General features: G+C 42.5%; 2 protein-coding genes across 2 annotated transcripts; both read right to left on the minus strand.

Annotated features, from left to right (window-relative positions):
* Positions 1-1,882: 1,882 nt before the first annotated feature.
* LOC308703258 (E3 ubiquitin-protein ligase TRIM39-like) lies at positions 1,883-58,265 on the minus strand (the record flags this gene model as incomplete). Its single annotated transcript, XM_081386579.1, has 8 exons — positions 1,883-2,208; positions 2,305-3,004; positions 4,654-5,177; positions 5,282-5,308; positions 36,393-36,540; positions 36,669-36,902; positions 57,304-57,399; positions 57,711-58,265. 8 exons carry the CDS (start codon positions 58,263-58,265, stop codon positions 1,883-1,885), a joined length of 2,610 nt encoding a protein of 869 aa, XP_081242705.1.
* Positions 43,924-48,976, minus strand: LOC308702754 (E3 ubiquitin-protein ligase TRIM69-like; the record flags this gene model as incomplete). The annotated part of the gene is made up of 3 exons (XM_081385827.1): positions 43,924-45,239; positions 45,362-45,388; positions 48,754-48,976. The coding sequence occupies 3 exons, from the start codon at positions 48,974-48,976 to the stop codon at positions 44,689-44,691; spliced, it is 801 nt and encodes a 266-aa protein (XP_081241953.1). The 3' UTR covers positions 43,924-44,688.
* Positions 58,266-66,390: the final 8,125 nt, after the last annotated feature.

Raw genomic sequence — 66,390 nt, forward strand, 5'->3', positions numbered from 1 at the left:
TGCGTGAGGGAGAACCAAAGTGGACAGTGAGACGTCTCTTGAGACGCAAACAAATCCACTTGTGCTTGGCCGTACTCCCTCCATATCAGCTCCACCACCTCGGGGTGGAGCCTCCATTCCCCGGGCCTCGGCCCCTGCCTCGACAGAGTGTCTGCTCCTATATTCTGAACCCCGGGGATGTAGGCTGCTCTGAGTGACAGCAACTTCCCCTGGGACCACAAGAGGATATGGCGTGCCAGATTTGATAATGGGCGCGAGCGCAAACCCCCTTGGTGGTTGATGTAGGCGACTACCGACGTGTTGTCCGTATGCACTAACACATGGTGTCCCCTGAGGTCTGTGACAAAGCTCCTCAGAGCCCGGAAGACAGCTAACATCTCTAGGCGATTGATATGCCAGGAACGATGATGGTCTTCCCACAGACCTTGAGCTGAGCGACCCTCCAGGATCGCTCCCCAACCCGTGAGGGAAGCATCCGTCGTTAGCAGTCTGCGACGACAAGAAGCTCCTAACACTGGGCCCTGGGACAGGAACCAAGGTTTCTTCCACATAACCAAGGCACGTAGGCATCGCCACGTGACCTTGATTGTGCGAAATGGGTTGCCCCTCGGGGAAAACCCCCTGGTCCTGAGCCACCACTGCAGGGGCCTCATGTGCAGCAGTCCAAAAGGTATCACGTTGGAAGCTGCTGCCATGAGACCCAACAGTCTCTGGAACTGTTTGACAGTGAGTAGCTGGCCTAGCTTTACACTTTTCACAGCTGCAAGGATGGACTCTATACGTGGCGGTGACAGGCGCGCCTGCATAGACACTGAGTCCCAAACCACGCCTAGGAAAGTGGTTCTCTGGAGTGGAGAAAGCACACTCTTCTTGGCGTTCAGCCGTAACCCCAGCTCTTTCATGTGGGCGAGAACAACATCTCGATGTTGAACCGCCAACTGATGCGACTGAGCTAAAATCAACCAATCGTCGATGTAGTTCATGATGCGAATCCCCGGAGAGGCGCCAGAGCTGCATCCATACATTTCGTGAAAGTGCGGGGTGATAAAGCTAGGCCGAATGGAAGAACACGATATTGGTATGCTTTGCCCCCGAAAGCAAACCTCAGGAACTTCCAATGACACGGACGGATGGAAATATGGAAATATGCGTCCTTGAGATCTATCGTGACAAACCAGTCCTCGGACCTGATCTGTGGCACGATCTGTCTCAATGTCAACATTTTGAACTTGAGCTGCATGACTGACTCGTTCAGAACTCGAAGATCCAAAATGGGACGCAATCCCCGTCCTTTTTTGGAACTATGAAGTACCGGCTGTAAAACCCGGTTTCCCTGTCGGAGGGAGGTACATATTCTATGGCCCCTTTCTCTAACAAAGTGTTTACTTCCTGTTCCATAACCAGAACCTGCTCGGGGCCCACCACTGTGGGTAGGACCCCCATAAACCGAGGTGGGCGTTTCTTGAATTGTATCTGATACCCTTTTTCTACGGTCTGCAGGACCCAACGAGAAACATTTGACAGTAGCTTCCACGCTGTCAAAGATTCTACTAGAGGTACCAGCCTCTCGAGACTGGTTTCTGGATTTTGTTGTTGTTGAGCAGTCAATTCGACGCCCTGTAACGGCGCACCGGCAGGGAGCGACCGAACAGACTGCTCTAACACCCTCCTCGGAGGGGGCGGGCATCCCGAGGCCACTACGTTCCGGGTGGTCCTTGAGATATGTGCTCGCCGGAGACCGCTGCGCCCTGTAACACCGATGGCGGCAGGGTTGGCAGAACGGTCCCCTGAGGGTACCGAAGAGAGACGGGCACCGTAAAAAGAGGTGTTAACCGCTCTGCTTCGGGGGGGACTACCCTCATTAATCCTGAGCCCTCGGACGTCAGGATTTCTTCCCAGCAGCCTTCTTGGCGGTAATAACGGTCCGCAGATCCGTTCTACCCCTCGAAGACTGCTGGGTTTGAGCGCGCCCTCCGTGTCCCCGAGATTTTTGTGGGGGAGCACGGGAGGACACGCTCTGCTTCTGAGTGGCACGATGCTCAGCACTCTTTTTAGAGGAGTGAGGCTGCTCCCGCTCAGCAGCCTCATAGAAAGAACGGCGGGGAAGAAGCTTTTGAAGAGCAGATGCTTGTTTAGCGGCTTCTTGTGATTTTGCAACCGCAATATTTACTGCATCCCCAAATAACCCGGCAGTGGAAACCGGAGCGTCTAACAGAACATGCTTTTCTTTGTCCTTAATATCGCTCAGGTTGAGCCACAGATGCCTCTCAGTGGCCACCAGGGCTGCCATAGACCGCCCGATACATTTAGCGGTCTCCTTGGTGGCTCTGAGAGAAACATCCGTGGCTCTGCGCAGTTCAGCCACAGTGTCGGGACCGATTCCCCCGCCCTCCTCTAAATCTCCCAATAATTCTGCCTGATAGGCTTGTAAAATGGACATCGTATGCAGACACGCTGCAGCTTGACCAGCGGCTGCATATGACTTATTAATCAGGGTAGATGTCAACTTTACTGGCTTTGAGGGAAGTGTAGGAGCCTTCAGGGAAGATGCCGTTGCTGGAGAGAGATAGCCCGCGAGCGTCTCTTCCACCTTCGGCATCTCCCCATAACCATGCTCCTTATATTGTGAAATGGTGGAATATAGAGAGGTGTGTGGTGTGTAAACTCTGTAAGAGACTGGTCTCCCCCACGATCTCGACACCTCGGTGTGGAGATCGGGGAAAAACGGCAGGCTCCTACGCTGGGGCTGAGCACGAGATGGCAGGAAGCGTTCGTCGAGTTTGCTTTTTGAACGAACGTCCTGCCTATCCTCTGGCCACTCAATAGACAATCTGTCAACTGCTCTCGTGATCACATCGAGCAGTTCTTCAAAAGCATGAGACTGAGGTGGCGAATCCTCAGACTCAGCATCAATACTTACAACATCCAACTCCTCAGAGCTGGATAGTTGCAGTACTGGTGCCTCTATCGGGGGGGAAGTAACCGCAGCGCGTGCTTCCACACCCTGATGAGAGGCACTGGATCTGTCAGAAAGAGGCTGAGATAAGGCAGAGCCCGTCTCAACATCCACTGACAGATCCATTTGCGAACCCCAGGTCTGAGATCGCCGCCGAGCCTCAGCCGCGGCGGGACCCGAGCCCTGGGGAACGTGGTCGGGATTGAACCGAGCCAAACGGGATCGGAGCGTACGCAATGGAAGCGCACAGCAATGCACACAGTCACCACCCTCGAGTGCTGACTGGGCATGCTCCTCTCCCAAACAAACAACACAAAGAGTGTGTGTGTCACCTCCCGTTAAATAACGCGGGCAGGGATGGACACACACTCTAAACTGCTGCTTGCTCGCCATACTGAATATAATATAAATATATACAGACAACACCAAATAAGACAGACAGATTTCAACACAGAGCGCTACTGAAGACTCAGAAAGCTTTCGTTTCTGTTTCGGGCCGGCTTTTATAGCTTCCTGGTACGTGACGTCACCCGCCTCTGACGTCCCGCTACACCATTGGACTGATTTTACATGTGCTTCAAGACGTCATCACGCAAAGCGTTCCCCATAGCGTCATTCTCGACGCAACGGGAGTTCCCTTGAAAGGGAACCGCAACTGACACGAGATCAGGTAAACCCCAAATACACTTGTTCATTGGTTCTCATGATTCATGGGTTGACCGAGATCATCGGCCCCAGCTGTGAACCATTGAAATTTCAAAGTGTTTCACTAGCCGGGTTTAAATCCCAGTTGCGCAGGCGGGGCATGTTGTCACACTGCGTTACAATGAGCCCCTATTAGAACTATGCTATTATATACTTTTATTAATTCGATTGAGAAACCATGAGAAAAAGGTGAATAAAGACTGAGAGTCAATGTTCAGAAATTATTAATTATTATTATGTATTGAACTGTGCTGTATAGCTGTGTTTTGTGGTGTTTTTGTCAAACTCAAAAATAACTTATTTTTAATTATTTAAAAAATGCCATTATTTTATATGAAAAAGTTAATAATTGTATTTTATAGGCAAAATATTTTAGTTTGTCTTCTCAATTTTCTTGATTAGATAAAATCTAATAAATGTAAATCTAATTAAATCGATGTAATCTGTCGTATGGTCATGTTACAATGTACCCCACAGATGGGGCATGTTGTCACATTTCACTTCCACTTTCGGGGGAAAACAAGAAAAAAAATATACACCATATTAATTTCACAAATTATTAAATTATGTGGTTTTGTTTCATTAATATGGTGTATATTTTTTTTCTTGTTTTCCAAAAACAATTTCCAAACTCTCCATTGTTTCTACAAACATTTCTGAAACCCAAGTGGATTTACACAAACTGAGAAAGTCAAAAGGTGTTAGTTTGTGCCTCGCTCTCAACATTTCACAAGTAATTCAATGTTAACAGCTGGAGAGAAGAGAGCGAGAGAGAAATGGCTTCAGAAATGTTTGTAGAAACAATGGAGAGTTTGGAAATTCAGCATTTTGTAGAATTTCACCATTTAATATTCATTTTCTTAATAATTGTAAGTAAAACTTGATTGTGATTAGTGCAAATTCTTTTTTGGTTTTTATTTACATATTCTAAAAACAGCACATCCATATTAAATCTTTTGAGATTTTATGTTATTTTGTTCGTTTCATCTGACAGGAGTGATGATCAGCGGGTTTGAGTTTTTACCTTTTTCATTAAACCCTGGGCGGAAATATGGATAGAGTTTCTCCGTGAAAGTCTGACCAGTGAAAGAGTAGATATGAGATCTGGACTCCACGTCATAAAAAGAGACCAGACCCTCCTCATAATCCACAAACACACCAACCTTCTCAGGTTTCACTCTCAGAGATAAAGAGAGTAATGAACTATCAAAAACTACATAATCATTTTCATTAGTCAGCAACAGAAGCCAGACTCCATCCACAGGACTCAGTGTGATCGCCTCCCTGTTAATGGATTCTCTGGCCACTCCTAACCTCCACTGAGTCTTTCCCTTCACCTGCACCTCATAGTAAAATCTCCCTGAACTGAATCCCTGCTTTGCCAGAACACAATCCATATCAAATCTCTTTGGGTTTTCTGGGACGTCCTGCCAAACGTCTCCATAACTGACTTGTTTTCCATCATCAGACAGGATGAGAAATGGATCCGCTGTATCAGGATCCAGAGTCACGTCAACTGAGAGAGATCAGACATTATCAATCAACTTCAGAACAAAACATTTTCATGTGTACATTATAAACAAAAGTACTGTGAGTGTATTGGTGTCAGTCACACTGTACCTGCAAACTGCTGCACAAACTTCAACCCTGTGGACACAGATGACAATATAATGATGATGTCAGAAAATTCACTCGCATTTGCTGTCCTGCGGCAAAACATGAGAGCAGTCAGGGAGCCCTATCATCTCTGAGTGTCTACAGAAAGAGCCAATGAACATTGGTGTGCGTGAATTCCGTCACGCACCCCGCAGCGCGGGTATAAATAGGAAGCAGGCGCACACACATAAGCTGTGTCCCAATGTGAAGGCTGCATCCTCCGAAGGCCGTATTTGAAGGACGATTGGCCGCATTTGAAGGCCGATTGCGTCACAGCGGCGCAACGAAGGACGTCCCAATTCAAAGGCTGCATCCTTGGAAGGTCGCATTTGAAGGCCGATTGCGTCACGCGGCTCGATGAAGGCTGTCCCAATTCAGTTCTGCATCCTCCGAAGTCCGTATTTGAAGGCCGGTTGCGTCATTGTGACGCGACGAAGGCTACCCTGATTCAAAAGCGACGCCAAATGCGTCCTTCGTTTCCCCGTGAAAGGAAGGATACATAAATGAACACTTAGCGGCCTATCTTACCCTATTCTACCCCATAAGTCATTGCGCGCCGTTGACGACAGCATTTATTTATTTATTTTTAAAGGCGGTCGAGACTAGAGATCGGTGGTGGACAGCAAATTCACATTTAAATGTAAGTATTATGTTTTCATTTATTTAAATGGCTAGCGAAACCGAGTTAAAGTTTATTATAAACTTCATCTTAACTCCTTCGTCAGTATTGCGTGGCTTCATTTGTCAGGTAGTTTGAGGCAAAACTTGTGCTAATATTAGTTTAACGACCTATTTGTAATATTTGCACTAGTCTATCTCACTTGTGTATTAGGCTAAAAGAAATATGCTAAAGAAGTAAGCCCACAACAATAAGAAAAGCAGTTGATAAGGCAATGGGGTTTCACTTTTATGTGTTTTTGTAGTGCTGTCATGCAAGCTATGTGGTTTTAACCAAATTTGAGTATATAGAAATATGATTTCTTAAGTATTTTGTATGCATGTCTTGATGTGTCATATTTTGCAGTGTTAACAATGCACTTAAGATTGCACCCCTGTGTTAAGCTTTTTTAGAGCAATTCAGGAGAAAAAAAAAACACGTCTTTGCTGAAATGTATTGTGCTGTTGTTGTTAACAAGCGTGGTTAATTTGCTCTGCCCTTAGGATTGCAAGTGTCCTGGGACAGGTGAGGGTGTGAGTGGGAAACCCACTGCTGAAACTCGGCCCTGGTTTGTCCTCATGGCCCAGTTCAGCAGTGGGTGCCCACGGTGAGGAGGAGCCAGCAGCACCAGCACCAAGGCAGAGGCGAAGAGAGCAGGGAGAGGATGGACAGGCTGTTTTCTCTTCTTGAGAAAATGATTGAATTTTTTTTTTTTTTTTTTTCATATTCTTTAACTTTTTTCATTATTTTTTAAAAGGAAAGAAAATCTGTAAAAAAAATTATGCAACTTTAAATGTGTAAATAAAAGAGAATGAATTGTTCTGGTCATAATTTCTACTTGAAACAAACTCTTGTAGGCCTATACCTTTTTTTTTTTCAAATAAATTTGGTAAATGAAAATCATTTGTTCCATGGGCTACATTAAAGTACTTTTTCCAACTATTAACAACATACGTTAAACATATCAAAATCAACAAACATTTACAGTACATAAAATAAGAAAAAAATGATGTAGACTTTTATTAGAATTTATTAGAATAATAATTAGACTTTCAAAAAGAGTAATTTCTGAAAAAAGTACTTTTAATAACAAGTTTTTAGTATCAAGAGTAAAACTAGAGGTATGTATTCTGCAGGGGAAAAAACTCCTTGTCAGGGTTTTTTATTATAGTTTGTATTTATATTATGACATGCATTTTACTTCTGAATATTTTCAAGGTTGTTACATTATATACTTTTGTGTAGTTTAATGTAAAATCATACGTGAGGGGAAAAAAGGTACTTCAGTAGGTTACTTCACATTTGTACGTGAATATTTAATGAAATATGCAGTTCCGAAAATTAAAGTCCCATATCAGTTTGAAAATTAAAGTCTCATATAAGTTTGATATGTCCCATATCAAAGGGCTCATCTGAAGCGCTCGGACCGGTCTAGCCTACGGAGGATTGTTCTTGTCGCCTGGCAACCGTGACAGCTGCCGATCACGAGCGCGAGAAATACTGGACTTTTTTTTATATTCAATTGGGTTTTATTTTCAAACAGGGCTAAACCGAAAATACATGACCTGGCAGCGCCAGGGCTGAAACATCCTCACCATGTCCTCCAGTAAAATATAAAACATAAAAATGACAGTAGCCAATTCTGGCTCCATAGCTGTTTACTCAATTAGGCTATATCAAATGAATGATCAGGATGGCAGCTGTCCTCTCGCACCGTTGAGGAGCGGTGATCAGAAACACCTGGTTGCGCAATTAGGAAATCCTATGAAGGCTACATGGTGCGTCCTTCGAGGACGCATAGGCTGCATCCTTGAAGTCTTCAGTCCTTCGAAGGATGCAGCCTTCACATTGGGACACAGCTATATTGTTTTTCGCTGAGGAGCCGAGATAGTGACGGCCGTACAGCGATGGTCAGCAACAGTGGTGACGGTATGTTACGTCTCCCGTTCCCTCCTTCAGGGAGCGAGGGTTACATTAGTAACCCAGACATTCCCTTTCAGTCGCTCACTTTCGACGTAACAACGACGTGACGATGTAATTTGGATCCCATGGAAAACGCCATGGTTGCTGCCACATCCAGCGCTCTACGCAAGACTCTCAGACCCCCAACTGGCTGGGGTGGAGTACCTGTGTAGAGAGAGTCCAACTGCTGTTCCGTTATACCCTGCACAGTGGAACTCTTGGATAACACAGGGAAAGTGTGCCTTTCCAGGGGAGAGGGACGCTGCGGAAGCCACATCCTGCCAGAAGGGAGGTACCATAAGGAGAATACACATATGGACTGACCGGTTAGGGGCTGTGCAACATATGGAATGTCACTAGGGTGGCTCCAGCCTGGGAAGGGGGAGGCTACACTAGACAGTGACGGCAGAGTGGACTCTGCCAAGGGAAAGACACAGGCTCACCGCAGGGAGCTGATCATGGAAGAATTTGCTTATGGGATCGCCAGGGCTGGGTCTGTCTCCTCTGAAGGCAGTGCTTGCAGGTTCACTACCTGGTCCCAGAAGGGAGTGGTAGGAACCTTGGGCACGTATCTGGGCCGGGGTGTCAGGATCACGTGAGAGTTAGCCGGGCCGAATTCTAGGCACGATGCGTTGACTGAAAATGCATGCAGGTCCCCTACCCTCTTGATAGAGGCCAATGCAACCAGGAGTACTGTTTTCCAGGACAGAATTTTTAACTCTGCTGACTGCAAAGGCTCAAAGGGTGGTCTCTGAAGTGCTGAAAGGACCAGAGACCAAACCCAAGAGGGTATAAAGAGTGGGCAAGGCAGATTTAGTCTCCTCGCCCCCCCACAGGAACCTGACGATCAGGTTGTGCTTTTCCAAAGACTTACCTTCAACTGCATCGTGATGTGCAGCAATAGCGGCAACATAAACTTTAAGGGTGGAGGGAGACCGCCTTCGCATCAACCAGGCCCGGCTCCACGTGGGGGCCAGGGTGGGCCTGGCCCACCCAATCAGAAGCTTGGCCCACCTTGGCCCCCCACCACATAACAGCCAATCACAAAATTGGTGCAATATTCAATTGCTGCTCTCACGCCACACACCCACACACCATGTTCTTATGCAGTGAATCATCGCGGAGCAGAGAGGACTCTGACAACGCGCTGACAGACAGGACAGAGCAGGTTACTTTTGAATTGAAACTAATTCTCAACTTTCAAATTTGGTCATTTTTTAACGAATTTAAAATAAAAAAAAACGTTTTGTGGCTCTTTAATGTGTCTGACAGATCGCTGTAGAGCCTAAAGTTAAAGCTGCTGGTGAACCGATCATCACTTCCTTCTAGTTAATTTATAGCATCAAATAAACATAAATGAACATAAGAAGAAATGTTGTTTTAACCGCGGAAAGACATCAGTACACACCGTTATTCAAGTTCAAATCCTCCAGCGTTAATCTACTAACTCTCCTGACTGCTTTGTCGGACGCAGATGGCAGATTATGATTGGTCAGATCGCCTGTCAATCAAACTCCATGCGAAGGGCCAATTCAGCTCCAGATATGATATTTTCTGTTTTCTTCCCAACCCCCTCTTCACGATGACTTGTAATCAAGAGTTACCACACTCTGTAGCCTAATAAAACACAACATGCACAAATTTCTTGTTCCGAAAGGAAAACCTTGTGTTTTTAGCTCATGAAAAAGCAATAACACATGAACTGGACATGGATGAGTTTGTAACAGAATTCTCTAAAATGAGTAGAAAGCTAATGTTGTAAATTATACTGATATAAGTCGATCTTTTTCAAGACCTGCCCCGTTTTCCTCAAATCTAAAGTTACTAAACTGATACAAGATCTGTTGTGTGGTAAAAAAGGGAAAAAAAAAAGATTCTAAATATACATAAGAATGTAAAAATAAAAATGTAAAAAATGTAAATAACAATGGCCAAAAATCTGTAATGCTATACTGCATTAACAGACGTGAGAATAATTCTTAAGAAAAACAGCATTTCAGATAAAATTAACATTTTTAGTTAATTGAACTAAAATTCAATTAACCCCCCCCCCCCCCCCCCACCCCCCCATACACCCGGCCCACCTCAAACATCACTTGGCCCACCTTTCATCTCATATCTGGAGCCGGGCCTGGCATCAACGCTTATTGCAGGAAGGAAAGCACGGCTCTGATCAAGCAAGATCGGGGGTTCTCCTCGTGAGAAGAACACCAGTCCACGAACAGGTTCCACTTCAACGCATAGAGGCACCTCATAGAGGGGGCTCTAGCGGAAGTGATTGTGTCAACTACCGGGGTAGGTCACATAGAACCTCTGCATCCCTTCCAGGGACCAGACATGGAGTTTCCAGAGGTCTGGACGTGGGTGCCATAGGGTGCCCCGTCTCTGAGAGAGCAGGTCCTCTCTCAGAGGAATGGGCCAGGCAGGGGCTGCCGCGAGGAGCACTAGTTCCGGGAACCAGGTCCGGTTGGGCCAATACGGCGCAACTAGCAAGACCTGCTCCTCCCTGACTTTGCACAAGGTCTGTGCAAGAAGGCTCACTGGGGGAAATGCATACTTGCGTAGGCCCCGGGGCCAGCTGTGTACCAGAGCATCCGTGCTGAGGGTCCCCTCGGTCAGGGAATAATACACGCAGTTCAACACTGACTGGACACGGGCCTCTGTGACAGGCGAGGAGCACTAGTTCCGGGAACCAGGTCCGGTTGGGCCAATACGGCGCTTTCGTGAAGACACAGGGTGACAGGGCCAGCCCGAAGGGTAAGACTTTGTACTGATATGCCCGTCCCTTAAACGCAAAGCGAAGAAACGGTCTGTGTTGAGGGAGAATCGAGACATGAAAGTACGCGTCCTTCAGGTTGATCACTGCAAGCCAATCTTGGGGACGGATGCATTTGAAAATGTGTTTCTGCATAAGCATCTTGATCGGCAGCCTGTGAAGGGACCAGTTCAGGACACACAGGTCCAAGATTGGTCATAACCCACCGCCTTTCTTGGGTACAATGAAGTATGGGCTGTAGAAGCCGGTCTTCATATGGGCTGGAAGGATTGGCTCAATCGCGTCCTTCGCCAGTAGGTCAGGGGCACAGGGGCATTGTCCGCCATGCTGGGGGATGCCGGGCGAACTGAATCGCATAGCTGAGTCTGATAGTACGGATGAGCCAGCGAGACGGGCTGGGAAGCGCTAGCCAGGCTCCCAGACAACGTGCAAGTGGGGCCAATGACACCACAGATATACCCGGAGTGGGGCAGCGCGGTGGAATGCAGGGACCCGACTCGGACGGCATAGCAGCCCGGAGCGGGTGAACAGAATGCCCCTGAACGCTGGGGGATGCCGGGCGAACTGAATCGCCTAGCCGAGTCTGATAGTACGGATGAGTCAGCGAGACGGGCTGGGAAGCACTATCCAGGCTCCCAGACACCGTGCAAGCAGGACCAACGGCACCACAGACATACACGGAGTGGGGCAGTGTGGTGGAATGCAGGGACCTGACTCGGACGGCATAGCAGCCCGGAGCGGTTGAAACACGTACCTGCTTCCGTCGAAGGGCAGAGTAAGTGTGCGGAGGTGACAGTGTGTCTGGGACACAGCCATTGCTGCTCACTGGCATTGAAAGAGGGGCTTCAGGGTGACAAAACATAGCGTCGTCGGCCGCCAAGTGCGCCCTCTTGGGACCAGTGCGCCTGGCCCGGGTCAGTGGCGGAACAGAAACAAAAGGAAACAAAAGATTCTCCACCCAGCCCTCCACCGGGGGAAAGAGCAGCGCCTTAGCCACCTCCTGAAGAGAAGTCCGATCCACCTCTGGGTCGCCCACCTCCGGGTCGTTTGCACCTGTGCTTGCCTCCTGGTTTGGCAGCGGCCTGGACGGGGTCAGCTTCCTGTGGCTTGCTCCACGCTGAGCCTTAGGTGGTTGCTGCTGCTGGGGCTTAGCGGGAGGCAGAGGACGCCGCAGGAGGCCGACCTCGGCCACGAGCAGACAAAGGCTCTGCGGCATGCGGACGGTTGGGGGCAGCAGCGGTCCACCGGGGCAGGATGTGTAGGATTGCCTCCGTCTGCTTCTGGGCGGCCGAGAACTGATGGGCAAAGCTCTCAACCGCTTCGCCGAATAACCCAACCATCATATCGGCCAGGTTGAGCCAAAGGTGGCGCTCCTGGAACACCAAGGTGGACATCGCCTGATTGATGGAACGTGCGGTTTCCTTCATCGCCCGAAGGGCGAGGTCAGTTGCCACACGGAGCTCCCGGAGGAGCTCTGGGTCAGAACCACCCTTGTGCATGTCCATGAGCGCCTGGGCCTGGTGGACCTGCAGGAGTGCCATAGCATGCAGGGCGGAAGCAGCCTTGTAAGCCTTCGCCGTGAGACCAGACTAAAACTTACAGGCCTTGGACAGGAGGGGTGGATTCCCCCGCCAAGAGGAAGTGGATGCTGGACACAGCTGCATCGCAATGGCACGCTCCACTGGTCCACATACCCCTTGGCTGCCACGCCGTCGAGGGTGGTGAGGAGGGAGGAGCCAACAGACTGTGGTCTGGGCACTATACAGCGCCGACCACGACTTCGTGAGCTCCTTGTGCACATCCGGGAAGAAAGGCGCTGCCCGCCTCGAGAAACCAATCATCCAACCGAGAGGGTTTGGGACGTGGTGGAGAGTTCCACTCAAGCCCGACCTTCTAGTTGGCCTGGGGAAAGCATAGCTGCCCATTCTGAATCAGACTCGGGCAACGCTACACTCTCCGAAGGGGGCAACGCAACCGAATCTTTATCTCCAGAGGAGCGAAGCTCCCCCTTCAATGCTGTGATAGACAGGAGGAGCCCCGAAAGAGACGACTGGTCATTCCTGAGAAGGGCCAGCACGTTCTTTTGGGAGCTCCAGCAGCGGCCATGTTTGTGAGGCGTGAGGGGTCCATGGAGATTGCCTCGGCGGGGAAGCCCTCACGGTAATCCTCCGATCACCCTGGCTAAGCGCCAAAGTAGGCCTATTCTGCGGGGCAGAATAGATGCTAGATCAGGGCATAGGCGAGGGGACTGCACCTCCCTTGAGGTTAGCGAGTCTCGATCTCATCGTGGCCATAGTCATATTCCCGCAATGGGAACATGAACTATTCACATAAGCTGCCTCAGCATGCTGAATGCCCTACCAGTAGAGACAACTATTGTGGCCGTCTGCTGGCGCCAGGGAAAGACCGCACCCAGAAACGCACATACGGAATGACATCCTGATAAGGATGCAGGGTCACGTTTGTGTTAATCTTTGTGAAGAAAAAAAAGAAAGAAAAGAAAAGAAAAGAAAAAAAATACTCTTTACGCTACTCTCATAATGCTGAGGCACCCAGGGAATGGCCGCAGTGTACAGTAGTGCTGTAAACACTATATGGGAAACGCCCACCGATACCAACACAGAAATAAACTTGCTGTGAAAACAGCAGTTGTGTGAGCTTAAACTCGCGCCCACTCGCTGATCGCGCCGTCACACCAACACTGGAACAGAAAGTCTTTTCAACGCTATTAGCCTTTGTAGAATAGCGGGGCGGGGCACGATGTGATTCACATACGCCAACGTTCATTGGCTTGTTCTGTAGACACTCAAAGATGATAAGGCTCCCTGAAGTGATCCCAATTACGTTGTCACGTCGACGTTACGTTGAACGTGAGGGGCTGAAAAGGAACCTCATTTGCCTTACAGAAACTCGGCTCAAAGATCATCATTCAACCCTGTGCCAACAGGGTTTGCAACAATACGAGGGACAGAGACCAGTGTAGCTCATTTAAATCCATTGGAGGGCTGTGTTTGTTTGCTTACAATAGCTGGGCCACACAATACTGTGTACGGGAGGAAGTGTGCACACCGGATTTTGAGATTTTAACAATTTCTTTAGCCCATTTTATCTCTCAAGCGAGATCGGCAAGATCACGGTCAGATTTACTAATGTATTCGGACCGAACGTTGATGCTGCAGGAGAGAGAATAGCGAAGAGCTACAATGATGCACTCACTCTGCAGGTCAACCTGTTATAATTCTTGGAGACTTTCATTTATGTGACTTATCTGAATATCTACCTACTCTTAAGCAATATATGGACTGTCCCACTCATTTAAACTGGACTATTGATCGATTGTATTACGTTGTATATAAAATTTTGATAGATATATTGATTGAAGATCAAGAAGATATTGTCTGAAACTAAACCTGAAATTGTCCCCCAATAACAAGCTCTCAATAACATGGCCAGTCATTTGTCCTCCACTTTGGCATCTTTACTAGATCCACTCCAGTTCACATATTAGATAGACAGAGAGACAGATGATGCTGTGCTGACCCTGCTTAATACAGTTACTAAACATCTTATGCATCCTAAAGGATATGCCAGGGTTTTATTCATAGATTTTAGCTCAGCTTTCAATTCAATGAAGACACACATTCTCCTGAAAATGCTGATTGATCTCAATATTAATACAGGGTCATTGGTCCACAACGCTGCGTTCTCGCCCCTGTTCTTTTTTCTCTTTTAACATATGACTTTTTGATCAACGTTAAACACTTTAGATTGTTTAAATATGCCGATGACACGGCCTTAGAAAACACAAACCCCTCAGCTGATACTGCCTATCTGACTCACATTAAGACCCTTGAAATATAGTGTTGCTCTAGCCAGTTAGAAATTAATGTTGCCAAGACAAAGGAATTAATTATTTGCACAAAACAAGATATGATAATTGAGCCAGTTTCACTTAATGTGCCTTATATAATGTGCCTTATATGTCACTAAAGTATGTCACATAATGCTTCTTTAAAGCTGCAGTCCGTAACTTTTGGGGCTTTAGCGGTTAATAAACAGACCTGTATGCTCCTGCTCCAGCTCAGTGTTTCTCCTCTTCAGCTCAGTGTTTTCCTGCTGCAGCTCTTTAATGAGATCTTCAGCCTGTTTCTCTGCTGCTTTATGCTGTTCCTCCATCATCAGCAGCTCAGACTGACATCTCTAAAAGGAGCAGATCAGATCAGTGAAGAGCTCAGTATAAACCAAGCTTGACACTGCTATTCTCTTGTCTTGTCATGGTGAGCATGTGATTCCCTTTCAGTCGGTCACCTCCGACGTCAAGGCCAATCTACTTCAAGTGTAACTAAAACGAGCCAATGCACATCGCAGTGAGATAATTGCTATCAGCTGCGGTGTATCGCGGCGCAAGCATATGCATCGCATCTTAACGCTTTCACTGAGGAGCCGAGCCGGTGAACTGAACCAGCGGGGCACAGCAGATATGGCGACGGGACGTGACGCGAAGCGTGAGGTCCGTTGCGGTATGATGTTTGTGCAGAACTCGAACTCGTGACCACCCTCATGCAGTTCCTTGAGTGCCTTGGCCTGATGGACCTGCAACAACGCCATGGTGTGTATGGCAGAGGCGGCCTTGCTGGTTAAATCCAACGAGTGCTTACAGGCTTCCCCACCAGGTGGAGTTAGGGCACAGTTGCATAGCAATGGCCCATTCCACAGGGAAAATCGACGTGTAACCCTTCAAGGGCACCATAAAGGGTGGTGAGGGGGGAGGAATTACAGTAAAAGTAATCATCCAGCCTCAAGGGCTCGGAATATGGTGGTGGGTTCCACTTGAGCCCGACCCTCTCAGTGGCCCAGGATAGCATCATATCTGGATCTGACTCAGGCAATACTACGGTTCCCGAAATAAGCAACATAGCCGAATAGTCACCTCCAAAGAAGTCTGGCTCATCGTCCGATGCAGCGATCGACATCTGGTCATTGGGGGACGTCTGAGGAGGATTAGATTGAGGCAGAGACACGGGGACCCCACCTCTTTGGAGCTATTGGAGGCTCAACCGCAACTCCGCTATGGTCATCTTTCCGCAATGGGAGCATGACTCATCCACGAATGCTATTTGAGCGTGTTTGAAGCACTACATGACACAATGATCGTGACCATCCCTCGGCATCCCTCTAGCGAGATACCTATTCGTCGGTCACTAACCTGACGTCGGGGGTGACCGACTGAAAAGGAACCACATGCTCACCATGACAAGACAAGAGAATAGCAGTGTCAAGCTTGGTTCATACTGGCCAAGTCCGCACAAGCACGAAAGTTCCTGTGCAAAAAATAATGTAATCACGGTGTGGGCGGGCGGGCGGTCGTGTGGTGTTGTGCATGGCATTGTTTGTAACTTTGTAACCTTTTTAATGAAAACAAAGATCCATGTTTAAGAAAATATTTAATAGATTGTTGTTTAATTTAGTTTTATTCATATGTTCTCATATCCATATATTTTGTTCAAATGTCACAAGTACTAATCTCAAGGTTTACTCCTTTACACAATTCTTTTGTAGTGTGTTTTGTAGTATTCTTTTCGATAACGTTTGGTTTCAGATACAACTACAAATGACTGTCCCCTCAAATAGGGCCCTTCTTAATAGTGCCCTATTTGAGGGTATAGGGGGCGATTTGGATTTAGCCATCGTCACGTGTGTATCTTACTTCTCACCTATGCGTCCTGATAGTTTAGAGGACAATTACTCCGAGTCGCACCCTGTCGTTTCATAGAATATTACAACGGCAAGCGCATCAAGTATGAATGCCTCGTCCGTGCAATGGAGGCTCGCGCTGCATAGCCAGGCGAAACTATAAACAAGACTTCAGAGTTCTCTCATCAAAACCACTAATAAACAGACCAAAGTGACAGAACATTGACACTGTTTTAATGTTAAATGACCAACAGTATTATCAAGAGATGCAGACCAATTATTATTATTATTTTGTATAGACTTTTTTACGTGATTTATATAATTCATTGACTGTGAGGAGACTAGAAGACTAGATTTTTTCCGTTTTGCATTTTCAACATATTAGGTATATGAATACGACTGAATAGGTATTGCAAACAATAACAAAAAAAAAAACCCTTCTTTTACTGATCTTTTTATCTTTTTGTTTTCCCCTAATTTAAATATTTTATTTATTTATTTTAACCTCCAACCGAACTGCTGAGACCATCACATTGTTCAAGAAGCAGCTGAAGACACACTTAACCGCAGGTACCAAACCACACACTCCTAAACCAATGCACTTACACACACTTTCGCACACTCACGGTGTATTGTTTGGGCAAGATGATCAATGTTGTTACCAACAGGACACCCAGACCAATAATCATCCATTTTGAAAAGTGGACGGTTCGAGACGAAGTAAGGAAACAATCAAAGCAGGCAAGATCCTGCAAAAAGAGGAAGATTCAGTTCAAGCAACACTTCTCGAAGAAAGATCGCAAAGCTTGTGATAAGTTGTGGCCCAAAGTGCAAGAAGCCAAATGATTAAAAAAAAAAAAAAAAAAAAAAAAAATCCCACTCACTGAGTGTTTGATCTCTTGAATCTTCTTCATTCTGTCCTGGATCATCTGATAAACGTCTATCTGTGTGTGAACCAGCTGATACTACATACAGAGAAAAACACAGACACATTTATCACTGAATTTAGCGTTCAATCTTCTGACAAAACAATTCTTATTTGAATAATAAATGTTAGACCCCATGAATTAAATGGCTTTTATACATATGGATTTTAGTCCATGTCTGTCAGCTTTGAAGGTAAAATATTGCATTCTCAAAAATTGACAAAATTAACTTTTAGCTGGAATTTAGGATGCATTTCACAATGTGTTTAAAGTGTTTTGTCTGTATCTCTTTACCTTCTTCTCTCGACAGAAACAGTGTTGTGAGTCCTCGATAAACAGGATAAAAGTTTAGTTGGTTAGCACAGTCCACGTAGCTCCTGCTGACAGATGCCGAACTACACCATTCTATGGCCAAAAAGTATCATTCAGTAATTCACAAGTAGTCATGTATAGGCCTACTGGCAAAATATTTATTTCCATGCAACGTATAAACTGTATTATAGACGCTGTGCTCATGAACAAAGATGACAACAGGTAAGTTGTGTATTTCTAGGTGTTCTGCACATGTCAAGCAACTGCCATTGAGATAAAAAGAAATACAGATAGCTTTTTATCAGGTGTCATAGACTTTCTTATCTTTTGATACTGTAAGTAAATGAGACTGTAAGGAGTACAAAGTACAAGATTTTCCCTAGTTTTACTCTAAAGTTTAGGCTACATGAGTAGGTAAAAATTATTCAAACCTATACTTAAGTATAGAAACTGAGTATTATTCCGTCAGTTATTCCAGGCCTTTAACTGCTAGGCTACACCACCACAGGCAGGGCAGCACCTCACCAAACTCGTATCATTCTTTCTAGTTCTGGGTAATTTGTGTATTTTCATTTAAAAAATGCCTTTGCTATATCACAGAGAATACATGAAATTGATTATAAGGAATTGTTGTTTAGGAATTGTCACACAAACACCAATAGTGGGATAAAAATCCATCATTATAGTGACATATTCCAGTGTATTCATAAAATCTGTTATAACAATGTAAATATGAACAGCTGTTTATGTCAAAGTATTTGATTATCATCTTTCTCTGCATCGTAAAAGAAACTAGTTATGTCTCTAATAGCCACAGTGAAGAACAACAGCATTTAATACCATCAAGAAAGGATCTTTCTATGAAAGACAACACAGCAAAGTACTTATTTTACAGATAAATAACCCAATAAATAAAAAATCTTCTAAACATTATGCAATTCTCATTTTATGGAGTAGCCTAATTTAAATTGGACTTTGTTCATTCTGTCTATCTATTCAAGTTCTCCCTGTTTCTGAAGTCTGACATGAAAATACACAAATCAAACACACTTTTAATAGCAGACTGCTTTTGATAATACTGCTTTCTGGTAAACTCTACTAAACTCTTACATTTCTGTCACTTACCTGTGAGTGAATATCAGATGTAAATCACTAGTTTCAGAGTGTTTGAATAAAAAGGTTGTTGTCTGAAGAAGCTTTCAGTTTACCTGTTATAGTTTCACCTTCACGAAAGTCTTTCACTCGCCTGCAGTGATGTCATAAAGCTCCGCCCATATTTCATGAATATTGAGCAGTGTGTTAATAGTGTCATTAATCTTCACTGATTCCCTGCATATTGTACAAGGGTAAACCAATATGGCATTTAAAAGTAAAAAATAAACGATGAAAGCATACTAAAAAATAGGGGTGTGACGAGATCTCGTGTTACGAGATCTCGCGAGATTAAAACGCGACGAGATTTCTCGTCGAGGTGAAACTTTAGGCTTGTTTGAGATGAGCAAAATCTGCGCAGAACCGATCACCGGTGATCAGCGCGAGATGCATGCCGGTTAGAAATGTGTCCGAGTGCGGTCCGCCTTGCTCTGATGTCATGCTGACGTATGTCAAAAATCTCTCGCGAGCGCAAGGCACACCTGTCGGATTCTGCAGTCGAGCGCAGTTGCTCTCCACCGACTGCGCTGATCAGAAGCATGATGGGAAACGACTTGCTGACGACACAGCTTAATGTTCATTGGTTTAAACAACCGTTATGTATTGTTCTCTTTTAAAATGTTTGATTTTAAAACTCTGATATCATGTTTTATGTGTATACGTTATGTGTGAATATTCCCAAACTATCTAACAGTGCGATCTCTATGGGTTATGCAATTTAATTTTTATAAAAAATAAATAAATAAAAACACGTATGTCTGTATTAAAGAAAAAAATATTGATAACCCAGATAGCAAATAGTAATTGAAACGATGTTAAATCAACATCCCGCTGTCAACGATAAAGTAATTGAATCAACGTCGAACTCTGATGTTGATTCTTCATCATGTTGCACCCTCTATTATCATTGAAACAACGTTTAAATCATACCTAGAGATCAACAGAATTTCAATGGTATTTCGATTACAATGGATATTGAAACAATGTTGAAATCCCAGCATATCAACAAAACTTCAATGGTGTTTTAGTATAGGCTACAGGTTTATTCTGAAGGTCTGTAATTTTAATATAATATTAAAAACATTATTAGGCTATAATCCTGCTTTATCGACAGCCAGGATGGGCTAGCAAAATATAGAAAATAGAAACTATACCTTTAGGCTATAACCTAGACTAGCACAAATGACACCCCACGCATTCTTTAAAAATTAAACAATCATTTTTATTGTATTATTTCATTTTTCTTTTTTTTCTTTTAACGTGCTAACTCCTGCTGCGTCTGTCTTCCAGCTCCTCCCGCTCGGTCTGGGGCGTAGCGCAGCCACTTCTGTAGGCTACAGCTTGAGCGAAGTCATAGGTGTTTGCCGTTGTAAGACGTTGAGTCATCTGGAATACAAGTAAAAGTATGCTGTGATTTAGTCAATGATTTGTTCAATCAAGCTGTCGTCAAGGATTGGGAGCAGAACATGGCACGAACACAGTAGCCTACACATAGGAATAAATCTCACCGCAAAAACAGGCTAATAATAATAGGCTATGTCTTTAAAATTAACGAGGCATTTAATTGTTTCTATATGAAGTATGTGGGGCCAAGCCCCCCCTTGACGACAGGCCTGGTTGTCAGGCGCTGTAATAACAGTGCGCGCAAGGCGCGCGCGCTTCCCCGCGCTTAGAAAAGGTGCAGATCATCAAAAATCGTGATATCGCATAAGCACTAGTATAAACCGACTGTTATCATTTCTGAAAACAAACACAATGGAGTTACAAAACTGTATCGCACGCATATCGCAGCCCTGCTTGAGGATTATATTTTGGATTTGTATTACGACGAGATGGTCTAATCGGCATTTCCAGTTAACGTTACAACTCAAGACAGTTCTGCATTGAATAAAGTAAAGGTAACTTACATGTCTTCTGTGTAATTCTGGCCCGCCGCGGTCACTTCTGTGGGTAGCGCTAGATGGAGCAGTATGCTAGCGTTGGTTCCGTCGGTGTTCTCCGGCGGTCAGAACAGAAGAAATAGCGGTGCTGTGTTAATAGATTTCACGACACTAGCAATGGGTACAGCAGACATGTATTTTGAGCTAGCTATCACAAAAATAGACGGGACTCGGAGGTTTTGCTAACTTTATAGCCTAGAAGAGAACCGCGAAGTACTTTTGGCAGATTTTGACACATGGTATAATAAAACAAAACAAAAATTTCAGTGACAGCAGCACTGCGTCGGTTACACTGACCATCATGTTAACGATCAACCTAACAGTATTTGATTTGGCACAATTCATTCATATCGAACATTAAGCAAGCTTACCTGTACGCTTGTGCCAAGGTCCAGAAATGAGCTGTGTCCGGTGCAGTACGTTGGTGTCGATCTTCCGGTCAACCAAAAATCGATGGATTTTCAATCATATTTCCCGGTCAACTATATCGATGCATTTTCAATCATATTTCCCGGTCAACTATATGCCGATGATTCTTCAACAACAGCGTCGTTTCCCGGTCAACTATAAATCAATGACTTTTCAACACATTCAGCGATCGCCCGGTAAACCAAATATCAATGCTTAATCAATCATAAAGATAACTATAGATCAATGTTGTTCCAATATTGTTGCTATCAACATTAATAACATCAGGTTTTCATCGATATGGTAATGGTGATTCAACATTTATTTTGCATTGAAATTTCAATATCAACCATAATGATGATTCAGATGGAAAAACAATGTTTATTCAATGTTGGCTTGCTGTCTGGGAAACATGTATTTGGAATGGAATTAAATAACAAGTACTTTGGGTGTCTTGTTCATTTTATTTATTTTCATATAAAAACAACATAAATTGAATTACATCCAGTTTATTAGCAACACTGTGCACGAGCGTGAATCCCGCGATATCCATCTTTGATCTCGCAGGTGTCAGATCCACTACGAGAAGAGAGATCTGTCCGGCTTGCCTGCGCTTTTTTCACTCCTCCTCTCACTGCAGCCGCCTACTCTCGACTACATTTCAGGCGAGGCAAGGCGCATCTCAAACAAGCCTTTTGTCTCGTGAGTTGTTTTGATGTCAGCGTGATGGAGCATGAGGGTGAAATTAGTATTCAATATGCCCCTGCCACTTTTAAATCATTTGTGTGCCGGGCCAATCACACACACACTCCGGGCACACACACACAATCACTGTCCCTCGCTCACTCACTCGCGCGCGCACACACACACACACACACACGCACGCTCACTCCCGCGCGCACACACGCACACTCACTGTTGCTCGCACTCTCACTTACTCTCGCACACACTCAACCCGTCGTGGAGGACCGTTAAAAATAAACATGCTAGTCTTTCTGTCGTGATGTCCTGAAGCATCGCAGACGCGTAGGTTGTCGCCCACTATCACTATAGCCTACGAAACGAAACGATCGAATCTTGCGTCCCGACGCCCGTTGTCCTTTAATCTCCACGAAACGGATCGTGCCAAAATCGCGCTAAAATAGTGTAATCTGAACCAGGCAGGTAATAAACATTTGACCTATCACGCAAAGAACCTATTAAAGCACTAAGACATGGGAACAGTATAGCTAACATTCATATATCACAAGTCATAACGACATCGCAATATTAAACAATGTTATCGCACATCGCAGCTTTTCCTCATATCGTGCAGCCCTCAAAAAGGTCTCAACTGCTGCCAGCAATCGTAGACATGCTTATATGTCTACTGTTCTGTGTAGTTAATTTATCTCTTTTTCATGCTTGAAGAAAAAATGTGTTTCTGTTTGAACTTGTAGTTTTGAGAGTGCAGTAGCCTACTTTGATTATGGATACACACTTACTGTTTGCATTTAAAGTGTTATTTCAGTTATTTATATTTATTTTATTCATACTGTTATATTTTTTTTTATGTTCGATTTGTGGAAAGGAGTTAGATTTCTCATATGAAATCGTACAGGGGATGCCAGACGGTAGAGTTTATAGCAAAACATTTAGCAGTGTTTGCATGTCCTTTACTGCATAGAATTAAAATAGAAGTAAAATAACATTCATTACAAGTTGATTTCAAAATGCACCTAAATTGTTTTGCATTTTGTGATTTTCAGTTGAATAAAACACTATTTTCCATTCATATATTTCATCATTGAGGATTTCTTAAAAATTGTGTAAAAATCTCGTCTTGTCTCGTTCTCGTGAACCCAATCTCGTGTCTCGTCTTGTCTCGTGGAGTAAGCGTCTCGTCACACCCCTACTAAAAAAGTTTCTAAGACCTTAATATAATAATAATAATAATAATAATCTGTTAGCTTTAATAAAACTGTTGTCACTGTACGAGTGCACATGTCACTATCCTGAAGTGCGAATCTCTACAATTTAAAATTTACGGTCCGTCTGAGGAGAATTGAGCTAAAGGCCAAAATATTCTTCACTTTTTATGCGGAAGCGAGGATTTTGTAACCGCCTGTACTTTAAAAATTAAATGCAACCACCTTGTGTCAATCATGTTTACACACCGCCTCCGAAACATTCGTCCATCATAAAAAATAAAATCCGTATCGGGTTCAATTTTCTGCGTTTTTCGCATCTGTAGAAAGCATGTTGAGAGGTATTGTGACAATTCAGAGCCACCGTACAAGCGAACGCCGAGATCAAGAACTGTCCAGGATCAATTTGTTCACATAAATTGGTGGTCTTTTTTTATATGTGGCTCCAGTATCGCTAGCAAAGCATCAAACTGAGCCACTGACATCCTGAAGTAAACTGTGAATCGCTCGTGATAATCCCGCAGTGAACTCTCCTTCCTCTCGACGCAATCTCAGGATTGGATGGACCCAAATTTCCTCTTTCTTTTTCTCTTTTTAAGAAGAGAGAGGACAACAAAATCACCCTCACTGCTTGGAGACTCAATTTTGTATTGTTTTGTGAATTTTTTTCGCGACGGATGAATTAATACGCATCGGACTCAGTGTGCAAGGTTTCTGTGTGTGATGAATTTTAAGGATGACGAATACGAAAAAAACGCATACAAAAATTTCGGACACAGTGTGGACCTTAAGAAGCTAAAGTGATAACTTAGGTTCATTCATTAATCACTGTGGTAGTGAACTAAAACTACACATTTTTAGACCCTTGTGTGTTCAACTCTAAACCTCTGAGTTAGTCACACTCTGCTTGATGAGTCACAGAGGCTCTGGATCATTATTTAGACAAACTGATGTTATCTGAGCGTTCAGTTCAAATCCTATGCTCTCCTATCAGAGCTTAAGCGTCCAGCCTTACATACTCCAGTCTTCAGTGTCACGAGATCCTTCAGAACTCTTGCTAATATGCTGATTTGGTGCTCAAGAAACAAGAAACATCTCGTGTCAGCGTGGGTTTCCTCTGGATGCTCCGGTTTCCCTCACACATTTCAAAGACTAAGTGAGGAAAAGACTCAATTTATCTTAGATTTCGAATATCATTCTCTATTTTGCACATTCAGACTTGCATGATACGCTCAGTTACTTCATGTGAGAATCCATTGCGTTTAGTGTTGATGCTCGACCTGGTGAAACATCTAAAGACGTCGTATCTGGATTCAGTTCATCACAAAAATAATCTCTTCTTCTGTTGATTGTGTTTGTATGTTTCCGCCTCTAGAGGGCGCTGTGGTGGGTAAAGAGTTGACGGTCAAGATCACGTTCCAGAACCCGCTGTCACAAGTGTTGAGGAACGTTTTGTTCCATATAGAGGGATTGGGAATGCGGAGCGTCAGAAAGATCCCGTATGGGTAAGACTTTCAGTGTTTAACAGCAGTTTAATTTCAGCTGTGACGTGTTCATGCACTGTAGATTTGCTTCAAAACATAAATTGTACTGCATTAAATATGATATTTAAAGAGTAAAAAGCTGGATTTAAAACACTGTCATTGTGAAGCCTTCTAATGCTCTCGCTTCTCTTGAAGAATATGTACTAGATTAAAGGATCATCTGCATTGAATAATAATTCTGTATTTTCATTCACAGTTAATGTAATTCAGTGATTCTCAATTCCAGTCCTCGTGACTCACTGCTCTGCACATTTTGTATGTCTCTTATCTGACACACTCAGTTCAGTTCATGGAGTCTCTCCTAATGAGCTGATGATCTGGTTCAGGTGTGTTAAATAAGGGAGACATACAACACTCTAAAAACTCCTGGGTTATTTCTTCAACCCATTTTCTGGGTTATTTGTGTTGGGTTGAAATGATGGGTTATTTTTTCAGAGAGTAACCATTTTCTGGGTTATAGGGCTAATATTTTGACCCAATTCATGGGTTGTTTGGGTTTCTGGGTTATTTTTCAAAGAGTAACCCATGTTCTGGGTTATAGGGTTGGCTTTCTCTCTCTCTCTCTCTCGCCCGCCCGCAGTTGTTCTGGAATTTTCTCACAACAACAGTAGTTTGAAATAACCGTCGCTTTCGCGCTCGATCCATTTTGGCCTGTGCTTCATCGGTGCAACTTCATCTATATTCAAGGTAAGAGAGTATTTTCAGTGTTGATGTAATGTAAACTTTTCTGTGTCCATGTCCCTGTTGCTAGTTTATCACCATTTGCTAAAAAAAAATACGTTGAGACTAGCGTTAGCCGTGGTAATTCTGTGGTTGGCATGTAGCCGTGGCTATCACGACAACATCTAGGACAACTCGAGGTAACGTTATCACACACCGGACGCGATTTTGAACACGGTCCTGAGCCGTTGCTGGGTGTCGCGCATAGATACTATATATGTATATATCTATGGGTGTCGCGGACAGACGCCGGATGGTGCCGCCGGTGTGTGTACACTCATAGAGAATAATGTGTGTGTGAGCCCCTTGAGAGACTGCACGTCCGGTGAGCGATACCTCGAGTTGTCCTAGAGACGCGACGCGGCGCTTCTCGTCCCGTGTGCGAGCCCCATAGCCGCGGCTACAGAGCGACGATGCAACACAATAGTTGAGTTAAGTTGACCAGCTGCGCCGTGCTTATCATATTATACAGTGCTCTACTGGCTGAAGTAGTGAGAGTTAAAGAAGCGGATCAAGTCTTCAAATTGTTGCTAACCTAACCTCTATATTGCTATGTTTTCTCCAGGTCATCTTGAATGGACAGTTTGTCGCTGATAAGCTAACTGAGTGGCAGCTGTCTGAGCTGACAGAGAATTTTAGAGGTGAGCATTTTACTCTTATTGCCCTTATATCATCATCTCTCTGTACCTACTTTTTTTTTAATAAGACTTAAATGTGTCAGTGCAAGATTTTGTTGTGCCTTGTCTTTAAGCTGTTATGCATAAGAATGGGCAAGATATTCACCTTTGCATTAATGTCATTACACTTTTTAATGAAAGAAAAGATGTCATTCACACTGTAATGATGGAGTAGAGGCAGTCGGATCCATCTGCAGAACTTTATTGAAGCAGGTAACGAAACAAGGAAGCACTGAGCATAAAACACCCAGGAAACACGGAGCAACATGCAGCGTGGCAAAACAACACTTCACAAAGAAACAAAGAACAAGGCAGTCCAGATAAAGGGTGGATAATGATTAACAGGTGGATGTGATGATGCTGAGTGGAAAAACCAGGCAGGGCTGGGAACTAATGATAGCAGGGGGGAAAGATGGGAATTGCAGTTCTAGAATTCAGGTGACAAGGAGCGAATGAGACCGGAGAGAGGTGAAGGCGCGCGCTCAGTGACAGGCGCGCGCTCCGTGACAGAGCCCCCACCCTGCGAGCGGCTCCGGAAGCGAGGACCTGAACGACGACGGGGTCTTCCACGGGGTCTTGGGGCAGGACGATCTGGGTGAGTATGATGGTAGGTGGTAAGAAGAACAGGGTCCAGGACGTCCTGAGACCTGACCCAGGAACGTTCTTCAGGGCCATAGCCCTCCCAGTCAATCAAGTATTGCAGTACCCCGCCGCGACGTCTGGAGTCCAGGATATCTCGTACCCGGTACGCCTCCTCGCCTCCGACCTCAATTGGGGGAGCCTGCACGGAACCGATCCCCTCCTGGACCTCCTCTCTCCTGGGAGCGGCAGCGGGTCTGAAAAGACACATATGAAAGGTGGGTGAGATTCTATAATATGCTGGGAGAGCCAAACGAAACGAGACCGGAGTGATCTGCCGAAGAATCTTGAAGGGCCCAATGAAGCGAGGGGATAACTTCTTGCTTGGGAGCCTTAAACGCAGATCACGGGTGGAAAGCCACACCCACTGTCCGGGCCTATACCGAGGACCCTCACGTCTCCTTCGATCCGCATGAAGTCGAAAGTGGCGGATGGCACGTCGCAGATGGACATGGGCGGTATTCCAAGTGGCCTCGCTGCGTTGCAACCACGTATCCACCGCAGGGAGGTCTGACGGCTCTCCTGACCACGGGAAGAGAGGGGGTTGTGTCTCTCCAGCCATGGCAATCCCAAAATTACTGGAAAAAGTGGTGAGTTGATCGTGTACAACTGAATTCTCTCCGTGTGACGAGACCCGAAGTTGAGCGTCAGAGGCTGCGTGATGTATTGTACCTCCCCTGTCCCCAGGGGGCGTCCATCCAGAGCGGCCACTGCCACATGAGACTCACAAGGAATGAGAAAGATATTTTTAGACAAGGCAAACTCCAAATCGACAAAATTACCAGCGGCACCAGAGTCAATTAAAGCTCTTGTTTCACAACTATTTTCATTAAAATACAATGAAACTTCGAGGGTGAGAGAGCAGGGAGAATTAATCAAAGGACTCACCGTAGAAGTATCACTGGATCTGGATCTCACAGGACATGAAGCTCTCTGATGACCGGCTTGGCCACAGTACAGGCATAATTTATTCCGCATCCTTCTCTCACGTTCCTCCGTGGTGAGATGTGTGAAGCCGACCTGCATGGGCTCGTACTCCGTGCCGGAAGAAGGACGAGTGAAAAGACAGGAGGAGAGAGGCGTGCGTCGGGAGCGGATGAGGTTGTCGAGACGGATGGCAAGCTCCATAAGTTCACTGAGGGACATCCCATCGTCGCGACAAGCCAATTCCCCTTGCAGATGCGTTTGCAGCCCCCTTCGATACAGCAGTTTAAGAGGTGCGTCTGTCCACCCCGTCTGTGCTGCCAGGGTGCGGAAGGAAAGCGTGTAATCAGCCGCGGTGGAATTCCCTTGACTTAATGTGAGGAGCTGTTCCCCTGGTTCCTTACCGCCCGCGGGATGTTCAAATACCTCTCTGAATTGAGACATAAACACGTTAAAGGAGGGAAAGGTATGATGACCACCAGACCAGAGAGCAGTCGCCCACTCCAACGCCCTCCCGGTGAGCAATGAGCAGATGAATGAAACGCGGGACGCGTCATTGGGATAAAGCTGGGGTTGCTGGCTGACGAATAATTCACACTGCAACAGAAATCCTCTACAGGCAGCTGGTGAGCCATTAAACTTCTCAGGAAGGGATAATTTGGGATTGCTTGAAGCCGTACTCATGCTTGATGTGACGTGCACAGGTGCAGCGGGAGCTTGAGCGGAATTAGCGACCGCGCTCTGCAGAGTGAGGGTATGAACGGACCTCACAAGTTCTTCGGTGAGATTCGTTAACTTGGCCAGCTGTTGTTGGTGTGTGATTAACACAGATGCCTGGGAATTAACCTCGGAAACAAGACTCTGGAGGTCTGCTGGATCCTGTAGTGGTGAAGTGTTCTGTAATGACGGAGTAGAGGCAGTCGGATCCATCTGCAGAACTTTATTGAAGCAGGTAACGAAACAAGGAAGCACTGAGCATAAAACACCCAGGAAACACGGAGCAACATGCAGCGTGGCAAAACAACACTTCACAAAGAAACAAAGAACAAGGCAGTCCAGATAAAGGGTGGATAATGATTAACAGGTGGATGTGATGATGCTGAGTGGAAAAACCAGGCAGGGCTGGGAACTAATGATAGCAGGGGGGAAAGATGGGAATTGCAGTTCTAGAATTCAGGTGACAAGGAGCGAATGAGACCGGAGAGAGGTGAAGGCGCGCGCTCAGTGACAGGCGCGCGCTCCGTGACACACACAAAATGGGTAACGTTAATGCTGCAAAAGAACCACATTAGTTAACTAGCAATTTGGGCCACGTAAAAAAAAAAAAAAAGCCACTGCATTCCCTTAAAAGTGATTATTTGTTAGCTTGATAATGAAAGAGTGTCTGGTGAGTGGTTCACAATTGTCTCAACTTAATAACAATACTCATGTTGTCTTGTTTTCTGTCTTTCAGATGAAGACATAGATGAGGAGGCATTTCTTCTCTTTGATGAGGACACTATCAAAAATCTTGTCCCCAAAGTTGGCCCCAGGCTTAAATTCCTGAGGCTCTTCTGAGAATTGTTGTTTATTTTTCTATTTTTTATTTCTAATATTGTTATTACAGTGTGACCTAAAATAAATAGGAAAATAAACATGTCCAAGTGTGTGTTTTTTCATATAGATTTTAATTTTAAGCAATAAAAATGTAAAAGTGCTTGAAGTGTGTAATATAATGTAAAACAAAGTTTTATTTTCTGAAATAAGGCATACTGGGATAGTGAGGTTAAGTTAGGTTATTTTTGACCCAACTCCTGGGTTAAAAAAGGATCAACTAATTTTTGGGTTATTTCTACCCAGATGTTGGGTTTTTTAAACCCAACATTTGGGTCAGGTATTTAACCCAGAATTTGGGTCAAAAAGCATAACCCAATTTTCTGAGTTGAAATAACCCATAAATTAGTTGGTCCCTTTTTAACCCAGGAGTTGGGTCAAAAATAACCCAATATGGGTTATTTTTGACCCAGGGGTTTTTAGAGTGAAAATGTGCAGAGCAGTGGGTCCCGAGGACTGGAGTTGAGAACCACTGATGTAATTCAACAAGATCCTCCATGTTTAAATTATATCCTGTCTGTCTGTTGTAACGTTTATGTGATCAGATATTCATTGTTCTACAATGTGTATTTGCATAATAACTAGAAAGTTTTTTGGTTTACAAGACATATAGAATTGAACACTTTCAGATGATGCAGTCATTAAAATATAAACCAAAGCTGAAGAGGAGAGAGAGAAAATGGCTTCAGAGATTTTCTTACAAAATAACATGGAGAAACACTCTGGAAATGTAGCATAGTATGTAGAAATTCAACATATATATGTAATCATATAAAATTGTATAGTAGATAAAAAAGCAAAGTAATAATGACTGAGAAAAGCAAGGAAGTCATTGTCTTGACTAGAAATATAGACTCATAACAAATCAGCCATTCAAATGTGCATAACTATAATATTTTATTATAGTTCTTGTTTTAGTTTCCTCTTGTACACATTTTGTCGATCACATTTACATTTTCTTTATAATTGTAAGTAAAATATACTTTTATTTTTTAAACAGCACATCCATAGTTAATCTTTTCAGAATGCAAGTTTTTTTTTTTTTTTTTTTTTTTATCTGACAGGAGTGATGATCAGTGGGTTTGAGTTTTCACCTTCATCATTATCACCTGGGCTAAAATATGGATAGAGTTTGTCAGTGAAAGTCTGACCAGTGAAAGAGTAGATAAGAGATCTGGACTCCACATTATAAAAAGAGACCAGACCCTCCTCATAATCCACAAACACACCAACCTTCTCAGGTTTCACTCTCTGAGGGAACATAACTGGTGGATTATCACTAACTGCATTTAGATCCTCATTAATCTGCACCAGAATCCAGACTCCATCCTTAGGACTCGGCAAACTGTCAGTCTCCCCCTTCCTGTCAATGGATTCTCTGATCACTCCTAAACCCCACTCAGTCTTTCCCTTCACCTGCACCTCATAGTAAAATCTCCCTGAACTGAATCCCTGATTTGCCAGAACACAACTCTTATCAACTATCTTTGGGTTTTCTGGGACGTCCTGCTCAATGCCTCCACAACTGACTTGTTTTCCATCATCAGACAGGATGATATATGGATCTGCTGTTTCAGGATCCAGAGTCAAATCCATTGAAAGAGATCAGACATTTCAGATGTACAGTCTATAATATAGATTAACACAGTATTGTGAGTGTATTGAGGAAAATTGCATCAATCACACTGTACCTGCAAACTTCTGCACAAACATCAACCCTGTGGACAGAGATGACAATATAATGATGAATTATTTATAGCAATAGTTTCAGGTTAACAGTGAGTTTCTCTCTACTGGCAGCATCAGTGGCATGTAAATGTTGCTCGCCCCTTCGTTTGTAAAACAAAATGCAGAATGTGTTTACAGTAAATATACTTACAATGGAGGTCTATGGGAAAAACATAATGAGGATTTAAGTGAAGAAATTTGAAGCTTGTATTTTTTATCAAAGCTCTACTATTAACAATTCAGTAATATGTGTCATTATAGTTTGTATACAGATAGTTACACATTCTGATCTAGTATTTCAAGCAAAACTGCTTTAAATGGTCATGAGTTAAAGTTTATATATGACAGGGTTAGTTGTTTAATGATTATATGGTAACACTTTATAATAACTGCACGCTATTAATCATTAGTTAAGCATTACTAAACAGTTAATTCATCATTTATAAAGCATTAATAGACATTAATAAGCAGTTTATAAATACAACTATAAATGCTTTATTCTTGATTTATAAGCATATCTATAATGTGTTTAATACTTGTATTTTCAGACTTTATTAATGATCAATTTATCATTTCTAAATAAAGTATAGCATTATTTACAAACAGTTATTTAGGAGTTATCATTGGTTCATAAGATCACTTAGAAAGTGTAAGTAAATGATTAACTGTTTAAATACATTATTATTCAGACATATACTAATAGTTACTTAGTGTGTTAATAAATGCTTTATTAACATGTATTTCTACTGTAATTCATGATTAATTCAGGTAGTTATAAAGCATTTACTATTGGTCAGTTAACTATTTTTGTGAGCTCATCTAAAGTGAGGACTAGTTATGCCTTGTAAAGCAGTAACAAAGGAGATTTAAAGGCTGTTAAATATTTTTATGTTCTGTATCACTGTGTTGTGTTTGTTTCCTTTTTCTATTTAGAAGATCAATGAGCCTTTAAATCTCCTTTGTAAATGCTTTACAAGGTGTGAATAGTCCTCACTTTAGATGAGCTCACAAAAATAGTTAACTGACCAATAGTAAATGCTTTATAACTTCCTGCATTACATTTACTTACACTTTCTAAGTGATCTTATGAATCAATGACAACACTGTTTGTAAATAATGCTATACTTCATTTAGAAATGATAAATTGATCATTAATAAAAAATGAAAATGCAATTATTAAACACATTATAGATTTGCTTATGAATCAAGAGTAAAGCATTTATAGCTGTATTTATAAACTGCTTATTAATGTCTATTAATGCTTTATAAATGATGAATTAACTGTTTAGTAATGCTTAACTAATGATTAATAGCATGCAGTTATTATAAAATGTTACCGATTATATTTTTGAAACAGTGACATCCTTTAAAAACTGAAACTAAATATAGTTTCTGCTGATCACCAGCATGACATAGATTTAACCCAGAATATTCCTTGAAAATAATATTTTCTTAGTTACTGACAAAAACAAAAAAAATCTATACACTGTTGTGGCGAAGGGGGCGTTGTTCAGCGAGGTCTGGAGCGAGAGAGAGAGTCGGGAGAGTAGTGGTAACCTGGTCAATTGCAAAATGACGAACACCTGTGTCTTGTTGCCGTAATTGGTATGGAGAGACCGGATAAGAGCCACTGGGAAACGGGAAGTAAATGAGAGATACTGGACTGAGGAGGACCAGATGGTGGCGTGCCCCGGGGTTGGTGAATCCTCTCTCTCTCTCTCTCTCTCTCTCTCTCTCTCTCTCTCTCTCTCTCTCTCTCTCTCTCTCTCTCTCTCCCCCTTTCCCTAGGTCCCGTTTGAATGTCCCTCCTCAAGTCCCATCCCAAAGGGTTGGGTGGTCAGGCTCATGAACCTTCAGCTGGCCAGAATATACCACCCAGGGGGGCGGGGGTGGCCAGTGCTGGCTAAGCGTCAGCTTCCATTCCTCCTCTCTCTCCACATCCATTCCTTGATCCACTTTCTGCCACTACGGCGGCAGGGAGGTCTAGCCCGTCCTGTTGGTGTTAAGGGGACCCGGGACATACAGGTGTCCAGTAATGGAAGTGGGGACCCTGATTCGAGTCCTGGACGCACCGCAGGCTGCCCCAGATCAAGCTGGGTTGTTACAAATACCCGTGAGTATTAAGAGGGGTACTAATCAATCTATGGCGGAATCAGGATGTAAACTAACCTCGATCCATTAAAGCCTGATTCAATCTGAGGCACTGGATAAGAGCTGCATGGTTCAGGTGCGGTGTGTGCACAGGGATGTTGTGAAATATCCAATAATGTCTGCTGTTGTTCAATTTCAGGGACAAAAGAATACTGTAGAGGGCGCAGTTAACCCGCGCCTCAGACATTCGCTGATTTAGTCATTTATTGGGGTATTTAGTGTGCAGATGAGAACAGAGAGTGGGAAAGGAGGGCGGTCGCTCAGTTGGGAGAAGCTGCGGGACAGACGAGACCTGAGTCAGGGGAACAGAGCACTATTGAGAGGCTAATCCTCATAGAGTGTGATGATTTTCCCCTGGATCAGTCTCAGGGTGAGACATTAAAAATTATTTTGAACAGGTCTGTTCTATCGATGGTCAGCTTCTCCAACCAGCTCGGCCGCTCTCCTATCCATATTTCGCTATTTTAAAAGATAGGTTGTATCGAGTGACCCAAGAGGCTCAGACCAAGCAGGATACTACCCAATTTTTAGTAGCCGAATACCGTTGAGAAATGCTTTTCTAGGCGGCTTACTGTAATCCTATGGCAGGACCTTTAGGGCAGTCAATTTTTCACGAGAAAGTGTGCAAGTGATGCCTCTCTAAAACCTTTGCACCCTCTTCCTCTAATGCAGGTCCCCTTCAAGAGAATTGGTATGGACAACACAATAACACGACACACAGAGACAGTTGCACTCCGCAGCATTTCTGCAAAAAGCGCAGCGGACGCACTGTTTTGTTTAATCTTCCGAGTGGGAATCCCAAAAGAGATTCTCACTGATTAGGGCACGGCATTCATGTCACGGACATTACACAAACCATACGTGTTTAGTTGGGCATTACATCAATTCGCACCAGCGTTTTTCCGCCCACAAACAGACAGTCTGGAGGAACGATTTAACTGCACATTGAAAACCATGATTCAAAAGTTTGTTCATGAAGACGCCAAAAATTGGGACAAATGGCTGGAGCCCCTCTTGTTCACAGGCAAGGTCCTGCAAGCTTGCTGGACGTCCTGAGAGAAACTTGGAAGGAGAAACAAAATTCAGTATATGCTGGACCTGAGATTAAAACCCCACACTTTGGGGCAGCTCTCTATGGAGAATTTGTTACAGGCCCAGGACAAACAGTGTCAGCTGGGAACCAGACTGTGTGAATTTTCACCGGGAGATAAAGTACTTGTATTGCTCCCTACGTCTAGTTCGAAATTACTCGTCAAGTGTCAAGGACCCTTTGAGGTCACATGGTGAGGAACACCCTAACCCCAATCTCAATTATGAGGTTAGTTGAACAGACAGGAGCAAGGCACATCAAATATATCACCTCAGCCTCCTTAAAAAATGGAGTGAGGCGGAGTCAGTGATGCCAGCGATGGTGGGGAAGAAGATCTCATGCCTGAAGTGATCACCAAAATCCAATCCCTTGCTCTTTCCCCAGGAGGAGATCACCTCTCGCTAGAGGTCTTCATGGGTCCAAAAATTCATGCCCGGACCCGAAAGAGACCCGTAATGTGCTACACCGAACCGACCCGGACCCGTCTATTATTTGAAAGCTGGACCCGAAACCGCTGGGAAGACACAGACCCGACTGGACCCGATTGTCACATATTCCACCTTAAACTGCTATTACAAGTCAATAAACCCTTTGCGAAAAATACAACTTTTTGTCTTACCTATTTTAAGGAGCTGTGGTAGCGTAGTATAGTCTCCTCTCCCTTCCTTGTAACGTTAACGTTACCTGACTGGCTGTGATCATGCATACAATCCTCCGACAAGAAAGTTATCCATGTTATTCCTCTCGTTATTTCAAGTCCAAGCTTAATCCACTCATTATTTCAGCTTCAAAAATCCACTTGATGTCACGGTGAGCACATGTAACTTACATTCTGACTCGGGTTAACTCGCATAATAACTTTGACTATTTGCCCTTTTGAACAATAATAACGATTGCTCGTTTAGTGCCATGGCCGCTGACGTTATTTATTTGCTATCATCTACCTGTGCTCTCTGCTCTGCATCGAGTCTGCATCTGACCACTAAAACGTTAAGATTAAACAAGGCGGTTAATTTATATTGTAAAATCTAAAGCGCGGTTTGGCGCTCCCTCACTGAAGCTTTGGTAACGGGTTGCCATAGAAACATGACACGCGCTTGAGACTGCACGTGCGCGTTAGCTGGATCTACCTAAAATATGCTTTTTAACGCAATTTATTTTGAGTTTCCTAATTTCACAAGTTGCAAGTTACAAAAAAAACACAAGCAGTGTCTAATCACGGCCGGGTTTTCTCCGAGTCTGATCTGATGACTCCGATCGCACGGGTATTACACACAATGTTAAACAGACCCGGGACCCGAAGTAATAGATTCGGACCCGACCCGGACCCGGCTGATCATTTAAAATATAGACCCGAACCCGTATGGGTCCCGGGTCGGGTCCCGGGTCGACGGGTCTCGGGTTCACTGTGAAGACCTCTACCTCTCGCCCTCGCAGCTCACTGATGTAGCCAGGTTGCAAGTAGAAATTGTAGTCGTGTTCTCGTCAAATGAACCTGATTCAGCACCATATTGAGATTGAGCCGGGCGTGGTGGTATGCAGCCGGCCATATCGTCTACCTGAATACACAAAAAAAGGTCGTTCAGACTGAATTAGAGGCGATTCTAGACATGGGAGTAATAGAAGAATCCTACAGTAATTAGTCATATGGAGCATCTGTGTGCTGTTCTGAGAGCGCTAAGGGTGGCCGGCCTGATGGTCCACCAGAAGAAGTGTGTGGTTAGCTGTGTGGAGGTCAAGTATCTGGGCTTCCACTTGGGTCATGGACAGGTGTGTCCCCAATTTAGTAAGACTGCAGCAGTTGCAACCTGCCCGAGACCCAAGACCAAACAGGAGGTAAGGCAGTTCCTGGGGCTGGTGGGTTATTACAGAAGGTTTGTGCCTAATTATTCAGACCTCACCAGCTGCTGACTGACTTGACTAAAAGGAAGCACCAGATCCGCTCCAGTGGATGGAGCAGTGTCAGCAGGGAGAGAGAGTCGGGAGATGAGCAGTGAGTAAGTAGTTCAAGTGCGGAGAGACCGGATAAGAGCCAAAGGGAAACGGGAAGTAATGAGAGAACCTGGACTGAGGACTCGTGCTGTTTGAACTTGTGATACTGCTTGAGAAACTGCTGTCACTTTGTTCAGAAGTTTGTTGAGAGCGCAGAGAGCACAAGTTCTGTTTTTGTTTCATTTGTGGAAATAATAAAAAGCACAAGCCTCAGTAAGCCAACCCAGCCTTCTTCCTTCCTCACTCTGAACTTTATCGTGACTGTATTTAAATTTCACATACCAGTTTGATTGAGTTTTTCATTCAGTGTCTCTTGAGTTTTCTTCAGATGAGTCAGGGCTCTATACAGAGAGTTCACATTCACATCAGAGTCAATCCTGATCTCAGTCCAGTTCTTGGTGTGTGGACGACTGTCCAGGGATGAGCACATCTACAGCAGGAGAGACAATTATTTTATTATTGTTATTTTTTCAAATTTGACATTATTACTGTTTCGTTCTGTTTAATTTCGAAAGACCGGTCCTGTAATATTGTACATTATGACAGATGTTGACAGACCTGTATGAGATGGAGATGATCGTCAGTGTGTGAGAGCTGCTCCAGCTCAGTGTTTCTCCTCTTCAGCTCAGTGATTTCCTGATGCAGCTCTTTAATGAGATCTTCAGCCTGTTTCTCTGCTGCTCTCTGCTGTTCCTCCATCATCTTCAGCAGATCAGACTGATATCTCTCAATGGAGCGGATCAGATCAGTGAAGATCTCAACACTGGAGGATCTCTCTTTATCTGTTTTTCTCTATAAAATAAATAAGCAGATTAAATATAATATATAAATATATAATATAAATAAAATATTTTCAGGCATGAAAATATGTTCTCAGACAATCTGCTTTTATCATGATAAGCAATTCTCTCTGTAGTTAAAACATTAAAACATGTCACAGGAAAAGTGTTCAAAAGCATCACACCCACTACAAATATTTATATTTATTGAATAGAAAAAATGTCGTAACTTCTCAGTAATGATTTCATGTAATTTAAGTGTTTCAATCTTTTATTTATTTAACTGTGTTATTGTGAACATGCACTGTATTAATGATTAGGACTCATAATGAAGGCTTACGGTTTTACTTCATCTGCCATTAGATAAATATGCGTCAGTTTCACTAAACGGCCCATCGCGCTGGTACAGACATTTAAGAATGGATGGATATTTGCTTCAAGTGACAGGCTTGGTGAGTGAAATTTTATTTGTATTGTATTTCTGTACAATATACAGTATATTCTATACATATATGTATAATTTTCTTTAGATTTTCTGTCTAAAAGTGACCAAAAAGACATTTAACTCCAGCTCACCATCGGTGTCGCCAAACTGCTCCATCTCCAAAATGTTTGTACGCATGGGTCAGAGTTTGCGGGCTGGTGCGCACATTTTCCCATTAAGTTTGTTTTTAGAAATCACACATGCATTGTAAGTGCTCTTCCAGGGGCCGGTTTCACAAAGCTATTTTAGACCGGTCTATAGTGTTAGACAAGTCTAAAATTTGCTCATAGACAGTCTAATGCAAGTTAGACTGTTTCACAAAAATAAAGACTGACTTAATTTAGACCAAAAAAATTAGACACCTTACCCCCAGGCTAACTTAGGTCTAAAGGCCCGTTCACACCAAGCACGATAACTATAAAGATAACGATAAAGATAACTATATATGCGTCCACACCAGCGACCGATAACGGTCTTTTTATTCTAAGCACGCGCGCGCCCGGATGATCCAGATCCATTTTAAATGCGCGAGACCTTTAAATTAGAATGGATTCTGATTGGCTGTCAGCGTTTTATCGTTCGACAGCTGGAAAAAAATCGTTCTGAAAGTGATCCCAACGATATCGTTCCTCATATCTTTATCATTATAGTTGTGGTGTGAACTCTGTTATTCTTTAATATGGAGAACGATTTTTAGAATTATATCTTTATCGTTATCTTTATAGTTATCGTCCTTGGTGTGAACGGGCCTTTAGACTCTATAGCCGCTTTCCGACCGGAGGAACATTTTCACAGTTCCTAGAACTATTGGCTATAGTACCCGGATGTCGGCGTGTTCGCACCGCAGGAACTAGGAACGATTTTAGTTCTAGGATCTCCATTTGGAGGAACTAATTTAGGTTCTACTTCAGAGTAGGGTCTAAACCAGCACTATAGGAACTACCCGTGACGTTAGTGTACGCTGATTGACCGAACGCACGCGGAACACCAGCACCCGCCATTTTTAAAACAGCTAGAATGTAAACACACAGATTATAGCCTATATATTTACTCCATAAACTAACTATACAAACATGGAAAACAGTGATAGATGGGTCTCTAAACCTTAAATGCTGAAGAGAAAATCCAACGCAACTTTGAGGGGACCAAGCCAAACATGATTATGTAGGCTAATAACCTTTTTTTCATATACTGTCTACTTTCTATAACAGTTCTATCTAATAAGATATTAAACAGTACTGTTAGACAGATCGCTAACTAATAAACACAGAGAATGCGAGCATTGTTTGCTCTGGCGTTCTCAGCGCCGCCAAAATAAAGGTCCGTCGCGCAGTCAAAATAAAAGTATCAAATGTGTGTGTGTATGTCAGAGAGAGAGATGGCACGGGCGCGATCGAACAGTGGAAACATAAAAACAATCTCCGTCATTTATACTCCTCCAACAAACAGTCTTAAGAGTCTTAAGTGCTTTTTGTGCAACGGTCTGATCTACTATATCTAAGCCATAGTCAAAGTCTATCTTTGTGAAACCGGCCCCAGGGCCTGTTTTGTGTGTACGCAATGGTTATAAATGAGGCTCCAGATCTTCAAAATTCTCTTCTGCCATATCATCTTCCGGGATTTGGCTTTTGCTTTCTACAGTCGGCATTCATTATGTTTACATTATTACATTATTTGACACTGACACGTACGTGCCAGCTTTGCAGGTCATGCATTCTGCTTCACACGGATCCCGACCGAGACGAAAACACAGGAATTTTCTTAGCAATGCTAAAACGCACATCAACCGATCACTTGTTTAGCGTTCATGTAAACACTACATTCAGATTCACCAATCGGAATGAATTCAGTCCGATTGAAACAAAAGTTGTTCATGTAAACATAATGAATGGTGACTGTAAAAAGCAAAAGCCAAAACCCGGACATTTTGGGCAATCTCAAAATCACGGCCGGATATGTCCGGGAAGAGGTATGGACACCCTACTCAGCTTTCTCCACAGAGCAAGAGACTGTTAGCTTAGCTTAAAAAAAAAAGATGGCTGACAATATTTGTACATTCTGTGAGTGAGATCCCACCCTCTATGGGCGGGTTGAAAACATGCGGAACGAGCTCCTACTACTGGCTGTAGTCTCTCGCCTCTGGACAAAAAAAAAAGCCTCAGATGATGCAAAATGATGATTTTAGTGTCATCTGAGGTTTTTTTTCCAGACACACAATACAGAAATCTCTGGTCTCAGGGGGACATGAGGGAGGGAAGCATGGTCACTCGAAAATACTACCGGGTTTCTACTGATACAAAGCTTAATGCTAATCAATGAAGTATCCCTTTAAGGGTTATTATGTAATTTACATGTTTAAAGAAATAGTATAAAAAACTTTTTTTGAAAATCTCTCCTCATCTACTGGTATCATGTCAATTAATTTATTTAATTGAGCACCTTTATTAAGCAGATTGAAATGTTATAATGCAATATTAATTTAGCATTTTTACTTCCACTCACTTTTCTCAGCTCTATTGAGTTCTGGATCTCTTGAATCTTCTTCATTCTGTCCTGGATCATCTGATAAACGTCTATCCGTGTCTGATCCAGCTGATGAGACACACAGAGAAACACACAGGTATAGATTCCATATTAATTTCATATTCATTCCATGTTAGTCATTTGAATAATTATTTTTAAACCATTTAATGACTTCAAAAATGTAGTTTGGTGGCTTTTAGTTCATGTCTCTAAGCTGTGTACTCTTGAAAGTTGACTAAATTAACTTTTGGCATATAAACAAATTTAAGATGTATAATCTTTCTTTTCTGCAAAACACAATTTCAAGACTCATCTTGCACCGCTTGTCCAATCAAACTGGCTGAAATAAAAGTTACGAGCCCTTCAAAATGACCTGCACCAACATCAACATAGGAAACCTGCATTTCAAACTGTGTTTAAGGAGTTTAGTTTGCATCTCTTTACCTTCTTCTCTCGACTCTCCTCCTCTATAGGAACAGTGTTGTGAGTCCTGTGATCAGCGGAGGACGCCATGACTGACAAAACAATGAAGAGAAGTAAGAGAGCAGTTTTGATAATACTAATACTCAAAGAATATTATGTATTTCTCCACTGACGGCCCTTCAAAAGTAGCTGAGAAAATATTCCTTCTCCAAGTGACATAAATCACACATATCTCACTGTATCTGAGATCCACGGCTCATACAGCAATAGTAAAGGAAAAGTGTTTGGGACTGTGTGAACTCTCTTTCCAGTTCAGCTCCGGTTATGTGTGGCGTTGTATTATTTCAACTCCAAACATAAAATGATCTTGTTTTGATGGCTTTATGGACGAGGATTTATTTGAATTTCAGGTTTTTGAAGGGGAAATGCACAAGTTAGACCAGTTTACAAGACTTCTCACTTTTAACTAACTATTAACTACGACTTTCGCCTCAACAAACTCCTAATTACTGCTTATTAATAGTTAGTAAGATATTGGGTAGGATTATGGGATGTAGAATATGGTCTTCCATAATAAAGGCATTATAGTCCAGGCATTTTAAGCCAAAATGGGGGTCAACCGTGAACAAATTGCAACAGAATCAAACTCAACTGATTTTGTATCCTCAATATGTCCTGAGTAAGGAAAAAAAAGCCCCGAAGAATCCCATTAGGGGAAAGTTCCGAAAAAGACCCAAATATATCCTATTCATACGCCTATTCATTATTTTTCTCACATGAATAGGGTAAAAAAATTAACCTTTAGATATCACCATGAAAATTACTGAGTTGATTACTTATATCAAGACAAACAAAAAATGTATTACAAGTTTTTTTTTTAATTGTTTGTTAACATGGACAAACTGTGCATAATCTAATTACAGATGTGCTAATTTGCATAAATACCACAACAGGTCTAAACATTGGGTATAGCCAGGTGAAAATGTCTTGTTGAATCTTGTTGACAAATAACAGTAAAATACTTAATATTAAGGTCTGAATGGAACCCATTTAGGCTACCAATGAGCATTAATACATAGAGGCAGGAAGAAGTACTTTAGAAACCAGAAACAGCCTTTATTAATTATTATTGCAGAGATTGGGTTTGGGGCTGGGTCCGTGGGACTGTTTCTGGGGATTTACTTTTTATTTTACTTACCTTTTGTCTTCTGCATTCTCCTTACCATTGTCTCCTGTTCTTGCCTCAGATTCGTCCCCCAGAAACAGTCCCACGGACCCATCCCCAAACCCCATCTCTTAAAAATTAATAAAGGCTGGTTTAAAGGACTTCTTCCTGCCTCTATGTATTAATGCTCATGGGTAGCCTAAATGGGTTCCATTCAGACCTTAATATAAAGTATTTTACTGTTATTTGTCAACAAGATTCAACAAGACATTTTCCCCTGGCTATACCCAATGTTTAGACCTGTTGTGGTATTTATGCAAATTAGCACATCTGTAATTAGATTATGCACCGTTTGTCCATGTTAACAAACAATTTAAAAAAAACTTAATACATTTTTTGTTTGTCTTGATATAAGTAATCAACTCAGTAATTTTCATGGTGATATCTAAAGGTTAATTTTTTTACCCTATTCATGTGAGAAAAATAATGAATAGGCGTATGAATAGGATATATTTGGGTCTTTTTCGGAACTTTCCCCTAATGGGATTCTTCGGGGCTTTTTTTCCCTTACTCAGGACATATTGAGGATACAAAATCAGGTGAGTTTGATTCTGTTGCAATTTGTTCACCCTTTTTTCCTAAAACGCCTGGACTATTATTATGTACTTTATAAGTCCTAATAAAAAAATAATATCCTAGTAATATACATGCTAATGCATATTTAACAATGAGAATTGGACTAAAGTGTAACTAAAGTGTTATCATCCATAAATATACATATAAATAAATGTTTCAGACTCTTTCACACAGCAGACTGATCTCAGGTAAGTTAAACGATACACTATCAGACTTCTCTATGACATACTAAAATGATTAATAAAATGAACATTAACTTAAAATGCAATAGTTAGACGTTAAAGCATTTGATTAACAGTTTTTTCCTCTGAAATGTGATGATTTACTAACCTTTAGCTTTAAATGAGCGTGAGAGAAACGAGTGTTATTGAAGCGCTGCTCTGTGTTGTCTGAGGATGCAGTCGTCATGGTAACTCTCAAACTCTCAACTGCCAATCAGAATTTAGAAAATGCAGTTTAATTCCCTGCAATACACACTCATTAAAACACCTTAATGTAATAAAAACACCTTATAAAATACAAGTAAATACTAGTTCACACATGCAAACATCAAATAATACCATATATACAAATAACACAACATTCTTGTGACACAAATTCAATGTGCGTGGTGACGTGTGTTTTCTGTCATTTAAAAAATTTTGTTTCTTAGTTTTCGAACATCCAGTCTGACAAAAGTCTTTTATTCTTTAATATAGTCTCCTTCAGAGGAACAGTTGTTATATAAATTGATGCCACTGAAGATGATGAAGATGAGGAGAGAAACCACAGCTGAGGAAGAACAGAGCGATGATGATGATGATGATGAAGATGATGATGAAGAAGATGAGGATGTTATTCCATCAGGTATGTTTCATCCTTTAATGTTTTTACTTATAAAGTCACTTTTCTAGTTTTATTTCTCATCTGTGTAAAACTCTTGTAAACGCTGGCTTTTTAACAATGATATATTAATGAAGGGCTGCTATTTTGATTATCTGCCATTTATTTCTTGTTTTATTAAAAAAGGAACATGTTAATCCTCATCCTGCCCATGTTCTCCTTCAATCAATGTGCAAATTAAAGACTATAAAACAAGTATAAATGTATGAATGTAGCCTATGCTATACATTATATACAAAAGCATGTTTTTCATGTTATAACTTGACAGAGTAGATTGACTCACAATATCATGCAGAATCTGCTATTTAACAGATTCAGTTCAGTAACTCTGAATTCAGTGAATCTGGATTAGTCTCTTATGGGGGAAATGACACTAATAATGATGTTTCTTGGTCTTGACAAGCAGTTATACTGTATTATCTACTATATCAGATCATATAAGCATGACAGAATTGACCTTAAACATGTAAAAACTTTCTTTCTAGTTCCCGTCCATTTCTTTTTGCTTTACATCTGCCACAATAGAATTGATTTTTGACAATTTCTGTGGTCATTTTTAGACTTGATGGATGTGAAGATGAAAGTGACAAACTGAGATAATAGTTTTTTAATTGTTAAGTGACAAACTGATGATATTGTGGTCAAAGCAAAGTATAAAACATTTTCATTATAAAGCCTTCTAATGCTCTCACTTCTCTTGAAGAATATGTACTAGATTTAAGGGTCATCTACATTGAATAATAATTCAGTATTTTAATTTACAATTAATGTAATTCAACAGTAAAGATCCTCCATGTTTTGATTATATCCTGTCTGTCTGTTGTAATGTTTATGTGAGCAAATATTCATTGTTCTCCAATGTGTATTTGCATAATAATTACCAAGATGTTTAGATTAAACTCAATATCAGTTATAGAATTGAACACTTGTCTTTATTCAGATGATGCAGTTATTACAATAAAAACAAAGAACCTCAATATTTCACAAGTAATTCAATGTTTACAGCTGGAGAGAAGAGAGAGAAAATGGCTTCAGAGATTTCCTTACAAAATAAAATGTTGAAACACAGTAAGTGTAGCATATTATGTCCAATTTAACCATACATAATATTAAATCATATGTCAATTTCATAGTATATTTGAAAAGCAAAAGCAAATGAAAAATGAAAAAGAAAAGCAAAATCATTGTGTTGATTAGAAATATATAGATTCATAATAAATTGCCCATTCAAATGTAGCTGTGATGAAATACATTTTTTAAAAAAATCACACAAATATATGTCTCACAAATATTTGATTATAGTTGATGATTTGTCATTGACTGATTTTTAAAGGCCTGAATATACAGGGGTTTTGCACTTGTACACATTTTGACCTAACCCACAATCTAAAGTGAGAACTATTTATGGTTCATAAGTTGTTAACAAAGCATAATCTAACTCTTTATATATGAGCTAATTAAACAAACCTTTTATTAATTACAGTGACAATGAATGAAGATCTCATTATTCGAATATAGTCTATTAATGTATTAACTGCAGTTTATAAACTATTATTTAACTGTAAACTAATAGTTTACAAATTACTTCCAGTAAGTACTTTATTACTGTATTATTATAAAGTTATGGTAAAATCTACTTGATTGTGGTTTAGTGCAAAATCTATATTTGGTTTTCATTTACATTTTCTAATCCATTGAAGGTGAGACAGGAGTGATGATCAGTGGGTTTGCGTTTTTATCTTTATCATTATTGCATGGGTTGAAATATGGATAGAGTTTGTCAGTGAAAGTCTGACCAGTGAAAGAGTAGATATGAGATCTGGACTCCACGTCATAAAAAGAGACCAGACCCTCCTCATAATCCACAAACACACCAACCTTCTCAAGTTTCACTCTCATAGATAAAGAGACAGATGGATCATCACAAGCTTTATATTGATACTCATTCCTCAGAATCACAGTCCAGACTCCATCCTCAGGTCTCAGTTTGAACTTCCCCTTCCTGTTAATGGATTCTCTGGCGACTCCTAATTCCCACCTAGTCTTTCCCTTCACCTGCACCTCATAGTAAAATCTCCCTGAACTGAATCCCTGCTTTGCCAGAGCACACAAAAACGTATCAAATCTCTTTGGGTTTTCTGGGACGTTCTGCTTAACGTCTCCATCACTGACTTGCTTTCCATCATCAGACAGGATGAGACATGTATAAGCTGTGTCAGGATCCAGAGTCACATCCACTGAGAGAGATCAGACATTATCAATCAACTTCAGAACAAACATTTTCAGATGTACAGTATATAATACAGATTAACACAGTATTGTGAGTGTATTGAAGAAAATGGTGTCAGTCACACTGTACCTGCAAACTTCTGCACAAACTTCAACCCTGTGGACACAGATGACAATTTAATGATGAATTATTTATAGCAATAATTTCAGGTTAACAGTGAGTTTCTCTCTACTGGCAGCATCAGTGGCATGAGAACATTTCACTTATAAAACCAAGAGATAAATTTTCCAAATTTTTTAAGGAAACTTAAGCAGTTTTGAGGCCTGAATTGAGGAACCGATTAAGCAGATTATATTAAGGAAAGAAGGCTACCTATTAATTTTAAGATAATTTGTTAAATTATGCAATTTAATTTAGAGACAGACACCATTGTTAGTTCACAGCACGCTTTGCACATGACTGGAAACGGAGAGTAAATATTGAAACTAGATGCAAAAGTCCGTCGAGACAAACTTTAAGTTGGCTTGAGAAAGTTTGGACCAGAAAGTTTGAAGAAGTTTAAAATAGTTTGGAGTTTAAATTAGTTTAAAGTTTAAAGTAGTTTAAAGTTTAAATTAGTTTAAAGTTTAAAGTAGTTTAAAGTTTAAATTAGTTTGAAGTTTAAAGTAGTTTAAAGTTTAAATTAGTTTGAAGTTTAAAGTAGTTTAAAGTTGAAATTAGTTTGAAGTTTAAATTAGCTTAAAGTTTAATGTAGTTTAAAGTTTAAATTAGTTTGAAGTTTAAATTAGCTTAAAGTTTAAATTAGTTTAAAGTTTAATGTAGTTTAAAGTTTAAATTAGTTTGAAGTTTAATTTAGCTTAAAGTTTAAATTAGTTTGAAGTTTAAAGTAGTTTAAAGTTAAAAAGTTGTTGGGGGTTTTCTAGTGGGTTGCTAAGGTATGTTGGGTGGTTGCTAGGCGGTTGCTAGGGTGTTATGGGTGGTTGCTAGGGTGTTGCTAGGCAGTTGCTAAGGTATGTTGTTGGTTGCTAGGCGGTTGCTAGGGTGTTCTGGGTGGTTGCTATGGTGTTGCTAGGCGGTTGCTACGGTATTTTGGGTGGTTGCTAGGGTGTTGCTAGGCGGTTGCTAGGATGTTCTGGGTGGTTGCTATGGCGTTGCTAGGCGGTTGCTAAGGTATTTTGGGTGGTTGCTAGGGTGTTGCTAGGCGGTTGCTAGGATGTTCTGGGTGGTTGCTAGGGTGTTGCTAGGCAGTTGCTAGGGTATTCTGGGTGGTTGCTAGGGTGTTCTGGGTGGTTGCTATGCTGTTGCTAGGTGGTTGCTAGGGTATTCTGGTTGGTTGCTAGGGTGTTCTGGGTGGTTGCTAGGCGGTTGCTAGGGTGTTCTGGGTGGTTGCTAGGCGGTTGCTAGGGTATTCTGGGTGGTTGCTATGGTGTTGCTAGGGTATTCTGGGTGGTTGCTGTGCTGTTGCTAGGCGGTTGCTAGGGTATTCTGGGTGGTTGCTAGGCGGTTACTAAGGTATTCTGGGTGGTTGCTAGGCGGTTGCTAGGGTGTTCTGGGCTGTTGCTATGGTGTTACTAGGTGGTTGGTATTTGTCACAGATGGTTACTATGGAGTCTTTACAGAGTTCTTAGCATGATCTTGGCATGATTTAGCACTTAACTAATCGCTATTAGCATGTAGCTATTTACTGCTAGCATGTGTAGCATGTTGGAAGTGCTGTTTGCTAGCATGAGTCAAAAGAGCCAAACCTCATCTCTATACGATGTTCGTTATGCTAAAACGGTTGCTAGGGTACTCAAATTTGGTTGCTATGGAGTTGCTTGGGAGCTGGAAGCTTTAAACTTAAGAAGTTTAAAGTGGTTTACGAGTTTGAGTTTTGAGTTTATAAGTTTAAATGAGTTTAGAGTTTAAGTTTAAATGAGTTTAGAGTGAGTGTGTGTGTTCACACACACACACACACACACACACACACACACACACACACACACACACACACACACACTCAGAGTTTATGAGTTTAGAGTTTATAAGTGTATAAATGCATGAGTTTATAAGTGTACAAGTTTTTGAGTTTAGTTTATAAGTTTAATTGAGTTTTGAGTTTATAAGTTTAAATGAGTTTAGAGTTTATATGTGTAAATGAGTTTAAAGAGTTCAGAGTTTATTAATTTATGAGTTTAAGAGTTCATAAGTCTATGAATTCATGAGTTTATAAGTTAATTAGTTTATAAGTGTATGAGTTTAGAGTTCATTAGTTTAAATGAGTCTCAATGGCTCTTATAGTACATAGAAAGGCAGTTTGGTTTAGTCTTCAAGGTGTTTAGATTTAAATTTTTGTCGGTTGGTGAGTTTGAATCTAAATTTGAATTTTTTAGAACTCCCCAATGCAAGTCAATGGGAGTTTTTCAGAGTTTTGATCGTCATTTTTAGGAAAACCGTAAGTCCGATCAGTCTGAAAAGATATAGCACACTCACGGCGCTGATCCACTTGTCCGTGCGACACTTCTGTCGCACCGCGCTCCACTATATTCCTATGGGTGACGTCAAGCGACTTTGTCGCGCCCGCAAAGCATTCCGGGAAGGCGGCGCTTCATTTGAAAAAATGCTGCGCGTCAAAAAGCTGGCCGATGCCCATCTTTATGCAAATGAATTCCGTCAGACACGACGCGTCTATCCAATAGAAGTAGAGCATATGGAGACGGAGGGAAGTCTCTCGCAGGTCCTCTGTTCTGATACGCTACATTTCCCGCTGGGTCAAAACCACGCCCATAGCGGTAAACCCCCATCAACGTACCAATGTGGGGAGGCGTCGCGACACCACGCGACAGTCGTGTCGGACAAGTGGATCAGCGCCGTAAGTCAGAACAGTTTGAGTGTCTGAGCCGAGTTTGGAGTATGTAGAGTTAAAGCTCTAAGAGGAGTTTGATATAGAAATTTTTAGTCTCAGAAGAATAATAATAATAATAATAAGTTTAAATACAATATCAGTAAGTTGGCTCTCTCAAGCCAACTTAATTAAGTGTTATTTTATGTGTTTTTGAGTGAAGGGAAACATCAGTTAATGTTTAATGATGTCATCGTCCAGCTCAGTTCAGTTATCATATAATGATGTCAATACAGGAGATCGTCTCGGTTACATATGTAACCCTTGTTCCCTGAGAGAGGGAACGGAGACATCTCGTCGTGACCGGCAATTTTGGGATCTCACTCAGAGGACCGATCTACTTCGAGTGTAATTAAACGAGCCAATTTCACATTGGCATGCAATCATTGTATTTAGCTGCTCTGCCTCGTCAGCACGGGTATAAATGAGCAGCTGGAGCGTGATGCAATCATTTTTTCGCTGAGGAGTTGAGCCGAGTTGGCGACCCAGGCCCCAGCGACGGTACAGCGGCCGTGGTGACGGGACGAGACATCTCTGTTCCCTCTCTCAAGGAACGAGGGTTACATATGTAACCGAGACGTTCCCTATTGTTCAGTCACTCTCGACATCTCATCGTGACTGACGATTTTGGGATCCCTACCAAAGCCCCACGGGCGCTGCCCGCTCTCAGTGCCTTGGGATGTCAGGGAAGGCAGGGCGGACTCTGCCAGGGGAAACACAGGCTTCATTAAGAGCTTGCCGTGGAACACGCATATGGAAACCTGATGAAGGTCACACATATGGGCATCCAGGCCTAGAGCTGGCTCTCGAGGATACATCAGTCGTAACCTGGCACCGGACGCTCCGCAACGTCCAGACGCCATAGGGATGATCGGAAGACTCACAGGGTCTGCTAAGAGGACTCTCTGGAGAATTGTAGCGCACTTGTGGGCGCAGCAAGCCGACAGTAACCTGGGGCCCCCTCGTGTCTCTGACCATTTGAGGCGAGAACACGGGAGGCGACCGGCTCCACACGAAGGCTATAAAACCTAGTGAATGTGTTGGGTGTCCCAGCCCGCAGCTCTACAGATGTCTGTCAGCGAGGCGCCCTGTGCCAGAGCCCAGGAGGATGCAACACTTCTGGTAGAGTGAGCTCGCAACCTGAGAGGAAGGGGCACACCTTGTGTTTGGTAAGCCAAGGTGATGGCATCCACTATCCAGTTGGCCATCCTCTGCTTGGAAGACAGCCTTCCCCTTCTGCTGGCCTCCGAAACAGACAAAGAGCTGGTCTGAGGTCCTGAAGCTTTGTGTCCGGTTTATGTACACTCTGAGTGCTCGGACGGGACAAAGCAAAGCTTGGGCTGGGTCTGCCTCCTCCGGGGGCAGCGCTTGCAGGTTCACCACCTGGTCCCTGAAAGGAGTGGTGGGAACCTTGGGCACATATCCAGGCTGGGGTCTCAATACCACGTTGGTGTCATCCGGCCCGAATTCCAGGCACAATTCATCGACCGAAAATGCTTGCAGGTCCCCTACCCTCTTGATGGAGGCCAATGACAGCAGAAGCAAAGTCTTCATAGTTAGCTTTAAGTCAACTGACTGCAAAGGCTCAAATGGGATGAGCTGAAGTGCTCTTAGTACCAGCGTAAGGTCCCAAGAGGGTATGGAGGGAGGTCGAGGAGGATTTAACCTTCTCGCCCCCCTAAGGAACCTGACGACCAGGTCATTCTTCCCAACCGATTTACCCAGTATGGGGTCATGGTATGCAGATATTGCAGCAACATAAACTTTGAGGGTGGAGGGGGACAGCCTCCGCTCCAACCCTTGCTGCAGGAAGGAAAGCACAGCTCTGATTGAACATTTCTGGTGGTCTTCTTGGTGAGAAGAACACCACTCGACGAACAGGTTCCACTTCAGCACATAAGCTCATCTCGTAGACGGTGCTCGGGCCGAAGTGATGGTGTTCCTCTTGGGGTAAGTCACCTAGAACCTCCGCGTCCCATCCAGGGGCCAGACATTTTCCAGAGGTCTGGGCGCGAGTGCCAGAGGGTGCCCCGTCTCTGAGAAAGCAGGTCCTTCCTCAGAGAAATCAGCCAAGGAGGGGCTATCACGAGGAGCATTAGTTCTGGGAACCAGGTCCTGCTGGGCCAGTATGGAGCTACTACCAGGACCTGCTCCTCGTCCTCCCTGACCTTGCACAATGTCTGTGTGAGAAGGCTCACTGGGGGAAACGCATATTGGCGGAGGCCCCGGGGCCAACTGTGTGTCAGAGCGTCCGTGCCGAGAGTTGCCTCGGTCAGGAAATAGAACCACTGGTAGTGGGTGGTCTCTGGGGAGGCAAATAGGTCTACCTGTGCCTCTCCAAAATGACAACAAATCAGCTGAACCACCTGGGGATAGAGTCTCCATTCCCCTGGAAGTGCTGCACGTGATAGCTCTTCGGCTATTGTGTTGAGTGCACCAGGAATGTGAATGGCACGAAGCGACCTCAGATGCTTCTGACTCCAGAGGAGGAGGTGGCGGGCGAGTTGCGACATGCGGCGAGAGCGCAGACCACCTTGATGGTTGATGTACGCAACAGTCGCAGTGTTGTCTGTGCGGACCAGCACGTCTTTCCCCTGTAGGCGCCATTTGAGGCAGCTCAGAGCAAGACGTACTGCTAGCAACTCTAGGCAGTTGACATGCCAATGCAGATGGGGTCCCGTCCAGACCCCTGAGACTGCATGCCCATTGTATGTGGCACCCCAGCCGGTGGCAGAGGCATCTGTGAACACCACTGCATGTCGGGACACTTGTTTCAGGGGGACTCCTGCCCACAGAAACAACGGGTCCGACAAGGGGGTGAAGTGTTTGCGACACTCCGGAGTAACTTGGACCCGGTAGGGGCCGCGTTGCCACACCCACCTCGGAACTCAGCCATGGAGCCAGTGCTGAAGCGGTCTCATATGGAGAAGACCGAGCCGCTGCGGCCGCCATATGCCCCAGGAGCCTCTGAAAATGTTTCAGTGGAACCGCGGTTCTGCCCTTGAAAGTGCTCAGGCAGTTCAGCACCGACTGGACACGCTCGTCTCGCCTCAGGACTTTGGCCTGATGGACCTGCAGTAACGCCATGGCGTGTAAAGCAGAGGCAGCCTCTCCACAAGCTCTGTAAGCCTTGTCGGTTAGCCCCGACGAGTATTTACAGGCCCGGGATGGGAGACACGGTTCCCCCCTTAATGTGGAGTTAGGGGAAAGTTGCATGGCAACTGCCCGCTCCATGGGGGGGATACACGCATAACCCTTGGCTACCCCGCCATCGAGGGTAGTGAGGGGGGAGGGGACCCTAGGACCACTTCTGGCAGTAAAAGGTGCCGTCCATGACCTAGTGATCTCCTCATGCACCTCGGGGAAGAATGTCACCGGGGCAGGATGCTGAGAACCAGCGCGAGCTGCCCCGAGAAACCAATCATCCAACCGAGAGGGTTCGGGACACGGTGGAGGGTTCCACACGAGCCCGACACTCTCTGTGGCCCGAGATAGCATAGCCATCATCTCTGGGTCCGACTCGGGCAACACTGACACACCTGAAGGGGGAAGCGCAGCCTAGTCATCATCCCGGGAGAGAGAGGGCTCGCCCTCCGATGCCGCGATTGACATCTGATCGTCAGGCGGGGCGCCGAAGGATACGACTGGTGCAGACCTCAAGGGTGGCCCAGCCCGTTCCTCTGACGGTCCAGCTGGTTGCGGAACATGAGAGTGAGGGGGTCCTGGGGGTGGTGGCCCTGCGGAACTGGTCCTCACTGTCACCCTCAGATCTCCCAAGCTACGGCCCAAAGTAGCCCCCCGAGGAGGGTTAGATCGAGGCAGAGGCGAGGGGGCTCCCATACCTTTGAGGAGTGAGAGCCGCGATCGGAGCTCCGAGATGGTCATGTTCCCGCAGTGAGAACATGACTCATCCACGAACGCTGACATTGCATGCCGAATACCCAAGCACACAATGCAGCGTCCGTGACCATCACCTGACGTCAGGAAACGACCGCATCCAGAAACGCACGGTGTGTTTGCCATTTTTGTACAAACGCGCATACACCTGAAGCACGCAGGGAAAACGCCCACTCGCGTCACCAACGGGTAAGGGGAATCCCGCGGTGCACTACCGAAACCAGCTGTTAAAACAGCTATTGTTTTTAAATCCTCGCTGGATCGGTGAGGAAAGTCGCTGCCGCGCCGTATCGCCAACACTTCCAAGAAGAGCAGGAAAAACTCGTTCTCTTACAGGTTTGTAGACCTTCTTTGTTGACCGAAGCGAAAGACTGATTGCATCACGCACAAGCTGCTCATTTATACCTGCGCTGACGAGGCAGAGCAGTTGAATGCAATGATTGCATGCCAATGTGAAACTGGCTCGTTTAATTACACTCGAAGTAGATCGGTCCTCTGAGCGAGATCCCAAAATCTTCGGTCACGACGAGACGTCGAGAGTGACCGAATGATAGGGAACAATAATATTGTTGAATATTAAATGTCCCCAACTAAGCAAGCCAAAAGCCAAAGGAGACCGTGGTACTGAACCAAAACTCCATCAGTGACAGAATGGAGAAAAGAAAAAGAAAAAAATACCTTTGGAGAAACCAGGATCACTGTCAAATACAATACAAGTCCAATTCAAGGTCATTTCCGTTCACTAAAAATCACACACTTTTGAGAGTCAAATAAAAAAAGTAAAAATCATTTCACAAGGAAAATATAAAATTATTTTTAAATTCATTGTGTCATATATATTAAATCATTTAGGAGATTTTACATTATTTATTCAGGTAGATTTCATTAAAGAAATCAAGCCTTAAAAACTACTAAAAAAATATTGTGTAATATTGTTACATTAAAATAGTATTTCTTTTCTTTAAATAGCATGTTACAATTTTTACAGTGATTTGTATTAGTGTTTGTTCATGAATAGTCACATCATATCACTTACATGTCTCAAAAGTTAAAGTAATACTGTAATAACTGGTTATGATAAAGTTTTCGATATAACTTTACATACTCTACGTTTAGTAAGTGATTTTATCATACCAGTCTAATGCTAACATGGCAAGTTTAAGTTATGTTATGGTTATATTTTTCAAACAGTGTGATCTTTTGCAGACTGAGACAAAATAATTGTGGTGATCACCAACTTTTTATTCAACCCATAATATTCCTTGAAAAACGTAATTTCTAAGTTAATAACAAACAAAAAAATCTATACACTGTATTTGATATTCACATACCAGTTTGACTGAGTTTTTTATGCAGTGTCTCATCTAGAGTTTTCTTCAGTTCAATCAGAGCTATAAAAAGAGAGTTCACATTCACACCAGAGTCAATCCTGATCTCAGTCCAGTTCTTGGTGTGTGGACGAGTGTTCAGGGATGAGCTCATCTACAGCAGGAGAGAGAGAAGAGTGTTAAATATGATCATTATTTTTAAAGCAGTTAATTCAATATGTTTTACACAGGAGCTTTCTAACACAGTTGAGGCAAAACCTCTGTATGAATATGGATGATATCACCGTACTTCCTCTAGTTGATTGATTACATGAAGAATTGCTTATATTTTCTCTATTAAAACATTTCTGAAACATTTAAATATGCAAATGAAGCATTGTCTTATGTTCAGTCTATAGTGTTTATCATCGCCATCTAATGGCCTGGCAGCAGAATACAGGGTTTTTAGTCGTTTTCGCGGATCCGTGTGAATGAGGATCGTTTTGATAATGGTGTCGAAGAAAACTCAAAGGAAAAACTTCTCCATTTTAAGCATATCGGTGTCGTTTATTTTAAGCATATCGGTGTCGTTTATTTTAAGCATATCGGTGTCGTGTAAACGTATCCTCAAGCACAAGAAACAAACACATGCAGGCATCTGTCACACCCCACAGAGTGAATATGTGGGAAAGCTTATTTCACTCTTGTCCTTCCTTCACAATTTATCCCTTCCCTTCAACCATTCTTCCCTTCACTCTGTTCAATCAGAATGATTACATGAAAAATATAATGTTCCGTCAATGCAAGCTAATTGACAGTCATGTTTGGTATCACTTGAAATGTTTCACTATGATTTGTACAATGGTCTCAAGTCCAGAGAAATAGACCAAAAGCTACAAGTTAGAGAGTTTAGAAATACTTTGCTTACTGTGGAGGGAGAGCCCTTTACCAGTGTATTTCATGCAAATTACCTTCTGTCCTCAATAAGGTCTAAACTACCCAAGTCTGGGATCTTGATTAATGCAAATTCCAATTGTTAGTTCGTGCCTCCATTTGGAGGATATTTTGTCTTTGTCTGAGTATTTAAGGAAATGTTGCAAACGGCTCAGAGTGATTCTGTAGTCTGATCAGCCCGTAATACTGAAGGTCTTCCATACACTCAGCATTATGTATCTTTCAGATGTCAGGTATGCATATTTAACTCTTTATTTCTGAGCATTTTATGTTTTGTATTGATTATCTTCAATATGATTATGTAATTGGCATTATAGATTTCCCTGAATAATAAGAAATTGTTACATCTGATTTTATTCTGACCTACTTTGAAATTATTGACTCTACTAGATTATGTTGTATCCATGTTTCTGCTAATCTGTGTCTAGGGTTGAGTACATACTAGATCTCGGGTTAGATTGAGCATGCAGCACATCAGGCGACATTCTAGAAGTATAAATTGGGCTTAACTGCTTGACTTTAGTTAAGTTGTTATATAGTTGTATTCACTATTGGGGGCTTGTCACGGTCTTACGTGTTATTTTCTTTTGGTTTCATTTTTTGCTTTCTGTCTGTTACCTGTTATTTACGAGCCGAACTGTAACAGGGCTTGACAAAAATACAATTTAAATAATAGCAAGCGTAGGGCGGCATTACTTCATAGCACTAGCCATAACCTCTGATTATTGTTTGAGCTTTAACTAAGTTGTTATATAGGCAACTATAAGTGTCACGATCACCAGTGAGAGTGAGGGCACTCCAACCCGGACCATTACCACACCATAGCGGACTTCATTCCCCATAATCCTTTGCGCAGACTAATCAGCCATGATTACATCCACCTGTGGTTCATTAGCCTTGTTAACTCTGTCATTCACTGAGAGGTTTTGTTAGTAGTAACACTGGTTTCATGTCGCTTGGTTTTTTGGATATCTTGCCTGTTTCTGGATTCCTCTTTTGGCCGTTTCTGTTCCCTGACTTGTTTGTGTGGACGGCCTGTTTTTGACCTTGCCTGTACTTTGGATTACGTGTTTGTATTGTCCCTATTATTAAAGCTGCGTTTGGATCTCGAACCTTTTGAGTATCAGAGCAGTTAGTTACAGAAAACCTCACCATGCACAGATCCAGCAGACGAGTAAGACCCAGACCCACTGTTGATCCAGCATTTCAACTCATCTGTTGATCCAGCAAGATAATAGCCCATTCGAGGAACACACCCGAGACTTTCTGAATCCGGCTAGTTTAACAGACTTTCCTGATTTTGCACTCACTGACTTTTGTTACGGACTCAATGAATTCTATCAAACAAGACTCATTCGTGATGGTCCTCGAGGTTCCCTCATTGAATTTCTGGATTATGTTCTGTTGTTGGCTGATTCCTTCTTCACTGTTGGGGAGGTGGGGGAGGACTCTTCCTCTAAATAATTTTTTCTGGGCGGGGGCACTATGCATCAAGCTCAGATGGCAGAGCTTGGCCCACCGCGGTCACCAGCATCTCCAGCCCTGTTGGCCCCCAACGCCGGTGTCTTCAGCCGCCGCCGCCTGCCCATCAAATGGCTTTCGAGCCTGAGTCTTCGGCCAAAATGGCCGCCACCGCGCCTTGTGCAGACTAATCAGCCATGATTACATCCACCTGTCATTCATTAGCCTTGTTAACTCTGTCATTCACTGTGAGGTTTTGTTAGTAGTTGTACACTTCAGGTCTGAGCGTTCTCCCTGGTGTCATGTCTCTTGGTATTTTGGATTTCTTTTTTTTTCGTTTCTGTGCCCTTCCTTGTTGTGTTTGTGGACTGCCTGCCTGTGTTTGACCTTGCCTGTACTTTGAATTACGAATTACTATTTGAATTGTCCCTATTATTAAAGCTGCGTTTGGATCTCCAACCTTTTTAGTCTCGGAGCAGTTCGCAACAGTAAGGGACTAAACAGAATTACTATTTAAATAATGGCAAGCATGTGCGGCTTATCAAATAGTATTAGTCATAACCTTTACTCTGACTAATGATCAGACTGGCGAGTTTGTGACCGTGAGATTCACGTTAACATCCGGTGTGAGACTCTGAACAACATTGGAATCCGAATCCAAATTTAAAGTAAAGAGTTAAAACAGAATAATAAAATATCTAGATAAATTATAAATAACCAATTATCCACTGGCATTCCAACCTAAATTCGAGGTCAAGATAAAATTGAGTCAGATAAAAGTGTAATTGAAATTAAATCACTCAAGCGACCAACACACAGAAAACCTTCAGCCACACCATTGGACACCGTCGTTGGGTCAATTGGGTGGACCTTACAGAACAGACAGTTTGTCCTGTAATATTGTACATATTGACTGAGACAGATGTTGACAGACCTGTATGAGATGGAGATCGTCAGTGTGTGAGAGCTGCTCCAGCTCAGTGTTTCTCCTCTTCAGCTCAGTGATTTCCTGATGCAGCTCTTTAATGAGATCTTCAGCCTGTTTCTCTGCTGCTTTCTGCTGTTCCTCCATCATCTTCAGCTGCTCAGACTGACATCTCTCAATGGAGCGGATCAGATCAGTGAAGAGCTCAACACTGGAGGATCTCTCTTCCTCTGTGTTTTTCTGATGAAGGAGAACAGTTATATTAGTTAATCTATTCCGTATTCACATATTATTTACAGGGATAGTTCACCCCAGAATGAAAATTCTATCATCATTAATTAACCTTATGTCACTTAAAATATGTAGTATTCAGTGGGACACAAAAGAAATGTTCGTGCTGCTCATGAGGATGAGCTGTTGAAGAACTCCAATAGAACTCTTGGGCAAAACACTTAGATTGGTGCAGTGCTCTATGGGAAAAAATCATATTTGTTTGGAGCAACATGAGGGTTACTAGATGATGGCAAAACTCACAATGTAATTCAATTTCTTTGATAGTTAGAGAGTGATCAGAAAGTGAAAGTGAAAGGGGGATCGGAAACGACCATGAGTCAGGATATGAACTCGGGTTGATCGAAGCACAAACCTTTCTCAGCTCTACTGAATTCTGGATCTCTTGAATCTTCTTCATTCTGTCCTGGATCATCTGATGAACGTTTATCTGTGTCTGAACCAGCTGATTCTACAAACAGAGAAAAACACAGACACATGTATCACTGAATATAGCTTTCCATCTTCTGATAAACTACTATTTGAATATTGATTTTTAAACCATTTAAAGACCAAATTAATTTAAAATGATAGTTTTAACCTTTTAGTCCATGTCTGACAGCTTTGAGGGTAACAAAATCAGTTTTTATCAGATGTAATGAAAGACTATTGGATTTGGCTGTTTAAAATAAAAGGTACAGGTTCTTCAACATGGAAACATGACACAGGAAAGACATCTGCATTTCACAGTCTGATTAAAGTGTTTTGTTTGTAATTCTTTACCTTCTTCTCTCGACTCTCCTCCTCTATAGGAACAGTGTTGTGAGTCCTGTGTTCTCCTTCAGTGCAGGACAGACAAACACACGTCTGGTCATCTCTGCAGAACAGCTCCAGAGGTCTCTCGTGTTTCTGGCATATATAATCCTCCAGATTTTCCACAGGATTGATCAGTGTGTGTTTCTTTAGACGTGGGACTCTGAGATGAGGCTCCAGATGAGTCTCACAGTAAGAGCTTTGACACGTCAGGCAGGTCTTCACAGCTTTCTGCTTTCTTTCATCACAGAAGTCACAGAACACCTCAGATTCTCCTAGATTGAGCTTCTCCTTAAAGTGTTGCGCAACATCTCTGAGTGTTGTATTAATCTTGAGATCAGGTATTTTGCTGAATGTTTCTTCACAGAGTGGACAGAAGCAGGTCTGTGTGTTCGGCCAGCACTTGATCAGGCAGGTTCTGCAGAAGTTGTGTCCACATGGAGTGGTGACTGGATCGGTGAACACTTTCAGGCAGATGGAGCACTGGAGCTCCTCATTTAGAGCTGGACCACTGGAGGATGCCATGACTGAAAAGATGAGTAATGACGACAATATTTCATCTGCATTGCTGAAGAGAGCAACTTTCATAATACAAGTAATGTTCACGTAATGTGCATGGTTAAAAATGATTATTACTAAAATCTGTACTATGAACCACTGTCCAGCAGTCAAAGCAGCCATGCGTGCCATAAACTGGTGTATATGAGTCAGCAGTTTCTGACAGGAAGTTCCTCCACCTCTAACTCTAACCTCACTGAGCCTATAAGCTCCGCCTCTAACTCTAACCTCACTGAGCCTATAAGCTCCGCCTCTGACTCTAACCTCACTGAGCCTATAAGCTCCGCCTCTAACTCTAACCTCACTGAGCCTATAAGCTCCGCCTCTGACTCTAACCTCACTGAGCCTATAAACTCCGCCTCTGACTCTAACCTCACTGAGCCTATAAGCTCCGCCTCTGACTCTAACCTCACTGAGCCTATAAGCTCCGCCTCTGACTCTAACCTCACTGAGCCTATAAGCTCCACCTCTAACTCTAACCTCACTGAGCCTATAAGCTCCTCCTCTAACTCTAACCTCACTGAGCCTATAAGCTCCGCCTCTAACTCTAACCTCACTGAGCCTATTCACCTTATTTTTAACGGAAATACGGACGCAGCCAGTTGACGGTATTTTGTGCGAGACTTCCGGTCAGGCACTTCCGGTCACTGGCGTGCTAACTCACTTTTCACCATAGCGGTTAATCAAACAAGTGTTCATAACAACTAACTCATAGTTATGGGTTCGAGGAAGACCGGGATTGTTTGTGCAGTTAGAGGTTGTCATAATAACTGGTAAAAAAGAAAGATTTACTTGGAGCAGGAGTGTTTTAATCATCGAAATCATTGACATTTTAATCATCAGGCGCCCTATGACCGGCGACACACTGGCTGCGTGGCGTTTTACATGTCTTTGCACACCAGAAACGAGTCTGACGCGGCACTGCTGCTGCTAGGTGACATATGCCTCACTGGTGATATATTCGACATAATGGGGAGAGAGTTGTGGAAGGCCTATACTTAATGTTAAACATAAATATATAGCAGCAAAGACAACGTCGGCAGTATTGACGGCAAAATAGGCTACAGAATATTTCGTTCTGTATTGACAGGTGCAATATTAGAAAATAGATACTTTTTTTTTTTTCATTGCATTTATATCTGCATTTGTCAAAACCTAAACTTTCAAACAGCAAAATGTCATTTATTAATATGTATTCGGTGTCAAAATGACATACAAACATCTTTTCCTATTCTATTTGGCCTGGAAACGCTTCCAAAACGCTTGCATATGTCTCGTGAAAAATAGGCGTCGATTCTATTTCTAGCATGCACACGTTTTCTGCGCGGCTCGAGCCGCGTGCGTGAGACGCAGGCAGTGTGCAAGCTCTAACCTGTTAACATGGTAGCCGAAATAAAAACGGACCGCCACGCAGCCAGTGAGTGTGTCGCCGGCCTGAGGAATCACTTTGCCTGTGGTTAAAAGCTTTACATTTGAAGAAACCATCGAAACGACCGTATGTTTGTTCTTTTCGTGAACAGAAGACCACCCGATACCAGAAAAGTGGCTGCATGGGCTATGAAGTCTCAATAAAAACCATGATAAAAACTCCAAGGAGAAACAAAATCATTATAGTAATCCCTGTATAAAATCTAGTGATCATGGCATAATGGCATGATCATGGCATTTATTTTGTATGATTTACAATTATTTATAGCCATCTATTGCTATCCTGTGCTTTGGTTGCATTCTGATGGCATTATTAATACATTTGACATGACAAAATACCTCCATAGATATATTAGTCCAGCGTTGGCTCGACCGTGTTTAGGGCGGTGCTGAAGGCACCGGCGAAGTTTTGGCACTCTGCCAGCTAGATGCATGAGTGTTTTCAACCAGGTCCGGTACCCTAACTGAGTGAGGCGGGGCTTTAGTTCTTTGTTGTATTCATCTGCTATGGCATGTGTAACATTTTTCTGTCAACTCTGCATAATCCTTCGCGATCGATATCGTTATTTAGCCCAGGGAAGCGAGGAAACGGAAGTGCCGCACAAAAACCGGATATTGGACCCATGTTTACTTCCGCGTTCGAAAATAAGGTGAATAAGCTCCGCCTCTAACTCTAACCTCACTGAGCCTATAAGCTCCGCCTCTGACTCTAACCTCACTGAGCCTATAAGCTCCGCCTCTGACTCTAACCTCACTGAGCCTATAAGCTCCGCCTCTGACTCTAACCTCACTGAGCCTATAAGCTCCGCCTCTAACTCTAACCTCACTGAGCCTATAAGCTCCGCCTCTGACTCTAACCTCACTGAGCCTATAAGCTCCGCCTCTGACTCTAACCTCACTGAGCCTATAAGCTCCGCCTCTAACTGCCAGTCTGAGACCATGTGCTGTAGTTAGATCTATTAGGCTGCAGAAGAAGAATCTAAATACAGAAACTAAATGTGTATCTGGGAGCCATAGTACAGCAAATGTAACTTTTTTTACAAAACCATATTATACAATCATGAAAAGGTATGTATATATAAAAGACAACACAGAAAGGGGTGAAAGTGAATTTTTCAAACAAATAACCCACTAAATAAACATCTGTAAACACCACGTGTCAGTTTTGTTCAACCCTCTACTGCACACATTTTGATGGTACATGATAAAAATGTGTTCCACATCATTTATTGGTTCATTTAGGAACATTTTTTCATTGCCTAATGATTAATTGACATATTGTAAGAAAATGGTCAGAGAGCAATACAAAATCACAAATCTTTTTTAAAAATGTAAAGAAATCTACAAACTATATTTAGAGCTTATATTGTGCACTAATACATGATAATATGTGATAACATCCCAACACATTGTTAGCAAAGACATCCTTGAAAAGTACCCCTTAACGCACAACATTGCACTGAGGCAACGAAAGGAAAAACTAAATGAACTGAACATGCAAAATAAAAATAAAAAAATCATAAAACCTTCTCTACACCTTCATTCACACACACGTTTTTATGTACAGTTCATGTCATTTTAAATAAGATTACTAAAGCAAATAAACGTACTTTCCTCTCACATCAAATCTTCTCAAATCCTGCTTTCAAATGCTGCTTGACTCCCACACCTTATTACACTGTTCTTTGATAAAATAATTTACCATTCTAATTGGTTGCAATCTTTTATAGAAACATATAGTACTGAACATAGAGCTTAAGAAAACTTTCAGCGCTGTGCTGTAGAGGGTTAACAGACGTGTGACTTTTACTAGAGAAGTCATCATTCTGATTTTTCATTTGTTCATTCTGCCGCCAATTCAAGTACTTCCTGTTTCTAAAGTCTCTAAAGTGTGACATGACCACAAATAATCAAACTTTGATTTACAGCCACAAAAAAGACATACAGTACTTTTACCAACAATGTGATGAATCTACTGAACTAGCTCTTACATTTCCATCACTTACCTGTGAGTGAATATCAGATCTGGTCGTTGATTTCTAAGTTTCTGAAATGAAATGCTGTTTGCTGAAGCCTCCTGTTCATATGTTTAGCTTCACTTTCTCTTAAGTCTTTACACACTTGCAGCGGTGCTATATAGTCCAGTCATTTTAAGCCAAAATGAGGCTCCACCTAGATTTTGTATCCTCAATATGTCCTGAGTACGGAAGAAAAATCCCCAAAGAAACCCATTAGGGGAAAGATTTGAAAAATACCCAAATATACCATATTCATACGACTAAATTCTCTTTATCACGTGAATAGGCTAAATTTTTTACCCTTTATATACATAGATATATACATAGATGTCACCTTGGCTACTGCAGTTCATTGGAACGAAACCGTAGCCAAGGCGACATCTATGTATATATCTATACCCGCCCGCGCCGTCAGATCATTTGGACATGTGCTGTTTTCAAGAGATAACAACGATATAAATACTGTTTGTTTTCTCACACAAACCGCTCGTTTCGTTTCTTAGGCCATCAATGTGTACTTATGATGGGGAATTGTTTCATTTGGACGATGGGGAATTGTTTTAATTTGGACTCTGTGCTTGTGTTTTGAGACAGTGACCATAGACCTGCATTATATGACTGACAGACAAGAACGGTTTGACCTAAAAATATCAAAATTGAAACTACTGCGGAAACAAAGACACCTACATCTTGGATGTCCTTGAGGTAAGCTAAAACATATCAAAAAATAATTTCAAAGTGAACTATCCCTTTAAAGTAATTCTTCCTGCCCCTATGTATTAATGCTCATGGGTCGCCTAAATGGGTCCATTCAGACCTTAACATTAAGTCTTTTACTGTTAAATGTCAACAAGATTCAACAAGACATTTTCACCTGGCTAATGGCTATGCCCAATATTTAGATCTGTTTTGGTATTTATGCAAATTAGCACATACGTAATTAGATTATGCACCGTTTGCTTATGTTAACAAACAATTAAAAAAACTTGTAATACATTTTATGTTTGACTTGATGTAAGTAATCAACTCAGTAATTTTCATGGTGATATCTAAAGGTTAAATTTTTTACCCTATTCACGTGAAAAAGAGAATGAAGAGGCGTATGAATAGGGTATATTTGGGTCTTTTTCAAATCTTTCCCCTAATGGGATTCTTCGGGGCTTTTCCCCCTTACTCAGGACATATTGAGGATACAAAATCAGTTGAGTTTGCTTCTGTTGCAATTTGGACTAATAGCTCCACCCATAATCATGAATATGGAACAGTTCTGTTCAGATTGTAATAGTGTAAGAAAGTTTTAGAATATCAAGTTTATATTCTCACATTTATGTATCACAGTTTATACAATTGCAGCTTGATAGAAACGACACGCTAAACATGTTTCACAGTGACATCTTCTGTGTTCCCTTTCAGTAGGTAACTCCCCACGTCACGTCGGGTTAGGCCAACAAAATTTTTATCTGCCTTTTATTTATTTATTTTCATATTTGCCTTTCGCTTCAGAGCCGAGCAGTTCATATGTTCTGCTCTGCGAATTCACAGACGAGTTTACCAAGACGAGTCTGTTGTTCTTTTTGTAGGAGCCTCTCGAGTTGGTGTTGGTGTGACAGTGCTCACAGAGGAGATCGGGACTCCAGAGAGCTGCATAAACAGCAGTTTTCACAGCTCTTCGAGGTTGTTGCGCCTTCAAAGAGTTGCTGTTTTACAAGCCTGAGAGAGAGGTTGTGCCTTCAAAGAGTGAGTGAGTACACGGCGGGCTAATAAGGTGTGGGAGTCAAGCACCATTTGAAAGCGGGGATTTCCTCAAACGAGGTGGAGTCCCCTCGCCTATGCCCTGATCTAGTTCCTCTTCTGCTGCTCCAGAAAACGGCTTCTTCGGCGAATAGCCAGGGTGACCTGAGGATCACAGTGAGGGCCTCCCCACCCGGTAACCAATCCCTGTGGATCCCTCACTCAGTGACGTGCGGTCTGGGTAGGCAAACTAGGCACTGCCTACCCTGCCAAAATTCAAAAATAAAATTGTTTATTAAATAATAAACTTGTATTTGTATTTTTACTGTTTATTCTTGTAATTTATATATGCAGTATGTGTGTTATTCCAATTATTTAGACGTTATGATGACAAATGTAGCAGTTACGCATAATCAAATAAAAAACTAATCGTAGAATAAGCAGTGCTTTTACTGTCCATTCATTGCAGACGACAAGCGAAAAACCCATGTTGCGCATGCGCACTTCGATCCTGTATTCTTTAACATGTACGTCAAAAAGCACAACTCTGCTGTGCCTTTGGACGTAAATATGGTATGCCCGTAACATCTCCGTAACATATCAGATATGGACCAATTAAAATCGAGATATCACTGGACATTTGCGCAGCTACGTCATTGACGTTACACCACAGCTAGCCTACATGCCTAATCCCCGCACCAAATAACGGAGTTAAAAGGCTGTCATCACAGAGTTAAATGTTTTAAATTGAGAGCCAGAGACTTTGCAAACTGAAGGCCCGTAAAGACGAGTTTTACAAAGCTGTGATCGACGTCTTCATGAGGAAAGCGCGGCGAATGAATTTTATGTAGGCTACAAATAATCTACCGATTGGTGAGTCAAAAACTATTTTGGGCTTAATATTGAATTGATAAATATGGTTGGATTAATGCAAGCCATTTGACTTCATATTCAATTGAGCAGTGTCTGATTTTACTTTTGGCCGCTGTGCAACAATAAGGATTAAGAATGGTTGCATTCTAATGCTGGAGTGGACATAAACTACTGTTACCTGTGTGTGCCTGTGTGCCGCGCTTGTGTGTGTGCGAGTCGACATGCGTGCGTGTATGTGTGTGTGTGTATGAGAGAGAGAGAGAGAGAGAGAGAGAGAGAGAGAGAGAGAGAATACGCGCGATATACATCCTGATTTGTACATTTCTTGATATGCCGCGCTTGTGCGTAATGTTTACTGTTATTATGTATTATTAGCCTAAACAATAAATCAGGTAATCTGGCTTTCAGAACTCAGTGCCTAGCCTCCTTAAGACATCACCGCACGTCACTGCCCTCACTCCTCTATCGCATCGCAAACATGCGACTGCGTTCGTGGGTGGTTCATGTTCTCTCATGAGAGCATTACCATGTCGGCACATTGTTCGTCTTGCCTTTCACATTTGGAGCTTGAGCGTTCAGCTCCGTGTGAGCAGGCTGAGGTAACCAAGAACTTGCCCTGATGTGCTATCAGAGTCACTCGTGGGCTGCTCCTCAGTCTGTTCATCACAAAGGGTGTCAGTTCCCTGTGGAAATAAAAGAAATAAACAAAAACAAAAAAAACTCTGCCACAGCCAGCTCTACTGTGACGTCAAGCCTTCGCAGGAAGACGGCAGCACCCTTCTCAGCCACCCCTGAGACGGGCGACCCGGAGTTGAACACAGTTGCTCTTTTCTCACAGGAGAATCTTTTGCTGAATCAAAATTCTGTTCCATCTCTGGCGTCTCAGTCAGCGGTACCCACATTCTCAGTAAAAGAGTAGCTTCCTCTATCTCTGGGTCCTAAGAGAGCGAGGATGACAGTGTGCAACATGATGTCTCGCCACTCTCGTCCCCCTCTCCAGTCACATTCTCAAGCCTTCTCTCACACACTCTCTGCACAACCGTGGAGTCAGGTAAGTGTTGCACCGGACACACAGACCCCACTTCGAGACACTATACCTCCCGAGTCGGGTCCCTACCCTCCACCTCGCTGTAGGTACTGTATCTACAATGTGATTATGACTAGTCATAGTATTGGAAGATAGTAGTAGAAATTGTAATTAAAAATATCTATAATTGATTTTGTACTAGGCATAATTCTAATTAGAGATATCTCGAATTGCAAATTTACTAGTGATAATTAAATCTCTAACTGAATTATTACTAGTAAAAATTATAATTCAAGATATCTCTAAATGGTTTTTGACTAGTCGTAATCAAATTGAAGATATCTTTAATTTTTCATTTTTAAAGATATCCAAAATACATTTGAGGATGTTTGAAAGTAATGTATTACAATTGTAGATATCTTGAATTGGATTTTTGACTAGGCAAAACTTAATAAGAGATATCTTGAAAAAGAATTATTCCTAGTCAAATCTCATGTAAAGATATCTCCAATTTAATTATAGATATCTCAAACAGATTTTTGACTAGGAAGACCTTTCTTTGGAGATATCTGCATTTAGCTTTGTGACTAGCATTTCAATGTAGATATCTGGAATTAACATTCTGACTAGTCAAAATTCCTTTATAGATACATGCATGCAAATACACATTTGCTAAGCTACACCTTAAACATTTTTTTAACCAATTCTACCTTGGAAACTGTTGGCATCCGCCATTTTGTCTAAGAATTGTATAATAAAAGTCCTGCGTCTTGGGGTCATTATAAACTGCTTTATACAGACGTAATTCAAAAGTATGGAAAATAAAAATGTATCTGGGGCACGTGTAGAAGTGACATATAATATGCAGAGAAGACTCAAGAAGGTTTTTCTTCCTATTCTATATTTAAAGTAGGATAATGTAGAGATGTGCTTGCTGTGGATTAAATGTAGCCTTTATTCCCAAACAAACACATTTAAAATCAGTAAGCATTTCTATAGGCCTCATGTCTGGTGC

The sequence above is a fragment of the Scardinius erythrophthalmus genome (genome assembly GCF_964197995.2).
Source record: "Scardinius erythrophthalmus genome assembly, chromosome: 15".
In the NCBI taxonomy this organism is placed as follows: Eukaryota; Metazoa; Chordata; class Actinopteri; order Cypriniformes; family Leuciscidae; genus Scardinius; species Scardinius erythrophthalmus.